This window comes from Ornithorhynchus anatinus, chromosome 18 (genome assembly GCF_004115215.2).
Source record: "Ornithorhynchus anatinus isolate Pmale09 chromosome 18, mOrnAna1.pri.v4, whole genome shotgun sequence".
Taxonomy (NCBI): Eukaryota; Metazoa; Chordata; class Mammalia; order Monotremata; family Ornithorhynchidae; genus Ornithorhynchus; species Ornithorhynchus anatinus.
Window position 1 is genome coordinate 5,308,617 of NC_041745.1, and position 71,479 is coordinate 5,380,095.

General features: G+C 47.1%; 1 protein-coding gene and 2 long non-coding RNA genes across 3 annotated transcripts; 1 reads left to right on the forward strand and 2 right to left on the reverse strand.

Moving 5' to 3' along the window:
* Positions 1-3,679: 3,679 nt before the first annotated feature.
* LOC120638975 lies at positions 3,680-19,140 on the reverse strand. Its single transcript, XR_005661040.1, has 3 exons — positions 19,034-19,140; positions 18,391-18,508; positions 3,680-3,745 (listed from the first exon to the last, which is right to left on the reverse strand). It is a non-coding gene; the product is annotated as an uncharacterized LOC120638975 (long non-coding RNA).
* On the forward strand, positions 16,209-37,498 carry ETS2 (ETS proto-oncogene 2, transcription factor). Its single transcript, XM_029082974.2, has 10 exons — positions 16,209-16,612; positions 22,861-22,932; positions 26,380-26,500; positions 28,554-28,673; positions 29,924-30,124; positions 30,960-31,043; positions 32,144-32,368; positions 33,212-33,475; positions 34,973-35,091; positions 35,918-37,498. The coding sequence occupies exons 2-10, from the start codon at positions 22,861-22,863 to the stop codon at positions 36,131-36,133; spliced, it is 1,422 nt and encodes a 473-aa protein (XP_028938807.1). The 5' UTR covers positions 16,209-16,612; the 3' UTR covers positions 36,134-37,498.
* Positions 37,388-50,695, reverse strand: LOC120638976. Its single transcript, XR_005661041.1, has 2 exons — positions 50,589-50,695; positions 37,388-37,951 (listed from the first exon to the last, which is right to left on the reverse strand). It is a non-coding gene; the product is annotated as an uncharacterized LOC120638976 (long non-coding RNA).
* Positions 50,696-71,479: the final 20,784 nt, after the last annotated feature.

Consider the following 71,479-nt stretch of genomic DNA (forward strand, 5'->3'; position numbering starts at 1 on the left):
TGGAGCTGTTCCGCCCTAGCAACCGAGCCCCGCTAGACGTAGTAGGACCTGATTGGCATCTTTTTCAGGACTCACTGCATCTCACTGTTCCTTATCTTCCTCCCCCAACCTTTGCTGGGTTGCTGCACCATCTCGTGCCCTAGACCTGAGCCATATGGTCTCCCAGAGCCTGCAGTCGAGAGCTGTCGCTTGCCACATTTAAAGCCGCCTGCATCACTGGTCTGGTTTGCATGTGCACAGTCACCTCCGATTCTAGCCCACTACCAATCTCCCAAGCCCTTCAGTTCCCTTGGGGGTTGAAAGTCTCCCAGCCCGCAAAGACAGTAAGCTGTTCACGGCTCTAGTCATCTCCTCAGTAGCATTTCCCAGCCTCTTAAGCAAAATCAAATAATTATATTTTCTGTAACCCCAAAAAAAATGAGCAGGAGGGTGGGGATTTCCAGGAAGCTATTTTAGTTGGGGGCAAATGAGAGCCTCACTTTTTCAAACTAAATGACAAAGAACTCCACATTGAGTAACATTTGTGTGAATCAGCTGCAGAGTGCTAGATATAAACAGTGGTGGATATAAACAAATGCATTTTTAAAAGGAGGCAGATGGCCTTAGACTTTACACATTAGTCTGCATAACCAAATTGAGAAGGATTCAGAGAGAGGTTTTAGCCTTATTCATCTCTTGGCCGAGGCAGGCCAGAATGACGTCCATAAGGAGGTGTGTCGGTTTTATGCTTTTATAAGTCAGTAGTGTTGTCTATTATGACACCAAACTACCCTTCTGGTGATTGGAAAGCTTGCACTATCACCTGAACTTGTCTTCAGCAATCCACTTTCAGGACACCCTCTGAAAACTCCATATTCTCTCTTTCTTCCAGTGAACTTCTAGGTGGGAGGGAAAAGACAATGGTGGTGTCTGGGGGCGGGCCAGGAATCTGAGGAATGGGAACCTTCTCTGAAGGAATAGTAAAGGGTCAAGGATTAACTATCTGTCCGAAAGGCACATTCAGTGAGAACAGAGAAGCAACCAGAGAGGAAGTGTGGCCTAGTGGAAAGAGCATAGGCCTGGAGTGAGGGGACCTGGGTTCTCATACTGGCTCTGACAACTTAAGTGCTGTGTTTTGGGGCAAGTCACTTTACTTCTCTCTGCCTCAGTTTCCTCACTTGTGAAATGGGGGTTCAATACCTATTCTCTTCCTGCTTGGGCTGGGAGTCCTGTGTGGGACAGGGATTGCATCTAACCTGATTATCTTGTTTCTACTCCAGCACTAGTAAAGTGTTTGCCACATAGTAAGCACTTTACAAATACCACTATTACTATCATTACTATTGTTAACAGGACAGGAACGGAGAAGTTCCACAGGGAGGAGGCAAGGGATAAGGGAGAGATGACAAATACAATTTTGCGTTAGTGGGAGGGGATACTCCCAGAGGATGGAGGAGAAAAGAGAAAGGAGTGGTCTAAAAAAGGAGGGACTGGGAGTGAATCTGAAATTTGAAAGGATTGAGCATTGACCCCAGGATCAGTTTACAGTTTGGCCAATATAAATCTCTTTGGGCTTCAAGTCATTTAGGGAGCTCTGCCAATGGGAGTGAATCATTTCCAAGAGGGAATAACTCACACAGCTTGGTGTGCTGAAATTATTGGTGTGGGGCAGATTGGTTTGGAATATTCTCTTGCTTTTTAGATACCGTGATGAGAAATCTAAAAGAAGAGTTGTGGGGACGGGTGGGGTGTGCATTCCAAAAAGTCCTTTGGAAATCATGTTTCTATTACTAATAAAAATGTTACTATCTATGAAGCACTCACCCAGCGCTTAGAACAGTGCTCGGCACATAGTAAGCGCTTAACAAATACCACCATTATTATTATTATTAGGAACTAAACACTTTGTTAAACCCTGGGATAAATATAAGACAATCAGAGGGGACACAGTCCCTGTCCCACAAGGTACTCACATCCTAAGAGACTTTTTTCAGTTCTTCCTGAGCATCAGAAGACTCCACTGTGAGAAACAAATCTCTAGGGATGAGGATGAACCAGATGTCAGCAAACTGTGGGGTTGTCCCCTCCTGGGGCTGTTTCCTCCAAAAAGGAAGGTGTCCTAGAACTGAGTGATTCTGGCTCCAAGCCTGACTGGGAGGATTGGGGAACTGTGAGGGAAGGTTTGGAGGAGGTCTTAGTAATGTTGGTCCCAGAGACTGGAACTGCAGATCTCTGCACAGAGGCTTGGTAGAAGCAGATGCAAGACTGCACTTAAGAAATTGCCCTCCTAAACTTGCCAGGAGTCAGGGTCTGTTACAGTGCTTATGGAATGAGCAGGGGCTGGGAGTCTGAAGACTCAGATTCTAATCTCAGCTCTGCCACTGCCTGCTGTGTTACCATGGACAAGTTACTTAACCTCTCTGGGCCTCAGTTTTTTTCATTTGTAAAATGGGGATATATTCCTTGCTTGGCACATGGGAAGAATCTATTATAATTTTATTCCCTCAGGGACTCTTACTGTTCATTCCTATACCAACTAGTCATTGCTACAAATTAACGCTTTTAACCCTGTTGAGGATAGATTCTCAAATTATTTCAGGTGTTCAGTTCACTGCTCTCTACAGAGTAGGTGCTCAAATACTACTGATTGATTGACTGAAACAGTAGCAGCCTAAAGCTGAAAGGGGTGATGAGAGGTCACCAAGAAGGACGATACCTTCAACACATGGTGTCCCTTACTCCACCGAGCCCCACGGTAAACAGGCCCCAGCTGGACCCAGAATCTGTTTGGGGACAGAGAACCCCCTGAGTAGAACCCAGAGCGGATGCAGAAAGCCCCAAGTCAACCCCTGAACCAGGTGCAAGGAAGAGGAGTTCTCGGCCACCACCTTGGCAGCTCCACTTCTCACCAGTCTCCTGTTGGCTTCAAAGGGTGGAGAAGGCTCGCACTGATTGCCTACCCTGTTCAAAGCCTATGTGGACAAAGTCAATGGCTAATTCATCAATTAATAGTATTTACTGAGCACCTTCACTATAAAGAGTAATAATAATAATGGTATTTAAGAGCTTACTATGTGCAAAGCATTGTTCTAAGCACTGGGGTTGATGCAAGGTAAGCAGGTTGTCCCATGTGGGGCTCACACTCTTAAGCCCCATTTTACAGATGAGGTAACTGAAGCACAGAGAAGTTAAGTGACTTGTCCAAAGTCACACGGCTGACAAGCGGCGGAGCCGGGATTAGGACCCACGACCTCTGACTTCCAAGCCCATGCTCTTTCCACTAAGCCACACTGCTTATCTTAGAGTACCACACTAAGTGCTTAAAAGAATACAGTAGAGTTAAAAGTCCTCAATCCTGCCTCTAGTTTACAATCTAGCACATAAAATACTTTAGAGAAAGGAAGAACACAATGAAAGATGGATATGTGGATAAATGTTTAGAGTTTTAAGTCAACATATGCCGACCCCATCACCTCCTAGGCTCTCTATCCTGCCCCTCCTAACCCCCTCCCTCTCCACTGGTTCCTATGTATGAATTTCTACCCCTTTACCATTAATTGAGGCTGTGTAAAGTGCAGGGCAGTAATAATTCCATATACATCCAGATGCCATAGACACCTGGACCCTCATTCATTCATTCATTTCCTTCATTTACTCATTCATTCATTTCATCAATGTGAAATGCCACAATTGTTCTTACCTGGATGAAAGGGGCTTTAGAAAGCTGGAGGCTCCCTTTGATGCATTGGTGAACTAAATGGGCATCCTGAAAAACAAACATGTGCATTACTGTAGAAGGATCGTCTACAGTTTTAAAAAAGAGGAGGAAACAGGGCCACAGAAGTGCTATCACATCTGTGAAGACTCATCACAGAGACAGTCAGAGTCTTCAAGACACTGATTAACTTTCACACCACAAGACGCTCCCTCGGGGAGCTCTGGAGAAAAGCTCTTTGTTAACCAAGCACTCAGATTCCTATTGGAATGAAAATCGCCTTCTTTTGACCCAACATGGGGAAGACACAACTCAATTGCTCTCCCATTGGACCCAGTATGGGGTTTTAGTGTCATAAGATGAGTTTGATTCCTTCCAGATCCAATTTTACTGAAAAGGTTGCGGGGTTTTTTTTCTTCTAAAAATGTCCCTTCAGGATGTTATCCCGGCAAAACAATGGGGCAACAAAATCTCACAATTACATTAGGGTCTCAAACTGAGTCTGGGATTCCTTAAATAGCTTAATGCTATAATGAAACACGAAATATTTCTCTCTATTTACCACTCCCCGGCTCACATTCTTTGCTCCTGCCAAGCTCACCGTCCAACTGATTAGACTGTAAACCCGTCAAACGGCAGGGACTGTCTCTATCTGTTGCCGACGTGTTCATCCCAAGCGCTTAGTACAGTGCTCTGCACATAGTAAGCGCTCAATAAATAAATACTATTGAACTGTACCTCGCTTCCAACTCTCCCACCTCTGACCTTTCACTCCCACTGTCCCCCGATCTGGAACTCCCACCATCTGCCTCTGCAAATCCACCAGACTACAGCTCTCCCCATCTTAAAAGCGTTCCTGAAATCCCATCTCTCCGAATAACTCACTACATACCAGTGGTGTCATCCCAACCGCCATCCTTAGCACTTCAGTATTTTACTTCCGTTCTCAGCCCTTATATTTTCATATGTATACTGAATTATTTCTCTGGCCATTTCTTCCTGATATACTTAAGTCTTTCCTGCGATAGCCTTGTCCTTCCTTCAGTTCCCACTATTTATAAATAATTTTGCCTCTCTCCCCATAAACCTATTAAAGGTTGAAAAAAATCGGCTAAACCTTTGCAAAATACATCTCTCTCTCTCTTTTTACTAAAGTAAAATGAAAGCAGCCACCTCGGCAATAAAGTTATTTTTACATGGCACGAGTAACATAAACGGCTATAAATCTGTTTTAGGGCTCCTTGGGAGTTGCTGTCTGGGTGACCCTCCCTCCTACCGATTTGCTAAATGTTTTTCTTGCCCAATCGGGTCCTGCGGGTCCGGCGAACACGCCGAAGAAAATGAATTGTCTCTCGGTCACCCAAGTCTTCTAGGAATGAATCGCCGTGACTCACACGCGAGATGGCTACGTCTCTCCAAAGTCTGATAAAGCCTCTAATGACTAATGTGCATTCCGCCTGGAGAGGGTGATAAAGATGCTATTTATTCAGCCCATATTGGGTTATTTCCCCTCTCCTGGCGAGGCAGCGGCCTGCTCTCTAAAGTCACCTTGAAGGCATTCTACTTCCAAGTTCCCCTGAAACCGGCCGGTTTTTCCCTCTCCCCCCTGGCAGGTTAGTGACTAATATGACCTTTTTTTGGCCCTGAGGGGCTGTGGCCTAAATCATCCGCGGCCAAGGTGTGCCCTTTTCAAAGTCATCCTTTCGAAAAACTTGGACGCCTTCCCAAGGGAGACTAGTCATGAGTGGGTCAAAAAGCAGGCCCAAAGCGCCTTGTTACTTCACCCTGCCCTCGCCCCCCTTCCAGATGCAAGCGTAAATAACTTTGGTCCTACTCATCAAAGGCAAACGTTTTCTGCTATTGTGAAGATGACCTCGTGGTGCCCACAGGGCTACACCTAAGTCTTACAGGCCTGACTTCCAACTCACCGCAGGGCAAACTTCCCTCCCCGATACGGGAGGAATGGGGGGAGAGTGGCATGATCTGGGTGAGGGTACGGGTGACCCTTATGCCTAGGTCAGGGGTGGGGGGCGAGCCAAGGCTCCCCGTTCCCTTTCCAAAGGGTTAAACGACTCCTTGGCCGTATTTGTGGAAGGAGATGTGCCCTCGTACCCTATTTTGCAGTCCATTCTCGATTCATGTGTTCCGTCGCACTGAGTGCTTACTGTGTGCAGCACAGTGTACTAAGGGATTAGGAAAGTACAGTACAGCTATAAAGAGAGACAATCCCTGCCCACAACAAGCATCCGTCTAGAGGGGAGAGACAGATATCAGTACAGGTATTGATATGATAATAAAATAATAATAATAATAATACTGGTATTTGTTAAGCACTTAATGTGTGATAAGCACTGTTCTAAGCATTGGAGTAGATACAGGGTCATCAGGTGGTCCCAGGTGGGGCTCATACTTTTAATCCCCATTTTACAGATGAGGTAACTGAGGCACAGAGGAATTCCATGACTTTCCTAAGGTCACACAGCAGACAAGTGGCAGAGATGAGATTGGAGCCCACGTCCTCTGACTCCCAAGCCCATGCTCTTTCCATTAAGCCATATTGCTTCTCTAATAAACTTAGAAATCAGGCATCAGTATAAATAAACTTGGAGATATATTCATAAGTGCTGCAGGGAGGAGGGGGGAAGAGCAAAGGGAGTGAGTTAGGGTGACACAGAAGGGAGTGGGAGAAGAGGAAAAGGGGGGTTTAGTCAGGGAAGGCTTCTTGCAGGAGATGGGCCTTCAGTAAGGCTTTGAACGGGAAGGGTGGGGGGGAGAGTTATTGTCTGGGATATTTCAGGAGGGGGGCCATTGCGGGCCAGGGGTCAGCGGCGAGACTGCCTCATGGAGAATAGCCTTAGGCTGGGAGCCCGGAGTCCTGTGTTCTGATCTCTGCCTGCTAATGACCCTTGGGCAAGCCACTTCTCGGTGCCTCACATTCCTCACCTGCAAACTGGGGATTAAAAACCGGCGCCCCTCCCACTTAAACCGTAAATCCCGTGACCTGATTGTAATTACAATAATGATGGTATTTGTTAAGTGCTTACTATGTGCCAGGCACTGTTGTAAACAGGGGGGTAGTTTCAAGATAATCCGGTTGGACATAGTTCTTGTTCCACACGGAGCTCCCAGTCTTAAATCCCCATTTTACAGATGAGGGAACCGAGGCAAAGAGAAGTTAAGTGACTTGCCCAAAGTCACACAGCCGGTAAGTGGCGGAACGGAATTAGAATCCATGACTTTATGACTCTCAGGCCCGTGTTCTATCTACCCAGCGACTAGCACAGTGCTTGGCACATAGTAAGTACTTTGTTCATTTATTCATACGATCATATTTATTGAGTGCTTACTGTGTGCAAAGCACTATACTAAGCACTTAGGAGAGTATAATACAATGGCACAGACATCCCCTGCCCACAACGATTGTTATTATTTATTAGTTAAAGATTTGGGCATATTTTATCCCTGAAATTATAAAAGAAAGGGCATTACAATTTATCCTTTCTTTAAGAAAACCTCACCTAAAGAAATATGTGCTAGTTTGTCGGCGTTGTTTCTTTTACACGGTTTAGTCATTGAAACTGGATTTCATTTTCCCATGTTTTAAAAAATCATTAATCAGTAGTGTTTGTTGAGGGCCTGCTGGATGAAGAGCACTGTACTAATTACAATTGAGTGAAGTACAATTGGCTTACATCTTGAAAATCATTGTTTGAAGTGTCAGGACACAGTATCATTAACGTCACTGGCACAGGGTGGAGAATAGACCATTGTATCAGCACAGATTATTCCCATCAAGGTTGAGGTTGGAGAAATTTGGTCAAGAACACCGAAACAATGCTATTCTGAGTAGACAGGATGTCAGGGTATATAGAGAGCAACAATTCCATTGTGTGTTTTAGTACAAGTGTGCAAGCGAGCCTCAATAGCACTTCAACTCCTGGAAGCAATCTCACCGTCCGTGGCTTCCATCTTCAAATGGAAAGCCAACTCCCCTAATCATAATAACAAAAACTATTGTACTTATTAAGTACTTACTATCTGCCAAGCATCGTGTGAAATGCTGAGATAGGCACAAGATAATCAGATCATATTCAGACCTGCCCCACATGGGGTTCCCAATTGAAGAGGGGTGTGGAGGAGCCGGTATCACTTCCCCATTTTACAGATGAGAAAACTGATACACAGTCACCCGGGAGTCCAGTGGCAGAGTTCATACTAGAACTCAGGTCTCCTGACTCCCAGACCTTACTCTTTCCACCAGGCCACACTCCTTTCCAGTGCTTAGAACAGTGCCTGGCACATAGTAAACGCTTAACAAATACCATTATTATTACTTAATTTGGGTTTACTGGGGATAGGGAAAGCGCAAGGAGTTGGGGGAGGAGAGGGAGAAAGGAGGACAGGGAGGAGGGAGGAGAGGAGATTGCAAAATAAAGACTAGAATCAATTGTACTGAATCCCACGTGCACTGCTGCTATTAACATATCATTCATCTTAATCCTTGTCGGAAGATGAGGGTTTCCTCCGGCCTGTTTTAGATTTTTTTGTTAATAGCCTTTGCCTATCCCTTCCCCTGCCAAAATCCATGTGGATTCAACTTATGCATTCATAAATGAAGGAGAGAGGAAATTCAGCCAGTCTCATTCATGAGCTGACCTGTAAAAACAAAGCAAAAGACACTACAGCCCCATATTGGGGTTTGTGGTTAAATATGTTCTGAAAATATATCCATGGTTGGTTACCAGTGGGCGCCTAGGCAAAAAAAAAACCCCAAATCCTACTGTTGGTTTCTAAAAACATCACAAATATACCTGGTCGGACTGGCCAAGGAAAGCATTTTAAATATCTCTTTCAACCTCACACATTACAAAACAGAAACTTTTGCAACTCGAAGAAACAAAGTGGAATATTGTTTTGGTGGGTGGGGGGAGGTAAAACTGGTGGAACATAGAGTGAACTAAGTAACTTCCTGGGGAAATAATCCTGCATGTAAGAGAGCATGGGGGACTATTGCAGTTAAAATTAAAATGGAACATTAATAGTTTGGGCTAAGCAAAGTACATAGCACTTTGGATTTCTTCTTGCATGGCCTAATTAAGACTTTACACACACACACACACACACACACACACACACACACACACACTTTTCTGCTTCTTCCTGCTCTGTGTAAATTATCTTAGTACCTACCACTAGATTTTAAACAACTCAAAGGCAAGGTTCATATCACCCAACTCTATTGGACTCTCCCAGGAGCCCAGTACAGTGCTCAATCCACAAAAGGTGTTCAATAAGTACTATCAATTGATTGATTAGTAGGCATGAAATAAGCAACAAAGGACCTTGGTATTCTTCAAAAGAGACATTCCCTAGGGGTTCAGAATTCCCAAATGATTTCAGTGCATGCCGATTTCAGTTTGTGACCCAGATGGACCTTGAAGAATTAAAGAATTCTCATCTGTTAATTTTTTTAATAGTATTTGTAAAGAGCTTACTATGTGCCAGGCCCTGTAATAATAATAATGATAATGTTGCTATTTGTTAAGCACTTACTATGTGCAGAGCACTGTTCTAAGCACTGGGATAGATACAGGGTAATCAGGTTGTCCCACGTGAGGCTCACAGCTAATCCCCATTTTACAGATGAGGTAACTGAGGCACAGAGAAGTGAAGTGACTTGCCCACAGTCACACAGCTGACAAGTGGCAGAGCCAGGAGTCGAACCCATGACCTCTGACTCCGAAGCCCAGGCTCTTTCCACTGAGCCACGCTGCTTTCCCATTTAGCCGCGCTGTATTAAATGCTGGGGTAGATACAAGCTAATCATCAGGCTCACAGTCTTAATCCCCATTTTCCAGAGGAGGTAACTGAGGCACAGAGAAGTTAAGTAACTTGCCCAAGGTCACACAGCAGACAAGTGGCAGAGCTGGATTAAACCCACGTCCTTCTGACCCCCCCAAACCCATGCTCTATCCACTAGGCTATGCTGTTAAATGGGGATGAAATACCTTGTTCTCTCCCCCTCCACCCCCCGGCCCCTTATATTGTAAGCCACATACAGGTCAGGGACTGTGTCCTTACCTGATTATCTTACATCTATCTCCTCCAGCAGTTCAGGTTTAGCACACAGTAAACACTTAACAAATATGGCAATTATGATCACTATTATTATTAGTTTTTCCATTTGTCTGATCAGTATAAAGTTCAGGCTCTGTGCCCCACTTTCACAGCATGGGGCACTCATCACTTTCAGGTGATGCTAAAACCTTGTACTTACACATGTGTGAATCATAATGCTGACACACTAATTTCAAGAATATGGATTTTATGGAACCAGATGGAAATTTATTCTTATTTTTGTTGTTCAGACTTGCCTGAAGAATGTCACCCTGTTGCCTGACATTGTGGTATAGCTGAATAATAATTTACACCTGTAAAGTACAATGGTACAGGAAGAATTTACCAAATATTGTGATTCATTAAGCTGTTGGGACCAATGTACTGTTGCAGAGTTCTTGAATAAGAAATTAATACTGAATTATTCAATATCTCCTTTCTCTAAAGGATCTTATTCTCAAATTGGGAGTATAATGGATTTATTTTACAATGCAATGTAACTGAACACTGCAAAATCAGAAAGAAAAAGCAATATAATTCAATTTCTGATTGTGATGAGGCATTTCTTAACAAAACAAGGCTCCTGATATATTAATGACATGTGTTTAACGTGTAATGGAAACCAGTGCAAACTGTCTGTCATCTGAATGTTGATTTGAAGCATAGGACAGATAAGAGCAAATATATTACTGCATATAAAAGCATAATTGAACAGATTGAAAGCTAGTCGATTTTGGTTGAATCTTTCTGTAGATAGAGACTATGTAAATGAATTTATTAGATTAAAGGACAAAGTAAGAGAAACAAATTTACATCAGTTTTTTTAAACTTTCACCTATATATTATCTGGCGCTGTAAAGAGTGATACTGAATTTCCACCAGAACATTGTGTGCCTTTTAAAAGCAGTTTTAACATCAAAGCACCGGATTGCCTCCCCCTGTGTACAGTCTAATTTTTGTTTCCTTATAACACCTTTCACTTTTGCTCTCGCTGCACATTGGCTGGATTATTTTATTCGTTTGAATACACCCCTACAGGGCTGTGATATGTGAATGGGGGTTATATAAATCAATGAATAAATACAGGACGCTCATTGTGAAACTGGGCTGGTTACTGGAATCTTTGTGGGTTTTTCAGAAGTTCTGTTCTTCGTGTGCTTGTTGAGTCACCTGGAAGGTGAAAGTCAGGTAATAAGGAAGAAGGAAGAAAGCTTATGGTAGTCTTGGAATTGCCAAAATTCTGTAATCATTGTGGTATTCGTTAAGCACTTGTAATGTAGTAAGTGCTGGGGTAGATGAGAGATAATCAGATACAGTCAGATACAATCCCTTCCCCGCCTGTGACTCAAAATCTAAAAGGGAGGGAGAACAGGTATCCCATCTGAAGTCCAGAGAAGTGAAGTAACTTGCCCGAGGTCACACAGCTGTCAAATGGCAGTCAGAATTAGAACCCAGGACCTCTGACTCTCAGGCCCATATTCTTTCCACTAAGCCACACTGCTGCAATACCAGTTGAACTGACAAGAATTCATTTTGAAGGGGCTTCTTTAGTGCAGATGCATATACTCCGCAATGTAGTCCTGGCATATTTTCCTCATCATATGGAAAAATCCATCAATCAATTAGGGGTATTGATTGAGCACCTATTATACATGCTGCACAGTGCTCAGTGCTTGGGAGAGTACCTTAGATGCAAAACAGACCCAATCCCTGCCCTCAGGGAGTTTACAATCAAACAGAGATAAATGATTTACAACTAAAATACACAATACACTTTAATTGCATCATTATCATTCATTGTATTTATTGAGTGGTTACTCTGCACAGAGCACTATAGTAAGCACTTGGGAGGGTTGTGTTATAGCCCAGACCAGAACCCACAACTTCAATCAGTCAATTGTATTTCTTGAGTACTTCTTGTGTGCAGGACACTGTACTAAGTGCTTTGGAAGAGTAATAATAATAATACTAATAATAATTGTGGTATTTGTTAAGCACTTACTATGGGCCCGGGCACTGTACTAAGCACTGGGATAGATACAAGGTAATTGGGTTGGACACAGCCTGTCCCACATAGGGCTCACAGTCTTAATCCCCATTTTCCAGATGAGGTAACTGAGGCACAGAGAAGCAGGGTGGCTTAGTGGAAAGAGCACAGGCTTGGGAGTGAGAGGATGCGGGTTCTAATCCTGGCTCCGCCACTTGTCTGGTTTGTGACCTTGGGCAAGCCACTTAACTTCTCTGTGCCTCAGTTACCTCATCTGTAAAATGGGGAATAAGACTGTGAGCCCCATGTGGGACAACCTGATTACCTTGTACCTACCCCAGTGCTTAGAAGAGTGCTTGGCACAAAGTGCTTAATAAATACCATAATAATAATTATTATTACTATTAAATGACTTCCCCAAGGTTACACAGCAAACAAGTGGCAGAGTCAGGATTAGAACCCACGTCTGCCTGACTCCCAGGCCCATGCTCTATACACTAGGCCACACTGCTTCCCATAAAAAAGCAGCATGGTTCAGTGGAAAGAGCACAGGCTTGGGAGTCAGAGGTCATGAGTTTGAATCCCGGCTCTGCCACTTGTCAGCTGTGTGACTGTGGGCAAGTCACTTAACTTCTCTGTGCCTCAGTTACCTCATCTGTAAAATGGGGATTAACTGTGAGCCTCACATTGGACAACCTGATTACCCTGTATCTACCCCAGCACTTAGAACAGTGCCCTGCACATAGTGAGTGCTTAACAAATACCAACATTATTATTACAAAACAGTACAGAGTATAACAGAGTTGGTAGACATGTTCCCTACCCACAGTGAATTTACAATCCAGACAGAGTTTCCAGTCTTCAAATTTCAAATCTCTAGCCACAGGATTAAAAGCAGCTAATCCCAATTCCTGGGTAGATGATGGAGTTCTATGTCAAACTAACCCAACGTCTTCATCGTATCTTGGGGGACATTATGGGCAAAGAGGAAGATGCTGGGAAAGCTGCCGCTAGATTGAAAGGTCCTTGAGAGCACGGATCGGGTCGACTAACTCTAATAATAATAATAATCATGATGATGGCATTTGTTAAGCGCTTACTATGTGCCAAGCACTGTTCTAATCACTGGGGTGGTGGTGGGGGAATACAAGGTGATCAGGTTGTCCCATATGGAACTCACAGTCTTAATTCCCATTTTCCAGTTGAGGTAACTGAGGCACAGATAAGTTAAGTGACTTACCCAAAGTCACACAGCAGACAAGTGGCGGAGTCGGGATTAGAACCATGACCCCAGACTCCCAAGCCCGTGCTCTTCCCACTGAGCCACGCTGTGCTCTGAACATTCATTCAATTGAATTTCTTGAGTGCTTACTGTGTGCAAAGCACTGTTCTAAGTGCTTGAGAGAGTAAAATACAACCAGAAATAGATATATTCCCTGCCTACAATGATGAACAGTCACCACTCAATAAATATTATCGATTGATCGAGTGACTGGGGGAAGAAACAGGGGGTCCTATTTGAGACCGGGCCCTGAATGCCTAGTAGTCCGAAGGTACCCAGAGCTGGCTCTCTTCCTGGACCCTTCTCTAGCTCCCCAAAAGGAGCAGCAGGAAAGATGATGGTTCATCAGAAACTGTAAACATGCAGTTTCATCAGAAACCAAGGGCAACTCAATGAAGGGACCACTGTAGTGAGCCGTCCCACCGACCCTCAGGCAAAAATCCTCTTAGAAAGGATCCAGATTGGATCAGCAGGGCAGGACCATTGCTATGCTGATTCAAGAGTTCCATAATAAAAAAGGGCTCCTTTCCCTAGCTGAGCTTCAGGGTGCTGTCTTCAGTAGCTTCCCAGAAGTCTACTCTGATGATATCTAAGCAGTTAAGGTTCTAATGACATAAGACTTTTTATATTAAAATCTAGGCCTAGGTATACTTGAAAGCATTCAGGCCTTATCATCACTGTTAAGTAATGTCTAGGATTAGTAGTATCTTGGTTATCCAAGAAGTCTTAGCTGGAAGGTAAGCTTTGAACACCAGGAAGCAGAAACACACCCTGATGTCTAGATGGATGGCTGCAAAATCATTTATTGGTCTTTTGGTCAAGGGGAGAAAAGTAGAGCACTTTTATTTTTTCCAAGTGCTTTAATATCGATTATCTCATTTTTAACCTGAGAAGTAAGGAGAGGTGGGCAGGGAACATGTCTACCAACTCTGTAGTATTGTAGTTTCCCAACTGCTTAGTACAGTGCTCTGCACACAGTGCGTGCTCAGTAAATACCTTTGATCGGTTGGTTACCATTTCCATTATAAGGATGAGGAAATGGACACACAGGGGTTAAGCAACTTGCCCCAGGGTCACCTTGGTCTCCTGACCTCCAGTCCCTTGGTCTCTCCCTTAGGTCGCACTGCCTCCCACTCAATGCAGAATTCATTTTAATCCCCAGTACAGTGAGCACCCAGACCTGGAGATTGTTTTACCTGCTCTAACTGCCTCGTAGATGATGAGCCCCATGTGAGACAGGGACTGAATTCAATCTCATTATTTACCTCCCAGTGTTTAGCATAGTGCTTTGGCACAATGTGCTTAATAAATATCATTACTAAAAGCCAGGTGTCACTTTAGTTGTCCATTCTGAGTTGTGGGCACAGGGATTTACAGTCTTTAGATCAGGAGGAGATTTAAATGATCCAGGGATAATAATAACAACAATAATAATTGTGCTGCTTGTTGAGTGCTTACTATGTGCCAATTGAGAAGTAGCATGGCCTAGTGGAAAAAGCATGGGCCTGGGAGTCAGAGGACCTGGGTTCTAATCCTAGCTCTGCCATTGTGGGTCTGCTGTGTAACCCTGGACAAGCCACTTAATTTCTCTGTGCCTTGGTCATCTCATCTGTAAAACAGGAATTAAGACTGTGAGCCCTACTAGGACAGGAACTGTGTCCAACCTATCTTGTTTTTACCCTAATGCTTGGAACAGTGCTTGACACATAATTATGGAACATATACCATTAAAAAAAGTGTCATGCTAAGTGCTGGGGCAGATACAGGATAATCAGATGGGATACAGCCCCTGTCCCACATGGGGCTCACAGTAGAAAGGGGATGGGGGAACAGGCATTTAATCCCCATTTTACAGATAAGGAAATTAAGAAGTTGACTTTCCACTTCAGTAGGTGCTAAGCAACTCCATGTCCTTGGATAGTCAACTCCAGATGAACAAAGATGCCCTGTGATGGAAATGGAAACCAAGGCGTTTAGAGTGCTGAATTTCTGCTCAGTGATTTCCCGAACAAGGGAGACAGGAATCCCCAAACTGCATTCTCTATATTCTCCTCTACTCACAATAATAGTAATAATAATAATGATTGTGGTATTTGTTAAGCATATACTATGTGCCAGGCACTCCTAAGGAATCAGAGAACAAAACACAAAACAAAGCAGAGAACCTGCCCAGGCTTCCTTTCCAGAACGACAACAAAAGGGCAGCCCACAACTCTTTAGGCGGAAAGAGGCTGAGAAGTCCCTATTCCTCTGTTGCACCAGAAAGGGGAAGAAACAGGGGTTTTGACAGAAAGAAAAGTAGGAGGGGGGGAAGAGAGAGGAGGAATTAGGGGGGGAAAGAGGTGGGAGAGAGGGATAATTGGGGGGAAGAGGTGGGAGAGAGGGAGAATTAGAAAGGGGGAAGAGGTGGGAGAGAGGGGGAATTAAAAAGGGGGGAATGAGGTGGGAAGGGGGAGAATTAGAAAGGGGGGAAAGAGGTGGGAGGGGGGAGAATTAGAAAGGGGGGAAAGAGGTGGGAGGGGGGAGAATTAGAAAGGGGGGAAAGAGGTGGGAGGGGGGAGAATTAGAAAGGGGGGAAAGAGGTGGGAGAGGGGGGGAATTAGAAAGGGGGGAAAGAGGTGGGAGAGGGGGAGAATTAGAAAGGGGGGAAAGAGGTGGGAGAGGGGGAGAATTAGAAAGGGGGGAAAGAGGTGGGAGAGGGGGAGAATTAGAAAGGGGGGAAAGAGGTGGGAGGGGGGAGAATTAGAAAGGGGGGAAAGAGGTGGGAGAGGGGGGGAATTAGAAAGGGGGGAAAGAGGTGGGAGAGGGGGGGAATTAGAAAGGGGGGAAAGAGGTGGGGGGGGGGAATTAGAACGGGGGGAAAGAGGTGGGAGAGGGGGAGAATTAGAAAGGGGGGAAAGAGGTGGGGGGGGAATTAGAACGGGGGGAATGAGGTGGGAGAGAGGGAGAATTAGAAAGGGGGAAAGGAGGAGGAGGGTGGGAGAGAGACACCAGCTGAGAGTAGGAGAGGGGGAGAGTGAGAAGGCAAGAAGAGACAGGCAAGCAGAGGGACAGAGAAATCCGGAAGAAGGCCGGCTCCTCCCCTGCTCCTCCTCCTTCTTCTCTCCTCCTCCTTCTCCCCCGCCCAGGCCCGTCTCTGAAGAGCTGTGGGATCGTGGGACGGTCTGGTTACTCGGTCCAGCGGCCGCTCAGAGAGATCACACCGGGGTGCGGACCTGTCGTCGGACCACCCCCTCCCACACAAACACGCATACACACACACAGAGCTCACACCCTCAGCGCGGACCCACACTCCCACACCCACACTCTGGCCCTCGCCGCGCCCAGGCCGAGTGTCCGGCAGCGGTCCGGGCTGTCCGGCCTCTGTCCGGCGGCCTCTGGATCGGGAATAACGCCGTTGGGGGGTGCGGGCACGGAGCTCTCCCGGTTTGGGATTGGCCTTTCCAGCGGAGTCCCAAGCTCTGGGAAGGAGGGAGACTGGGAAGCCGGGAGAGGCGGCTCGGGACCCAGGAGATCCGGCGGCGAAGCCCAGGTGAGACCTCCCGGGCCGGGCGAGGAGGGCGGGAGGACTGGCTAGCCCTGTAATTCCTTTTTTCAAATCTTACTGCCCGTTTGCTCCTTTTGTTGTCCGTCTCCCCCTCCATATGGGTGTCCGTTGTGGGCAGGGATGGTCTCCGTTGCCGTAGTGTACTTTCCAAGCGCTTAGTACAGTGCTGTGCCCGCAGTAAGCGCTCAATAAATACGCAGGGGTGTCTCCATCCTTAACCGTCCGGGAGGGCCCAGGGGCTTTAGACCCGGTGGGGAGAGGGGCTGGTCGGGGGGCTTTAGGGGGGCTGTGCTCTCCCCCCATCCCCGCACACCCCAGACTCGTGGGTTCATTCGTTCATTCATTCAATCGTATTTATTGAGCAATTACTATGTGCAGAGCACTGGATTAAGCGCTTGGAATGGACAATTCGGCAACAGAGACAAACCTTGCCCAACAACGGGCTCACACGGGGGAGGCATCAAAACAAAATAGAACGAAACAAGTAGTCTGGGGTGGTCGGGGACTTAATGGGGTGGGAAGAAGAGAGGGAATATCCCACCGGGATCAAAAAAAAAAGGACATGGAATGGGAGAGGGAGAGGGGCTTCTCGCTTTTCTGTCCTCCGGGCTTTGGGGAAGGAGGAAGTGTTTTGTACCGACGGCACCGGGCGAGGAAGGGGAAACCTTACCCCCCAAAATCCGGAGGACGATGGGTGGGTGGGCCCTGTTTTTCCAGGAGATGAAGGGTAGGTGGGCCCTCCTTTTCCAGGAAATGAGAGAGCTATTGTCCACCCTGGGCTACCCCCGGGTCCAGGGATCGAGTGGGGGAGGAGATGGAGAAAGATCGTGGTCGCCCTAATTGTTCAATAGCTGTGGTTGTCTCATCCCAGCCGACCCCCAATTTCTCCTTTGTTGTGGCTGTCCTGGGTTAGGTGGGTTTTTCTTTCAAATTTAACGTCTTCTTCTTAAATGGGAGAGCGGGTGGGGGGCGGGAGGGGGTGTCTGGGGTCTCGTGGCGAGCCTGGGCTTGAATCACAGCGAGTGGTTTTGATTCTGGAGAGGGGGGCTTCGAGGTCGAGGTTCGAGGGTTCAAAACAACACCCCTGAAAACCCTCTCGTTGGGGAAGTGTTTCCGGGTTCCCGGCCCGGTGCCAAGCAAGGAACCGGGGAGCGGTGTCTATTGCTGTGTTTTACTTTCCGAGCGCTTAGCGCAGTGACCCGCACACAGTAAGGGCTCAATAAATACGATTGATTGGACGGTTGAATGAACGAGTCTCTTTAGGAAGGAGTGGGAGGGGGCGCCTTGGGTATCGTGGGGTTGTGTATGTGCGTGTTCGTGTATAATAATAACTGTGGTGTTCGTTAAGGGCTTACTGTGTGCCAGGCACTGTTCTAAGCACTGCGGTGGAAACAAGCAAATCGGGTTGGACACAGTCCCTGTCCCACGTGGGGCTCACAGCCTCAATCCCCATTTTACAGATGAGGTCACTGAGGCCCAGTGAAGTGACTTGCCTAAAGTCCTACCGCAGACAAGTTTGGGTTGCAACATTTTTGTTTCGAGAAATTGATGTAAGAGAGGTTGGGGGGAGATGCATTAGGTTTTGCAGTGGTTAATAAAAGCTCCCCCCGCCCCGCCCCCTTTCCCCGAGAGCATATTTATGCCGGTTGTCCCCCTCAACTTCCCCGCAGGGTTTGTCTCTGGGTAACTTTTGGGTAAGGCTAAGTCGCTCACCGGCCTGGGGTTTAGGTGTTGCAGGTCCCCCCCCCACCCGCCCTCCTCACCTCTGCTCCCGGGGTGAACATCGGGACCATCAGGGACCGGTCCTGGTGACCCTCGACGGCCGGGGATCGGGGGCAGGTGCCTCTGGTGGAGTGCAATTGGAGGGCCCAGCTTGCAGCGCTGTAATAATAATCATAATAATAATAAGGTATTTGTGAAGCGCTTACTGTGTGTCCTGTCCTATGTGCTGGGGGAGATAGAAGGTTATCAGGTTGTCCCAGGTGGGGCTCACAGCCCCAATCCCCATTTCCCAGATCCGGTAACTGAGGCACAGAGAAATTAAGTGACTTGCCCCGAGTCACACAGCTGACAAGTGAGGGGGGGTGGGGGGGCGGAATTAGAACCCACGACCTTTGACTCCCAAGCCCGTGCTCTTTTCCCTAAGCCACGCTGCTTCGGAAGTATATTCGAGCTGTACCCAAGCATGAGCTTAAAAGGGTTGGCCACCTTTCCTCCGCGGCCAAAGGGTTAAGCTACACTCTTTTGGGGCCTCCAATCCATGCCCCCAGCAAGGAGTCCCATCTCGGGGGGGGGGGGGGGCGTAAGCAACATCCCCCCCCCCATCCTGCACACAGGTGTCCCCTTGGAGCAGAGGAATAATACTATTGATTGAAACAACGAGCTAAGGGCAAAGGAAGATAGTACCTGGCTATTTTGTGTGAGTCTGGAGCCCGCTTCGTGTAGAATATGTACCCAGTTGTCTTCCAAGGCAAATATGATCCAATAGCAGGTCAAGAAAATAGCAGGCTGCTCTAGAAAAATGGAAATGATTCATTTTAACTCCCCAGAGGACATTATGATTAGACGAGTGAGTTTTATGTGCAGTTTTATCTCTGTCCTTAGCACTTGCTTTAAGGCAAATCAGTGAAATAAATCTCCGAGTTACAGTTTATTATAGGAGTGAGTGATATTGGAACGGAATACACGGAAGGACTGTTGGCCCGGCCGGCCGCCAAAGGTTTCTTCGCTTCTGTTCAGGGGGTTTGGTTAGTCACTCCCTACCAGAAAAGATGTAACATTTAAGGACTATGTCACATACTTTCCTATTTACCAGTGTAAAAACAAACTTCCAAAATTTCCTGGTCTTTCACAACAGGGATTCATACCGTTGTCCATCAGATTCTTATCTCGCTTTGAAATGTAGCTATTTTCAGTCATTAAGGGAGGGCAAAAGCACCAATCAGTGCCACCACACAAAGGGACTTAATTGTACAATTGATTTATGTGGAGAGACTTGGCATGTGTGTCACTTTAACAAGCTGTGTTGAGTAAAATAAGTGTACTTAAATTTGATTAGTTATGTGTCTGCCTGAAACCATTTAGTTAGGAACACTTTGATTCTGCCTGGTTTTTACAAAACTCATTAAGAGCTGGGCAACAAAAGAATTCTATTTTGTAGCTCATAATTATAGCTCTTTATGTGGGAGTGGGAGGCTGCTTTTTCTCCTGGTATTTGTATACAAAAGCCAGACGAGGTTTCCACATTAGACTCCAGACCCATTCTGTGTCGATCTATGAAGCTGAAAATCTAGCATCAAGCTGAGACATGAATCAAGGAAAGAAACATTAAACCGGCATCATCTAGTCGCATTTAATAAAGGGACACTTGTGAATAATGATGTTCTATTATTGCATTGTCTAGGGAACACCCCAAAAGTAGTATCTTTCACCGTTAAGCCTACTCATTTGGGTGAGTCTTTGTCGCCCCATTGCCTTATTTCCTTTGGTAAAGATGGAGAAAATAGATTATGAAATTCTTGCCATTTTATGACTTGCAGAATAATACACAGAACTGGCAGAGGTATCTAAGGGGGTGCTGGAGGCCAGTGCCCCAGCATTATTATTTTAAATTATTTGAAGGAGTTTCTGTTGTAAAAAATTGACTTAGTGATCATCATCAGCTAAATGGACATTTCTTTTAGCTCAACCTCAGATTTAGGACTATGCAGTGTTATTCTGGACTGTGGTTTGAAGTGAACCTTTTTCAAAATGAAATTTTAAAGAGTTCTCCGAACTGGAGAATTCCGCTCAGCAGTATAATAGCTGTATAGTATAGCTGTATAGTATAATAGTAGGTGATACCTCCCTTCCTCACCTACCCTAGGCTGTGGCTATCATTTCAATATCTACTCTGGACTGTAAACTCCTTGTGAGCAGGGAATGTGTCTGCCAACTTGTTTTACTGCATTCTCCCAAGCCCGTAGTACAAGGGCTCTGCTCACTTAACCATTCAATAAATTCATTCAATCACATTTATTGAGCGCTTACTATGTGCAGAGCGCTGTACTGCCATTGATCAATTCATTGCTGGTCACTTTGGATGCAGGAGAGCTGGGTCTATTATAATGAATGCCCGAGAAGGAATAGAGAATGGAAAAAACCAAAACCAAACCAAGAAATGCTAATTTTAGGATGACAATAATAATAATATTGAATCTTGTTAACTTGCCTGAGAAAAAAGCATGCAAGATATATACAGACATACACAAATTACATGCAGATATACTTGGGCTTTTTTAGTTACTTCATATACCTGGATGTGACCACCTAAATCTTAGTGGATACCAGTGGTGTTGGCAATTATTGAACTATAACCTATTTAGGCTCCCGATTTCCCTATTGAGAATGAGTTGGGAAATTTACCTACTTTCAATGATATTTGCTAAGCATTTGTTAAGCACTTTCTATATGATTGGATTCTATTCCCAGCTCCGCCACTGTCTATGTGACCTTGGGCAGGTCACTTAACTTCTCTGTAAAATGGGGATTAAGATTGTGAGCCCCAGGTGAGATAGGGATGATTTGCTTGTATCCACCCCACTGCTTAGTACAGTGCCTGGCACATAGTGAGCACTTAACAAATACTATTACTATTATTATTATTTGCTGGGGTAGATAAGATAATAATGTTGGTATTATTGTTAAGCGCTTACTATGTGCCGAGCACTGTTCTAAGCGCTGGGGTAGACACAGGGGAATCAGGTTGTCCCACGTGGGGCTCACAGTCCTAATCCCCATTTTACAGATGAGGGAACTGAGGCACAGAGAAGTTAAGTGATTTGCCCACAGTCACACAGCCGACAAGTGGCAGAGCTGGGATTCGAACTCATGAGCCCTGACTCCAAAGCCCGTGCTCTTTCCACTGAGCCACGCTGCTTCTCAGCGTTAGATAGAGGTTAGATAGAGTCCATATCCCACATGGGCCTCACAATTTTAATCCCCATTTTACAGATGAGGTAACTGATGCATAGAGAAGTGAAGTGATTTTCCCAAGGTCATACAGCAGACAAGTGGCAGAGCTGGAATTAGAACTCAGATCCTCTGAATCCCAGGCCTGTGCTCTTTTTCCTAGCCCTCACTACTTTGCTCCAATAGTACCTTATGGAACCAATACTAATCGTACTCTCAGAGATCATTTAGGGCCCAATCCAGGTCCCATTAGCTAACCACTTGGGCACTAAAGTGAATTCAGGGCCCAATAAGTAAATGGCAAGGCTTGTATAGATCAAGGAACAGATTCCTAAAATTGAATGAGAGGCAAGAAAATAATTCTGTCATTATCCAGACAACTTCTCACTGGTGAAATACACTGCTGAATAATATTCCTGAAATTTCTCAAGAAGTCAAAAGAATGTCAAGGCTCAGAATCACCAGAATTTTAAAGAATTAAAATCCAAGCAAGAAAACTCACTTTGGTAAAGAATAAGTACTGGATAAGGCAATTTTCATGGACTCAATTTAGCTTAAATAGAAAATAGTAACCACTCTAATCTTGAGCAGGTCGCTGGCCCCTTTATCAGGTTCCTCAACTCTAAAATGAGAATGAGATGAATCTTTCCTCCAAGGGTATGTTGCAAAATCATAGCATTTTTTTTAAAAAAAAAACATTATCTAGGCCCTAAACTCCTTGAGGGCATAGAACATTTCACATCTTAATTCTGTTTTGTACTTCCAAGGAACCTAGTACAGTACACTGCACCAAGTGGTTGCTCAGTATAAACCAATATTATTTTTTATGGCATTTGCTGAGTCCTTACTATGTGCTAGGCACTGTACTAAGCACTAGGGTAGATACTAGCTAATCAGGTTGGACAGAGTCCCTGTCCCACGTAGGGCTTAATCCCCATTTTACAGATGAGGCAACTGAGGCACAGAGAAGTGACTTGCCTAAGGTCACACAGCAGGCATGTGGCGGAGCCAGGATTAGAACCCAGGTCCTTCTGCCCCCCAGGCCCGTGCTCTACCCACTAGGCCACACTGCTTCTCTCAATACTACTACTAGAATATCCAATTGTTACCTATAGAGAGATGTATTTCAATGTTAATCCCTAGAGCAGGGGAAAAATTCTCATTTTTGTTGGTTGAGTATGCCAGAGGACAGATAGAATCGTAAGGACCAGATATGCGCTCAGCAATGAGTTCAAGTGATTGTTTCATGTGTTTATTGAAGAATATATATATATATTTTTTAGATGAGTGATTTTGGAATCAAGAACATGGATCAAGTTGCCCCCGTGTCCAACAGCTTCAGAGGAACCCTCAAGGTGAGTCTTCATGAGAGTAAACTATAAAGAGGGAGATCTCCCACCTCCAACCCCCATTGCATTCTCTGGCCCGAACGCATCCCTTCCCCCGGCTTGCTTGTTGGCCTTCCTGACTTCGAAAAGGGACTGTGGGGTGGAACTGAATATTGGAAGGTAGGAGTGGAAGTCAAGTTGTAGCCAGGCCTCCAGGCCCGAGTCAGAATGCTGCTTCCCCCACAAATGGCAGTCAATGTCCAGGAGCTGGAGCGGCCTGACCAGACCTTCCTCTCCCATTTCCCCTCTCTCCTGGTCAGGGGGTCCCTGGAGCTGCAGAGTCATAGTTGATAATTCATTTTGCTCTGAATAAAACTGCCCGTCCCTACCAGCGCATTGAGAGGGCCCAATATCCCTCCCATTTGCTCGACTTGTCTTTCTGTGCACGGTGATGTGAATGGAAAATCGGCATACAGTTAGGCAAACTGTTTTCCAATTCTCTCATTTCTTCCTCTAAGTGGACAGTGAGACGTGATTGTTTTTCTAAGTTTAAGTCCCTGGATGATCTTTTGCTTGGACATGGAAGGATTGGGCCTTCCCAGTCAGGCATTCAGGAGAAATAAAGGACTACGTTGGAAGGCTTTGGTTTTTTGTCTTATTTGGTTTATGTTCAAGAAGATAACCATTTTCTAAGCATCAAACCAAACTAAGTAATTTTCACATGTTGGTTGCTTTGAAAGGGGTTTTCAAGTTTAGGAAGGAGGAGGAAGAAGAAAGGGCAATCTCAAGGAATGATTCTTTATCCCGTAAAGGGATCAAGCCTGTCAGGGACACAGGTTGGCCATGTGTGCCGGTAGGGGGCAGGGCAAGGGAAGGGGGTTGGGAAGGTGGAGGCAGAGAATGTTTGGCTTGAAGCTAGAGCTGAAGCTGATGGTTGCGGTTAGAGTGGCTGAGCAGAGGAAGTGAAGGCTTTGAGGTGGAAAGGCCAAGGAAAAAGGGTATTTGGGGGTCTGGGAAAGCGAATGACTTTGAAAACTGAACAGGGGCTGAAAATAAAGGTAAGCGCCCTAAGGTGGGTAGAGGAGGCTCCTTCTAGGTTGTAAACTCCTTGTGAGCAGACAACACCTCTACCCAAGCACTTAGTACAGTTCTCTGCACAGAGTAAGCACTCAAACATGATGGACTGATTGAAGAAAAGGAAGGACATAAATTCCCCATGGATCCCTCGAGTGTTTCAGCTACCTCTGTTAGCGCTTCCATGGAGGAAAGACGTGGCTTCTGCTACGCAACAGTTCCAAAATAGTCAAAATCAAACTGCCTTTTCTAGCTTCAGAGGTTGGAAATAGCACTTGATTTCCTTGCAGGAGAACTGTTTCCCCACAAAACAAAGAGCTACACTCTCTTTAAAACCAAATTCTCAGCACACTTGTATATATTTGAAGACAGCCCTAACCTGAAGAATGATTTAACAGGTCATTTTAGGAGGCTTTAGAGGAAAACCCTTCAAACACCCTGGGTGCTCAACAAGAGTTAGTACTGACAGTCATCTGACTGGAGATTAAGATGAACATTTTCTGACCTGCTAGACCATGTTGGGTCGGATCTTTAAAAATATCCGTCTGGCGGGGCTAATTGTTTCCAGCTCTCTTGGCTGGGATTCAGGCTTTGTCCTGTTCTGTAATGTGTCATGCATTGTTCTACATTTCTGAAATGTGAGAAAAAAAAAAAAAAACAAAACAAAACAAAAAAAATCACCTCACTATTTTCTACTTATTAACATTCGCTTAGTGCATTTTTCCATTAGTGACTCAAGGGATGGGTCATTGTGTTACACATAACATGGGGTTTCCAGTTTACATACAAAGAACACGGCCTTTCTCCATTTTATTTCCTAACAAACTGAGCGAAGTAATAATGATGAATCAGAGCATTATCTATTCACTTATAAGGGAGTCTGCCACCAGTCATAAACATCTGGTTTAAAAGTTGATTCATTCAGATTAGATAGTACTTCAAAATCCTCACTTTGATTTATTTCATTCATATCATGTGATCTTTGAAAATTCCTTATTTAATATAAATGGAAACCACCACTTTGACCATAAAACGGTTAGGAATTTTTAAGGATACCCTTAAGGTTGTATCAGTCAGTGAATAAATTCATTAAAGGACTTTACCGAGTGCTTACAGTGCATAGCACTGTGCTTGGGAAACTATATTAGAATTAGTAGACATGATCCCTGCCTCAAGGAGTTTATAATCTAGCAAAGGAGGCAGACACTAAAATAAATTAGGGATAGGATCAAGGAAAGCCAGACAGTGATTTTATATTAAATTATAAGGACCAGATATATTTACAACCTTTTTTTTTGTAACCTTATCCCTCCCTTCCTTTTCTCTCTTTTGTTCATTTGGAGTCTTGTCTTTTCAGAGTGCATAAGGATTTTCCTGTAATTTTAAAAACCTGTGAAAATCGCCCTGACTAATGATGGGTAGAACCACTCTCCCTGTTGTTTTGGACAGCTCTTGGCTGATGTGAAAACAATCAATACGGCATTAGGATGTCACCATTTGTTTTGCTCTTTCCCCATTCAAAAGGTTGATTGGAGAGGAACTACTTTAGATCCATGATAATCTATAAAGAATGTAAAAATTAATGAACAACCTCGGAAAATGTGGTCCCTGGCCCAGGCCCAAAATTTACATTATAATGATCGTGTTTAAGAAAAAACAAGAATGTTTTTCTTATTAGAAGTGAATAATAATGATGGTATTTGGCAAGCACTTACTATGTGTCAAGCACTGCTAAGCACTGGAGTAGATCCAAGATAATCAGATCAGCTACAGTCCCCGACCTACATGGGGTTCACTGTCAGAGAGGGAGGGAGAACCGATAATTTAGCTCCACTTTCAGATGAAGAAACTGGGGCATACTGAAGTAAAGTGAATTGCTCAAGGTGACACAGCAGGTGAATGGCAGAACTGGGACTAGAACCCAGGTCTCCTGACTCCCTGTCTCGGCCCTAGCCCCTGCCCCCGGGTCGTGCTGCAAGCGAATCTATGTCACTAGCATTTTTTGCTTTTTTTTTTTTCCATATTTGACTGCTTATCCTTCTTAGGTCAATGTTTTACATTTTAAAGGTAGATCTGTAAGCTCCTTGTGGGTAGGGAACGTGTCTACTGATTCTCTTTTGTTGCACCTTCTCAAGTGCTTAGTACAGTGCTCAGCACACAGTAAGTGCCATTGATTGGTTGGGGGGAAAAAAAGCCTTTTATTTTGAATATTTGAAGTCCCAAAACATTGGATTTTGCTTTCATTCAGATGACATCCTTGTTTTGCAGTGAATTTCATTCAGATAGATGCAAATGTACATATGGAGAATAATTCTGAAATTATCAATGTTATTATTTTAGGAACACAGTTTGTGAAGATAGCTTCAATAACAAAAATGCTTCTTGCACATTGTTTTGCAGCGCCAGCCGGCATTTGATACCTTTGACTGCCCAAATTCTCTCTTTGCGGGATTTTTTCCCTCATTAAACGAAGAGCAAACTCTGCAAGAAGTACCAACGGGCTTGGATTCCATTTCTCCTGGTAATTTGTTGGGGAGATCGAGGGGTTCTTTTTGCTCTGATGAAGCGAACCTGTCCATTATTACTAGGGTCATTTCTTGGTGCATCGAATCGGTACGCTAAAAAGCACAACTCAGTGTGGTTTATGAGTTTTGGAGTTAAGATGGCGTGTGAGTGCAAACAAAGCAGATAATTGGTGTCAGTTGCATCAGCAGGGCAGATAGTGTTGGCAAAGTGCTCACAATTCTCAAATCTCAGGCACTTCTGCCGCCTTCCATTTGTAATACTAGTAGAGACTTGTGCTGAATTGTGCAACAGTGCTTCTCTAGGTATTTAAGCGTAATGAAAAGATAACAAATCTCATACATATGTCTAACTTTATCTTGGATCATTTGGCTGTTTTGATTTTTAAAAAAAAAACAAAAAACAACCCATGACCTCTTGGTTGCTAGATATTCAGCACAGGATTCTAACTGTTGGATAAGCATAACTAGATTTCCACCTCTTAATTAGAGTGGGGAGCTGATACATAGCATTTTAGCTAAGAAAAAGTCAGCTACACACACACACAAAAACTTTATATGGAAGCTAATTTATCTTGCATAACATAAATACTTTAATCAGTTAAGGTTAGATAAGCCAAGAGTTAGAAAAGCCCAGGGTGGAATTCCTGAGGTTCACAGACCTTCAAGCCAAATTAGCAATCCAACAGAACAGAGGCACCCTCTCCTTTGATAAGTGGAGATCGTGAATGCACCCCAAAAATCTATTGGTGTTCCCAACATTAGTGAAAACAAGCCTCCAGGTTGACCTCAGCCTATAGCCTGCTAACCTTTTTCTTCAGGCTCATTCATTCCTTTTAACCCTTGGCCAGAGTATTTCTTCCTTGTTTCACCGTAAGAACGAAAGCAGTGTCATTCTGGACCAGACCAGAGGTCCATTTCATCCACCAAAGGATGTTCTGTGGAAGAGTTTGCCTAATGGATTCCTTGACATCCATCCTTCTGACTGGGAATGTACCTTTAATGAAGCCTCCTTCACTTTTCCCTTTAATAACCCATTCGGGTTTTATTATCCAAGCCCTTGTTTAACTCATTGACATTTTCTGCCTGCAACCCTTGTTTAGTATTATTATGATTTTTCCATGAAGATGCCATTCATTTAGCACTTGCTATGCTCAAGCCCAGGGGCAGATACAAAATAATCAAATCAAACCCAGTCCCTGCCTCACACAGGGCTGTATGAGGTAGGGCAAGCAGGAATCTTCTCTCCATTTTACAAATGAGGAAGCAGACCCACAGAGGTCACGTCACTTGTCAAAAATGAAAGTTGAGCTTTTTAGCCAACATGGATCATAGATTTGGCTGTAATTTTTTAATGCTTTAGAGGATACCAACGTATGAAATGAGATATGAAACCCTTAAACATGAAATCCCGCTCACTGGTTCTTTTCCACGGGCCGTGAAGAGAAAACAGCACACTACACAGCAGGAATTTGGTTTGAGTGGAGTGGAGAGAATGGATGGCTTGCAGTGAGGATTTCCTTGGTGTTTTTGTGAAAAAAAAAAAAGATGGGTTGCAAGGTCTACACTAGTGGGGAAAAAAGGGGCTCTATTTTCAAGGAGGCCTTCAAAATATTCGAAAGAGAAGCCAGATAGCCCAGCAGCACTTATCTGGAAAATTCACTCCAAAGAAAGTATGATTTTCCTAGCGAGTCAAAAGATGAATGATCGTTTTGATGACTAACCACAGAGGTGCTCTGTATAGCTACTTGGAGATTTGTGAATGAAATCAAACCAAGATTATGGTCATTGGAGATGCTCCTTTCTTGGCACTTGGCTTCACGTGCTTGGACACTGAATAATATTTCCTGCATTTTGGCCAGAGCCCTTTTTTCTCTTTTGCATTGCGCCTCAGGATCAGGATGAGGTTTGGGGCCCAAGGAAAACATTATTTTCTGTTGGTTGACTGTGTGTGGGAATACCCTCTGTTATTTATATTTGTTAACACAGAAGATTGTTCTCTGCCGAATCTTCCCGTCTAATTTTGCAATTTTGCGATGTGGTCTTCCATAGAGCCCTCCAACTGTGAACTGCCTCTGTTAACTCCATGCAGTAAAGCTGTGATGAGTCAAGCCTTAAAAGCTACATTCAATGGTTTCACAAAGGAGCAGTGTCGGCTTGGCATCCCAAACAGTAAGTGACGGCTTTTAAGAGCCACTTTTAATGTCCGGATTGAAGCTGGTTAATCCATTAGAGTTGGCTGACCATATTATTTTGTCGAAAACAAGGTCATCAGGGCTTCCATCCCAGACCTGTGCCCCTTCCCTCTCAGAATCCATGAGCGGAGGAGGAAGAGGGAAGAGTGACGATTAGGCCCTTCAGTGTTCTGGGATGCTCGTATGACAAATCCCAGAATGCTGGGAAGCATGTGGGCCAATCTGAGCGTGCTTTAGCCTGGCCGTAGAGGCCCAAGCATTTAAAGGAAGCACAAGCCACTGCAGGCAATGCAAAGTAGGCTACCAGTTTGGCCAGGATAGCCCCAAGTCTGGAACATCTTTCCACGGTGGGTATGTTAGATGTGTTCTTACGGGGAGCTCGTTATTAGTGAAATGGGTGTTTGTTTTGATTGGAAATAAAGGAATGTGTTCCATTCCATTCCACCAAGACTCCTATTACCCCCAAATGTACATATACTTATGGAGCTATTATATGTTTTTTCATGCCATGGGGCTGATTTTAGGATACAGTGGGTCAAAACACAATACTGTGTTCTAAGGAAAATTCACAGCACCCACACAAACTTAAAACACACACATATCAAGTTGGTGGCACTATGAGAAACTCTCTCTAGAACTGCACAGGTTCGCAATGCATGGGGCTCAATTCTTTTTTTTTTTTACTTGTCTCCTTTTTATTTATAAAACGTTCACGTGCTTATCCTTCTCAGTATTTGTGAACTTGTGGGGTATTGAAAGGTAAATTGTTGAATTGTGAAACCAATACCGTAGAGACCATTTTGTGCTGGCGACTCTTGTATTTTGCTAAAAGTTGGCCAAAACAACTTACAGAAATCCAGAATGCCTCAGTGAAACCAGGTTGCGAGGACAGCTTGATCTCAGATAAGTCTTTCAGGGTGGAATTCCAACTGAATCCAGGCAATCGAGAAAGTCAGTGGAAAGATAGAGGTGTCTGGTGTCTTGGGAAGGCCAGCAGTTAGTTATGCGGTAACTTGCGACCAAAAATCATTTTGCCCCAAATTGAGCTTCAGTGAGAACTTCTGGAGTTCCCATGAGAGCACTCAGCTTTTACCTCCCGTGCTTATTTGGTGCACAGGGGTTAACAGGGGCACGGAGCAAGTGAAATATTGAATTATTTGGATTCCGTCCCCTCCCGCCCACTTTTCCTTTGGCTCACTCCTCTCTTTCCCTTGTTTTTCTCCAAAGATCCCTGGCTGTGGACTGAAGAACAAGTATGCCAATGGCTTTTCTGGGCCACCAATGAGTTTAGCCTAATGGATGTCAATTTCCAGAGGTTTGTCATGAATGGCCAAGTCTTGTGTAACCTGGGCAAAGAGCGCTTTCTGGAACTTGCCCCGGATTTTGTGGGTGACATTCTTTGGGAGCATCTGGAGCAGATGATCAAAGGTATCCAGAGATGGACACAGACCACCTATTCTAAAACCTAACCTGGGGAACAACTTTGGGAGACATGAAAAAGAAAACCATGATGGGCTGAGAGGGCAGCCATTTAGGTGTTTATAAACTCTTCCGAGGAGAAACAAAACAAGAATTTGATGAAAACTCGAGGGTTATTAAATTCTCATTCCAGGCAGAGTGTCTGGGTATAGCACCAGCCAAGCAGCAAATTATTAGCCTTAGTCACTAATTTGTTCACGACCGTCATATTTGGCATTGGTCAATGCAGCAATCCTTCCAGCATTGATCCCGATATGGAAGACACTAGGAATTTGGGCTCATCGTTCATAGGGATATCAGACACCCACAATGATCAAATGAATTCCAATTTGGACACAGCTCTCTGGGACTTTCTGTTCAGTTTTCAATATAATGACAGGAAGCGTGAATGGGTGTTTGTAGGAAAAGGGAAGGGATGCCAAAATGAAACAAAATCAAAAGCAAGGACTGATCTTGCTTTATGTAAGAACTCTGTAGTGTGCCTTTTTTTATTCTTCTGGCATTAACTGCAATTTCAGCCGACTTTTATCAGTTCAAAGCAGTTGGCTGAGTGTAAAATATGGATTTCTTTAAATGTACACCAGAAGATTTCCTTTTTAGTCTTGCCTTTCAATTAGGAAGCTCTCATTTTCAGAAGTCATGACTTCTGCCCTCCATCTTTCATCGTACTTTGGAAAGCATCATGGTCCCAGACAGTAAATGCGTCTTAACTCAGAAAAGAATTTTTCCCTTTGCCATGGCTTTTCCAGATGGATAAATGTGAAAATACTGTTTCTATTTGCAGAGAACCAAGAGAAGACGCAAGATCAATATTTGGAAAATTCACATCTCACTTCCGTGCCCCACTGGATCAGCAGCAATTCACTAGGTCAGTCCCGATCGCTTTTGACATTTTGGAATTTGTTCTTGGGATTGTTCTTCAGGGTTTGTAACCTCAGTGTGGAAACCTGCAATCTGTGCTGTCTGAGCAACGGGTGGGGTGGGGTGGGGAGAGGGAAATTGGAACTGCTTAGTGAAAAGTCACTAGCAATTAACAGGCCAGACGGGTCATGATTGGTGGGAGTAGAAAAGGTTCAGAAACCAGCGCTGTATCAGCTCTTGAGTATTCTATTACAGAAAAGGACAGGTGGAACGTGGGGTTTTTTTTTTCCTCTGGCCATCTTGACCCACAATGCTAACTCAATGAAGACGGCCATCAGGGTAGCTGGCAAATTAAAAACTCTTCGTGCTGGAGTGAACCTCATTGAGATTGGCTAATCCAGCACCCTCTCTCCTGGCTGATAAACAGTGATTCGACTTAAAGCATGGCTGCACGTTTGGCTGGATTATCCGCAAGGCTGGTGACACCCCCAGCTTCCCTCCATTAGTCCGGAGTTTTTAGGATTAAATAGCAGCAGTTGTGCAAGAAACCCAAAGGGCAAGGCCCAGGACTTCGTTGTCTCCCTCACTTCTTGACCTTATGTTTTGTCCTTGCATTACTTTCCTCAGAGCTTGAGTTCCTCCCAAGATTCTATGCAGCCCCCCAATGTGGGCGAGCAGCACTGGGTTCTAGAGGCAGAGGAGACTTTTTGGACAGTCCTCCTCGCTAGAGAAGGCCTCCTTTGATGGGAAGGAAGGTGAATTCGTTGGGAAAGCTAGGAAAGGAGAGGTACTGGAGTCCCTATCAAGTTGTATAGTCTAGTGGTGGATTTTGGTCTGGAGTGTGTGGGTTTGATAAATACTCTTGAATGAAGAATGAAATTCTAAGAAAGGAGAATTTGTGAAATCCCTGTTAATTTGCATGGTCTAGTATCAGATTTGAGGGTATGTGCGTGCATGTGTGTGTGTGTGTAGGTTGGGAGGTAGGGTGGAGGGCTGATGTGGAGAGGTAAAATATTGCCAACGGATTGGACATTTTCAGTTCGGGTTGTGTTTGAAGGGCGGAAGCTGTGAGAACGTCATCATATATCCTCAAATACCATCCTGTAGGTATTAACGTGGAGCAGCTGCCGTATGGAATGCAGACCCCGAGCTATCCCAAAATGAGCCTCCTGGACGGCGTGTGCCAGGCTTCGCCCGTCCCCAGCCTGCTAGGTTCAGAACATGAGTTTCATCTGTATTCGAAGTCACGACTGGACACAGTCAGTGTGAACTACTGCTCGGTGAACCAGGACTTCCCCAGAAACAGTTTGAATCTACTCATCAGTAATTCTGGTAAGATTTGAGGGGTTCATTTATGCATCTCTGTTTGATGGGGAGAACCACTTTTCAGGCTCCAATAATAGAGGCGGAATGCCCTGATGATTTAAGATTTTCATTTGGTGAGCCTAAACTGGAGTTAGGCCTTGGGCTGGGAGTCAGAAATGTGTCCACCCACTGACTTCTGAGTGACCCTAAGCCAGCCGCTGTATCTCTGTGGTCAACTCTTCCATCTATAAATTGGAAACAGCCACCAGGCACCTCCCTTCCTTACTCGGATGCATAAAGATGTAAGTCATAAAAGCCTGGGGAAGAGGAATCTGGGTCACAGTAAAGGACTCTGGCATCCTCAGGTGGACACAGTATAATAAACAGCAGGGCAAGGAATCTGTCTTCCAGGAATAAGAATGATGATGATAATAGTAACAGTAATGATAGTGGTATTTGTTACACTCTTACTGTGTGCCAAGCACTATGCTAAGTGCTAGGGGGGAGCTACAAACGCAATCAGATCGCGTCGCACAAGTCCCTGACCCACATGGGGCTCCCGGTCAAAGGGGGAGAGAAAACAGGTATTTGATCCTCATTTTCCAGAGGAGGGAACAGAGATACAGAGAAATTTAATGACTTGCCTAAGGTGAACCAGCAGGCCAAGGATGGATCTGGGATTAGAACTCAGGTCTCCCGGCTCCCGATCCCACGTTCTATCCACTAGGCCAAGCTGCTTCTCAAGAACAGCCAAGTGCCATGTGTAGTCAGAAGTCTCCCGAGTGAAAGATCGACCGGCGCTCCTCTCGAGCGGCATCCGGCCCGATTGTCTTTGGGAGGTAAAATGGGTCACTTTGTCATCTTCTGCAGGGAAGCTCCGAGAGCCCGACTCGAGTGACAGTGGCACGGAAAGCTTCGAGAGCTCCGATTCGATGCTCCAGTCCTGGAGCAGCCAATCGTCGCTGTTGGATGTCCAGCGGGTGCCTTCCTTCGAGAGCTTCGAAGAAGACTGTGGCCAGCCCCTGTGCCTGAGCAAGCCGACCATGTCTTTCAAGGATTACATTCAAGAAAGAAGTGACCCGGTGGAGCAAGGCAAACCAGTTATACCAGCAGCCATTCTGGCCGGCTTTACAGGTGAGTGTTGTAATTTACTCTACCTGGGTCGTCGAAATCTTGTTTGTTTGCTCTCCTCGTGCCCTGCATGGCTGCCTTTCCATGTTTGTGAAGGGTGTTTCTCGTCCGGGACGTTATTATTTACATTCCTGAGTTGATGCGTGACCTGTTCCAACCCTGAATTCTCAAAATGCAAATAGGCCTAGAATTTTCGGGTATGTAAAAGCCAAGTGGAATAGGCCAAAATCTACGGTGTGTTTTCGTCTGGCTTCTTTTCTGCCACTCTGAGGAGAAGGAGGATGAGGATGAGGACGAGGGGGCTCGGAGAGCTTTTAGGTTTGGCGCTGTGTGGAACTGACTCAGCCATAGAAGAATTTCAAAGAAAGCCAGCTGTCAGCCTGGAAGACCCAAGGGAGGATGGCAGAGCCAGTTTCAAATAATCAAGGGAAGATTGACCCTATTTTTGTCAGCAAAGTGGTGGTCTGGACCTAATTTTAAAGTCTTGTTTTAGAGAATTTTTATTCCAGAAACAAATTGGTTTTTTCTGCCTTGTCTGTTTTCGGATCCCTCACTAACTAGGGCCACACCAGTGCTCAGTTTCCACCTCTGTCCTCGAGCATATGGCCTCATCATCATTTTCCGCTGGTCAGGTGCTGCCATTTCAGGATAAAGATCTGTACAGACGAGCTCCCTTATTGCTACGATAAGGCCGGGCATGCATCCCTGCCATCTCTCCATCCAAAGGGGGAAGCCAAACACGATTCCACACAGAAACGAGGGTTTTGAGAATTGAATCCCAACCAGAAGTCTGCCTCAACCGGACCGCGGTGTCCGTAGAGGAGGTTAAGGCTGAGAGCAGTGGGTCCTGACTTCCCTTTCCTGCGGGGCTATACAGATCCAAGGATCACGAGGAAAGGTTTCTTGGGAATGTTGTTTGTCAGAGGTAATAATAATGTTGGTATTTAGGATACACATAAAGGGCGAGGCCACTTTTCCTGTTTTCACAAACCGGCCCAATGAGAGATCTGTGATTTTTACCTCCCCCTCGTCGACGGAGGTCGGCTCAGAGTCATGGGCACCAGCGTTATAGACTCGGCTTGCGCCACTAGTAAAAGCTTAAGCACGTGTATCTTATCATTATTAGTAATAATAATTATCACTACAACTAATAATAATAGTGGTATTTGTTAAAACACAGTTCTAAGCCCCGGGGTAGCGACAAGATAATTAGTTTAGGCACAACCCCCACCCACACGGGGCTCACAGTCTAAGGTGGAGAGAGAACAGGTATTGAATCCCCATTTTACAGATGAGGAAACTGAAGTACAGCGAAGTGAAGGGACATGTCCTGGGTCACCCAGAAGATAAATGCGAAGAGCTGGGATTAGGATCCGGTTCCTCTGACTCCCGGGCCCGTGCTCTACTCTTAAGCCTCTGTGCCGCGCGGACATTAGGTAATGACTCTTGACTGGGTGAAAAATGTTGTAATACTGAATTTTCTCTCTTCTTTTCTTCCAGGAAGTGGACCTATCCAACTCTGGCAGTTCCTTCTAGAATTACTCACTGACAAATCTTGTCAGTCATTTATTAGCTGGACTGGAGATGGATGGGAGTTTAAGCTTGCTGACCCAGATGAGGTATGGAAGCAGTTAAAAGGATTCAAAGGCAAAGGGATGTTTCTGAGCTTTAACTCACTTGGCTGAATGATGTAGAAGCTTGTTGGGCCGGTCAAGAAAATGCTTCAGGAATTTAATTTTAAAATAAGCCTTCCTCTTCAGTCCTTTGTTGATAGGAAGGTCGAAGAGTCACACAGAGATTATTTTTTTAAAGCGTCTGAAGGCCGATCATGAGCATCCACAGAAACAAGTCAGTCAGCGGCACTTTCTTGAGACCTGCTGTATGCAGAGCGCTGCACGAGGCCTCACTGTGAATTCCAATATCAGGAGGCCAGGTTTCTAGACCCAGCTGTGCCCCTGGCCTTCTAGGTGACCTCGGGCAGGTCACTTAACCTTCCTGGGCCTCAGCTTCCTCCTCTGTAAAATGGGGATAATTATCTCTGCTGCCCCCCCTCCGTCCCAGGGATGTTGTGAGGAGAGAAGGAGATGTGAAAGAATTTTGGAAAAATATAAAAAAACACTATTCCACAAATAAGGACAGGGAACAAAAGACCAAGTTATGGCCCTTAGCCTCTAGGCGCTCTTAGTGCTGAGGATAGAATGCCCAGGTTGGAGAGACACCATTTCGGGTCACTGTGTGGGCTCCTGTCCTCCCGTTCCTCCTTCCATACGAATCTATCCTCTTGAATTAAACTCTTCAATTCTGCCCCGTGAGTTGGTGGCCAAGACACTGATCTAACGGGTCCCCGAAGCCTCGACCGCAGTTTCTTAGTAACGGATGTTACCACCGGATGGTTGAAGAGGCAACTCACCTTAACCCTTTGCCTATCTCATCCCTCTTCCCTAGGTGGCCCGGCGATGGGGAAGGAGGAAAAACAAGCCGAAAATGAACTACGAGAAGCTGAGCCGGGGTCTCCGCTACTACTATGACAAGAACATCATTCACAAGACGTCCGGAAAGCGCTACGTCTACCGCTTTGTCTGCGACCTCCAGAACCTGCTCGGGTACACGGCGGAAGAACTGCACGCCATGCTAGGGGTGCAGCCGGACACGGAGGACTGAGCAGACCGATCGCACCCGAACCGGATGTAGGTCGTGTGTGAGTCGGTACTGTGGACCTGGGGCCCGGCTTCCGGCCGTTCGAGGTGGGGCGCCGCTGAGAAATAAGGAACATTAGAAAGGAAGTGATTCGGTGAAGCCGGGGGGAGGTCGGAAGGAAGCGGCGGCCTCAGTTCGACGGACTCCGCTGCTCTGGCCGAGGCTGCCTCGTTCTCCACGCGGGGCCCGGGGCGGAAATGCTCTTGGCGATGATGTTCGGAAATGAAGGTGGCGTGAGTTGGTGGGAACTGTTGAATCGGTACATCGCAAGGCTTCTTGGAACTTAGCCCAAAGGTGGCCTGAAAAGATAGGCTGGAAGAGCTACCTGGAGCTAAAGCAGACTGGAAGGGAAGATTGTTCAGACTTTCCACCGTTTTGATGGGGCAGATGCATGCTGGTTAGGTGCCCCGACGTTGTGGCCTTTTGGAACCAGGTGGAGGAAAATGCAAAAACATTTCCTTCGAGGGGGGAGTGAGGAAAAAAAAATCACACCATTTCAAAGGTCCTTTTGTGTATATTATCGTAATCTTATGGTTGTTATTGGAAACAATCCTATTTAACAAAAATTTGTATATTGTAATTTAAACTAATTATATAAGCGTGTTTGAAACAGGAAGAATGCAAACATATCCAGTGTTTATTCTACGTTTTCAGTCGCACATACAGCATTTTATAAATATTTGATCTGCCAGGGTCAGGCGGGGAGAGGTCGGAAAGTGCTTAGTACATGCCCACGCTGGATGCCTGCAGGAAAACAAATCTAGATGGACTTGGTTGAGTTTTCTACCATGACCATATCTGGCAAAGACTTTGTACATTTTGGCCTTTTTACAAGAAGCTAATATTATTGTTTGTGCAGAACTGAACTTTTTGTCTTTCTCTTCTAATGGAAAATGTAAAGTTAATAGATATAAAATGGGTATTTTTCTTGATAAACAGCATATGTTTTCCATTCTTACGCATGGCCTTTTAAATCGGCTTATATGCAAACCATATTTTATGTTTCAGTTTCAGTATATTTCTTCTCCCTCCCTCCCGACCCGTCCCGACTCGTTACTCCCCTTGTGCCTTCCGTCCCCAATTCATTCTGTATGATTAAAATAGGAATTCTATTTTTGGAACTATGTGACTCCTTTTCAGAGATCAGGAGGGATTTATGTAGCAGCTATTTTTACTGCAAAAAGACCAACAACAGCAAAACAATTCACTGGAAAAATGTAATTTGTAAGAAAGCTTTATTTTTATCTCAGCTCAGTGTAAACATATTGTGCATTGCAAGAGGTTTCCACAGAATCCGTTGTTTATTAAAACCTCTTGAATGGAAGAAAAGTTTGTTCAATCTCTGATCACTCTAAAATGTCTCAGGCACTTTCCTGGGGTGGAATGAGCTCTGCTCAAGGTCCACAGTCAGATGTCCATAGAAGACCAGAGGCCAGGCAAGAGGAAGACCGGTTGTTAAAAGATTTTGGGTACACTGGCAAAGGCACAAAGGAAAAAGATGGGTCTCTGATCGAAAGCAAGCCCCGGTGTGAGTTTCAACAGACTAACTCGGGCTGGTCCTTGGAGCCTTGACTTCACGGATGCAAACTAGAAGCTCTGATCGTGCATCGGCGGACCGGAAGGCACCGCACATCATGGCTTCTCGGCACCCGTCACAGCCTCTGGACTCCCAGCAGGCTCCTGGAGGAGGGTGAGGATTCCGGTGTCCTCAGTCCCTGTCTTCCGGGAGCTGTGCTTGAGTCACCTCGCCCTTGGGTGTGTCTTAAGCATTCAGGTGTCTGGCTAAGGGTGAAGATGAAGAGTAGCGAAGACACCTGGGTTATGCCCTCCAGGAGTTTATAGTCCAGCGGAGCCAAGCAAGCAGGCCCAGACAAGACCGAGTGCGATCGGTTTAAGGATGGTTTTCCCCCAAGGCCCCGTTCAGCGGGATCTGGAAACGCAGACCCAACGTAGGGAGCTCTCTGCACCGGCCACACCCAGCTCCCTGCAGCTCTGGGGATCCCCCACAGTTATGTCACTCTCAAAAAATCTGAGTTCGGAATTGACAATCTCACACACACACAGGACCAAGTCAGTGTGGAAGGAGTGTCGCCCTCTGGCTATTTCATTTTAAAAGTTTTGTGGCCTTTTCAATTTTCGCATCTGTGCCCGGTTAGACCACAACTAAAAGATGCTCTGCCCCTCAAAGGGACCACCCACATGACATTATTCTGAAATTCTTTTTCCCAAAACACATTATTCTCTTGTCTTCTCCTTTCCCTCTTTCCCACCATTCATCAATGTCATCACCCCCTCCCTATGATTGCCTTCTCCGAGACGGTTCCCACGGTACGCAGAGAAGAGACCGTGGGCAATGTCCAGCCACCAATAGGCTCACGGTTCCCCATAGATAGATTTCCACAACCAGCCCACAGAAATACAACAGGAACTGGAAAGAGCTTATTAACATCTGACAGAGGATCTGGTATCTGCCAGTGGAAAGAGCTTAGTAACATCTGCCAGTGGCTAAGACTTATCAGGGCTAGGCAGAGCTGGGGCTGGAAAGAGGACATGGTGAGGTCTTGTCTCCCAGATCCAGCCCAGGCAGAAATCTATTCCAAAAGACCTCTCCCTACCTCAGACTTATTTGGCATGTATTCAATTCATCACTATTTATGGAGCATCTACTGGGTGCAGAGCACTCTATTAGCTGCTTGAGGGCATGCAGTAAAAAAAAAAGACAAGATCCCTACCCTTGAAGAGCTTACAGTTCAGTGTAATCTTGCCACCTATTTTACAGCCATTCTCTTTGCCCTTAAAAACGGTCGTTTCCTATGAGTTCAAAATGGCATTACAGAGTTTATAATTGTCATAGTATGAAGTAATCCCAAGACTTGACAAAATATTTTTTGGCTTTTTTCTTAAGCACACAATCTGCAATTTCCAAAAGCCTCATCCAGTGAACCAGCGGGTTCTAAGCTGCCTTCCGTGACAGCAAATTGGAGACCCTCATGCCCTAAAAGCAGTCTATGTGGTCAGACATGTTCTCTGCACATGGAGCCTGCAGGCAGTGGGAAAGAAGATCAGTGGAAAGGGGTTGAGGAGGCCTTAAACCTGGGGACTGGTGGGAGTTATGGCCCCATGAAACAGACGTCAACTAGGAGGCCTGAGAGAGTTGGGGAGTGGAGAGGATGCAAAGAAATCCCAGCACTGGAAGCCTCACTGGAGGGACCAAGAAAGCAGAGAATTATCAGGAAAGGAGTCAGAGACCCAAAATGGAGAGGCTAGAGAAAGCTAGACGTCAAGTCTCCCTGTAGGTTATTGGCAAGGTTCCGGCTGGTCTCTACAAAAAGGTCAACTGTCTTGAAGCAGTTTATCTTGGCCCCAAGGTGGCTGTCACTCAGCATCAGGAAGACAGGCCTGCCTCTAACCGATTCGCTTCTCACTGAACGAGTGGACTTTTCGTCGCCAAGGCCAGACCTGCCCCACTGACCGTGAAAGGGGCCCAGCCAGGGCTATTGTTGGATACCGTTTCCACTGTTTACAGTGCCAAGCACTGTAGTAAGGGATGGGGAAACAGAAGACAAATCAGGTCAGACAAAGTCCCTGTCCTATTAGAGACCTACACACTAAGTGGGAGGGAGAAAAGGTATCAAATCCCCATTATACAGGTGAGGAAACTGAGACAGAGAAGTTAAGCGAATTGCCCAAGGTCACACAGGCAAGTGGCAGATCTGGGATTAGAACCCAAGTCCTCCAACTCTCAGTCCTGGAGGGTGCAAGAAGCATAGGGAACATGCATGAGTGACCTCTGTCTCGCCCATCCTGGGCTTCCACATAGGGTCAGCCCAGCTAAGAGGCAGTTCCACTCTCAGGGATTCACCCACTGTCTTTGCTTGGGGTACTTTCACCAGGTCTGAAAAAACATCTTGCAAGTATCCTCTCTGGAATTAAACGGTGCCTCATCAGGCAGCCAGTGCCCTGCCTTTCCACCCGCTTTTCTTACTTTCCACGAGACAACACGTTCCCTTCCTCGAATGGCGATTCCTTTTCCTATCCATCTCTTCCCAGGATCAGCCTGGAGAAATTGATTGATTGAATTCCAATTGATACACAGTTGTTATGCACCAATGAGGCACCTTATGAAACACGGGATTAAACACGGTCGCCACCCAATTTAAATGATCTACTAAAATGCTCACTGTATTAAATGCAAATATCATATTAGTGTGATAGCTGATTTAGAAAAGTCCTGTAACCTAGCTCAAATCCTTGACCCGTATGAATACTTGAATTAAGGTAGCCTGGCCTGGTGGGGAAGGGATGTGACCGGGAATCAAGAGACACAGGTTTTAATCCTGGCTCTGTCACTTGCCTGTAATCTTGGGCAAGTCACTTCTTTTTGCCTCGGTTTCCTCATCTGAAAGGTGGGGATAAGATATCTGCTTCTCTGTCCCTCTTAGACTGTGACTTTGTGAGGGACAGGGACAGTGTGTAACCTGCTGGTCTTATATCTGTCACAGCATTTCACTTAGAACTTGGCATATAGTAAGCACTTAGTAAATACCATCGCTATCATTATTATTATTGTTACTATTATCAACTGTGACCCATCATATAAATGCCTACAATTAACCTACTTGTAAATGACACTGGATGGACCTTCCGAGAAAATATTCCTTTGCTTGGGAGAATGTCTGACACCTAAGAGAGTTCTCATCCTTTGGTTCACAGCCTCAATTCTGCAACTCATATTTACTATGGATATTTAGTTAGAAGAATTAGGAGAATCGTATTAGGATAGGTGGATCATTGGATGGTCTAAAGAAACATTCCCTGTGGATTGATTTCATCACAATTCTGTGGATAAAGGCATTTGTTACATCGCCAATTGCATATCTGAATTTTGAGTAGCCTGTGTATTATTCTACTGGCCAAACTTCAAAGAGGTGATTATTTGGGGCAGATGTCACGAGTTTATGACAAAAGATGCTGGATTGACTCCAAGAGTCCTACCTGTACATGCTGTGTCTGTAATCAACCGGTCGATCGGAGGCATTTACTGAGCGCTTACTACGTGTGCAGGGCACCGTACTAAGCACTTGGGAGAGTACAACAGACTTAGCTGGCATGTTCCCTGCCCATAACGAGCTGAACAATCCAGTTTTTAACCAGGATGAGAACCAAACTTCGGGGTCACAGAGTTCTAGCTGGCTGATCGGGCATGAGCTGGTAGAGATTCAACCCCGGTAGAGGTGTACATCCACTTTGTCCTAGAAAGTTGACAACCAGATGGGTTACGGCCTGGTACGCTTCCAGCTCCCATTCCTGTAGCGCTTAGAAATGTGAAATGCTGGGTTGTCATTCATTTGCCCAATCTTCCTCGGTGAGGAAGGTCGGTATGATAATTTAACAGATACGGCAAGGGAGGAGGCAACCCTTTAACCGAGGATTAGTGCCGCGTTTGAGCTTGTCCAGTGAATCACTGGAGGAGCGGAGATAAGACCTCAGTGGTTGCAATTCCTAAATCATTGCTCACGCGTTAGGCCGACAGTCCTCCATTGGAATGTAACTCAGGGACACCCTCTGCTCGGGAAAGCGGTCGCCGCGGGTCACCAGCTCGGCTGGGAGCTCCCACCATCATTTCATCTGGCCAGTCCCTGCCCGGCGAACCCCGAGAGACAACATATTCATTGCTTCCTCACCTGGCTCCAGTCCACTGCACGAGATAGTTGGGCAGTTTCTGATTGTTCTTGCAAATAACTGATTACAAAACCTCATCTCTACGCCATAAACTAAATATGGGCACTGAGCGTAACTGCTAATTCTGTTGTATTGAACTCTCCCAGTCGCTTAGTACGGTGCTATGCACCCAGAAAGCACTCAATAAATACCACTGCCTGATTCCAGAGTGGGGTTCTGCGCTATATGAAGCAGGTCTGATTTTTTTTGAATTAGTAACTCTATCAAGAAAAGGAGAAATCATCCTAATGCAGAGGAGTATGGAATGACATCCATGAAAACAAACCGCCTTCCGCTGGAGTAGCTGACAGTAGTAATGGTAATAATGATAATTATGACAGTTGTTAAATGCTTACTATAATAATGATGATGGCATTTAAGCGCTTACTATGTGCAAAGCGCTGTTCTAAGCGCTGGGGGAGACACAAGGTGATCAGGTTGTCCCACGTGGGGCTCACAGTCTTCATCCCCATTTTACAGATGAGGTAACTGAGGCACATAGAAGTGAAGTGACTTGCCCAAAGTCACACAGCTGGCAGGCAGCAGAGCTGGGATTAGAAGCCATGACCTCTGACTCCCAAACTCGTGCTCTTTCCACCGAGCCACGCCGCTTCACTATATGCTTTACCAAATGCTGGGCACTGTACTAAGTGCTGGGGTAGATATAAAATAAGTGGGATGGACACAGTCCCTTTCTCACACAGGGTTTATGATCGTAATCCCCGTTTTACAGATGAGGGAACTGAGGCCCAGAGAGGTGAAGTAACTCGCTCAAGGTCACTCAGTAGACAAGTGGCGGAGTCGGCATTAGAACCCATGACCTTCTGATTCCCAGGCCCGGGCTCTATCCACTAGCCAAGCTGCTATTCAGCATGGTACTTATTGAATGCCCCCTGGATGCAATGGGTTTGTTGTACTTTGCAGAGTACAACAGAGAGGAGCAATGTGGCCTGAGCGGAGCAGTGTGACCTAGTGGAAAGAGCAGGCCTTGGAGTCATATAGCCAGGTTCCAACCGTCGCCCCCTCTGCTGTGTGACCATGGGCGAATCACTTCACTTTCTGACCTTCAGTTTCCTCATCTGAAAAATGGAGATTAAATTCCTGATCATCATTCTACTTAGACAGAAAGCCTGATGCGAGACAGCAACTGTGTCCAACCTGATTAACTTGCATTATGGGAAGCAGCGTGGCTCAGTGGAAAGAGCCCGGGCTTGGGAGTCTGAGGTCATGGGTTCGAATCCCAGATCTGCCACTTGTCAGCTGTGTGACCTGGGCAAGTCACTTCACTTCTCTGTGCCTCAGTTACCTCATCTGTAAAATGGGGATTAAGACCGTGAGCCTCATGTGGGACAACTTGATTACCCTGTATACCCCAGTGCTTAGAACAGTGCTCTGCACATAGTAAGCGCTTAACAAATACCAAAATTATTATTATTATTATCTACCCTAATGCTTGGGACAGAGCTTGACATACAGAAATGACTGAACAACTATTATTATTACTACTGCTACCACTAATAAACAACTAAGAGACGGGTTTCCTGCCCACAAGGAAATTACAGTTAGACTGTAAGCTTCTTGTGGGCAGGGAACATGTCTACCAACTCTGTGATACTGTACTCTCCCAAGCATTTAGTACAATGTTCGGCCCACAGTAAGTGCTCAAAAAATACGACTGATTGACTGCATTGTTCTTGCCCAAGCACTTAAGTATGGAGCTCCACACACAGGAAGGGCTCAACAAGTACCATTGATGATAACGACGATGTGGGACGGGGGACCAAAAAATGGGTGTTCAGTTTAGCATCAAGCTAATGGCATTCTAGTCGGTTTGATGCCCAAAGAACTTGCTTATCAACAACACATGTGGCTGGCTGAAAAGAAAGAACCAACGGAAAGGAAGGAATTAGGGAGGTTCTGTAGATACCCAGTTTGGGCAGAAAATTGATTCCTGGGGCCTTGAGGACAAACTACAGCTTCCAACCGGGCACTTTTATTCCCATGTTGGTTCCAGGACCTTTCCTTCAAGGGTCTTTCTTCTCAACAAGGCTCTTCCAAATCCTTGCCTACATGTGGGACGGGGACTATGTCCAACCCGATTTTTTGTATCCACCCCAGAGCAGTACAGTGCCTGGCACATAGTAAGCACTTAATAAATACTATAATAATTATTATTATTATGCGCATTTGGTACAAAATGATCAGTGTTGGGGGGCATCTTCTATAGGAGGACTCTTCAGTCTGGAGAGACGCAAGCTGAGAAGGGACGTGATTGAAGTTTACCGAATCACCAAGGGGCTGGACAGGGGAACAAGGAATAGTTGTTCTGCAAATCCCACAACACCAAGAGCGAAGGGTATCACGATGCTTTAAAGCTCCAAATCAACAAAAGGAAAACCTTATTCTGCCTAGGGCTCATGAGCCTAGGAGATGAGCCTAGCAGAAAATATCAATAGGTTCAAGGAAGGTTTGGATAAATTCCCGGACAAGGGGTCCAGAATGAAAGATAATAGATGGTACCTCCCAGACCATGCAGTTGAAGGTCAAACCAGGCAATCGTCCCTTGGGGATGGAACCCTGGGCTCAATGGGACCTGATCCCTTCTGGTCTCTCAAGCAAAAACAACGAACTTTTAGAATGGTAATTCTTCCTGTGGAGAAGTTCCACACCTCCTCTATTTGGTCACCAAAGGTGAACACACGGTGTCTGTTCCTGAAAGCGCCCCTGCTCCGTTATATCGATAACACTCTCCCCCTATAGTACTGCCAACTGGACTCATTGCTCAACCCCACCCAAGGCAGGCCCCACCTATTCCGGTCAGCCCACAGATGAACAAATATCGGGGCAAAGTCTGGGCCCCGGCATCATTTCTCTGACGGCCGCTTGGGTCTTGATGCCGGAGGCCAGTCAAGGCTATCGCACGGTCAGATCACCCAGTTGAAAGCCTGAACCCTCCTATCGAGGTCATTAACTAATTAAGGGAAGCTCAGAACATTAGAGGATTGGTTTTTCATTTCCAGATAGAATCTGGTTACTACTAATAACAGGCTGGGGAAGGTTTACTGGGAGGGGAGAAAGCAAAGATGGAGATAGGAACTTAGGCCTCGCCTCAGCATTGTTTATGGGAGGATGTCAGCCCAAGGGAAACAGCACACATTCTGAGTGCTCAATCCCTCTCCTCAATCATAGCGACAGAAACTGAGGCATTTGCAAGGAAACGGTAAATACCGCCGACTGAACGGAAAGCATATTTTTCTGGATCCTTTGAAAATGTCTTTGCTTTCACGCTTCCTGGGCTAGGTTCTTCCCAGCCCCTAAGTCTCCCACTCCTAGGAAAGAGGTGCAGAGAGAAACGAGTCCACCCTCTCGGGCCACTGAGGACCAATCAATCAATCAACCAATCAATCAATGGTATTTATCAAGCGCCCACTACGTGCAGAGCACTGTAGTAAGCACTTGGGAGAGCACAATACAACAGAATTAGCAGACCTGACATTCTCCCAGGCTTCGACTCGGCTGTGGGGAGAAGGAAGTCTGAGGCTTAAGTGCCAACCTTTTACTTTGAGTGCTGGGGCGTAGGGTCCGGGAGGTGGGAAGTCACAAGGCCGAAAGCAATCAGAGGGCCGGGTGAGATGAAAGGAAAGATAAATCCGGGCCCAGACTTCCGGGACCCCCAGACACTCGGGGAGGAGAAGCCTTGGGTGGAATGGTCCCAGGGCCTGGGAGTCCTGGCAGATGGTAGGGATGGAGGAGAGAAGGTGGGGGTGGAGTTAGAGTACAGAGATCGTGTTTATTCTTGGGTGATGTGCTTATTGTGAGAGTATATATGTCATTTCCATCCGGAAACCTGAGACTCAGGCTAATCTCCTGATCCAGGGAATGTACCAGGCTGATGGGATTATGGTGCAGTAAACATCTATCTGAATCCACAAAAAGGGATTCAGATAGATGTTTCCTTAAAAAAAAAAGATTCATCCCTGGAGTATCACATGCCCAACCTCCTCCCTACCCACCACTAAAATTGTGGTTCACATCTTGGAAAGTGACAAAGATCCTTTATTAGAGTTTATAAACAAAATTCCTTCGTTAGCTGTTAGGATGGTTCCAAGAGAACGGGAAACTCTGCCCGGTTTTTCCTGCTCTTCCTCTTTTCCTATAGAGACCACAGAGTGAACCCATACGTAGCCGTGTACTAACGTTCGGGGTGAGCTCTACTTCCAGTTATCTCCCAAACTACTTAGATCTCAACCACATAATGGAAATCTTGTTCCTAAGTATACCACCCACCTCTTAAGTGGCATGTCCAGAGCACTAACAAGCGAGGTGACAGTTGCTTTTTGGGAACCTGGTCATTAACTAAATACCCACCCTGTCGAGGTGGGAAGGCAGTGGAAGCAGCATAAAATGCATTCCCTAAAGACAAAATCCCAAACTTGAGACTCCTCACGGGAGTCCAGGGGGAATGAGAGGTTCCCTTGTTCCAAATCCCAAGCTTGAGATTCCTCACGGGAGTCCAAGGGGAATGAGAGGTTCCCTTGTTCCACGCAAGAGTGGGATTCTTAACCCTTAAAGGTAAAGCATTTTCTACGTGGGATGCAATGTGCTAAGTAAGCCCTAGAGAGAGTATGACAGAAACAAGAGAAATATTCCCTGACCCCAAGGAGCTTCCCATCTAACGGGGGAGACAGACAAAATATGTGCAAATAGTGGGGACAGGAGGAAGAATGGGGATTAGTTAGGGAGAACAGAAGCAGTATGGCCTAATGGGAAGAGCACTGACCTGGCTTCTGAACCCGGAACTGCTACTTGCCCTCTGTGAGACCTAAGACAAGTCACCGAGCTTCTCTGTGCCTCAGTTTCCCCATCTATAAAATGGGGATCCAATATCTGTTCTCCCTCTTCCTTTCACTGGATCCCACTGCGGTCCAACCTGATTATCTTGTACCTATCTCAGTGCTTGGCACATAGAAAGCGCTTACCAAGTACCACAATTATTATCATTATTATTAGCAGTAACAATAATAATATTAATGGTATTCGTTAAGTGCTCAATATCACCATTATGTGGTATTTGTTATGTGCTTACTATGTGCCAGGCAACTGTATTAAGTGCTGAGATCGATACAAGCATGTCGGGTTGGACACAGTCCCTGTCCCACATGGGGCTCATAGTCTTAATCCCCATTTGACAGATGAGGGAACTGAGGCCCAGAGAAGTTAAGTGACTTGCCCAAGGTCACACGGTAGACAAGTGGCAGAGTCGGGATTAGAACCCAGGTCCTTCTGACTCCCAGGCCCGTGCTCTATGGGCTCAGGCCATGGTGCTTCTCTTATTAGTGTTAGAGCAAGTATGTCGGAAATAAATATCAAAATAAAGCAGAATAAATAATTGATTCATACATATAGATCAATAAATATTATTTTACATATCCAACCGTTATACATAATAGATAGACACAAATATTTGCATTTCAGTTTGCTCTTACATTTTCTGGATACAGAAATGCAAGCATTTTTATTTCAGCATTTGACCCTAAATGTGAATCCTGTTAGGGTTAGAATAAATAAATGTCCAAGATATTTTGTTCCCCTGGATACATCAGAAATGTCTCACACCCTCAAATGGTGTAACAGACCCACTCACAATGCTCGCCATCTGACAACCGCAGACTTCCCAAGTGGAAATCTTGATGTTCTTCCCAATCACTAAGACGAGTGACCGCCGAAATTCACCATGGGTCCAAGCCCTGAGGTACCCAGAAAGCCCAGAACTTCACTTTGGTGATCCTTGCTCACTGTTCAAGTCACTGGGCAAGTCACTTAACTTCTCTGTGCCTCAGTTCCCTCACCTGCAAAATGGGGATTCAATACCTCTTCTCCCTCCTACTTAGACTGCGAACCTCACGTGGGATCTAACGCTTGGCGAATTGTAAGTACTTAATGGATACCACAGTTATTATTCTTGTTATTATTTTTACTATTATGATCTGTCCTGGGGATGTTAGGGCCAGCTGAAAAGAGGACACGTGGCCAGCCTATTCCTCAGCCTTACATCTTTCCTCGTTCCAGAGTGGAAGCACAAAGCACCCCCAAGGCTGCTGCAGGTTTATATCCACCCAACCCTCCCTCACACTGAACTGCACTTCCCAGTTCATGCAGGAGCAGCTCTTCCTCCTGGGCAAACTGGAGGTCTGACTGGGCTGTCACTGAGTTTGGCCTCCCAGTGAATTGGCTGATTTACTGTGGAAGGTGGGGCCACCCCACCCCATTTTGCATACAGACAATTTAAAGAACTCAGCCGGTGGCTACAGTCCACCATGTGGGGATGCTATAATCAATCAATCAATCAATCAAAAATAAAAATACGGAACATAAAGACTCCCACTGCAACGCAGGGGAGCAGTCTGGCCTAGTGGAAAGAGCATGGTTCTGGAAGTAAGAAGGACATGTGTTCTAATCCCAGCTCCACCACTTGTCTGTTGTGACACCTTGGGCAAGTCACTAGAGAAGCAGCGTGGCTCAGTGGAAAGAGCCTGGGCTTGGGAGTCAGAGGCCATGGGTTCGAATCCCGGCTCTGCCACTTGTCAGCTGTGTGACTGTGGGCAAGTCACTTCACTTCTCTGTGCCTCAGTTACCTCATCTGTAAAATGGGGATTAACTGGGAGCCTCATGTGGGACAACCTGATGACCTTGTATCTACCCCAGTGCTTAGAACAGTGCTCTGCACATAGTAAGCACTTAACAAAAACCAACATTATTACTTCACTTGCTGTGTCTCGGGTCACTTATCTATAAAATGGGTATTCTGATTGTGAGCCCAGTGTGGAACATGGACTGTCTAACCTGATCAGCTTGTATCTACCCTAGTTTTTAATACCGTCTCAGACACGCATTCAACACTTACATGCACACACATAAAAAAAATCAATCAACTGCATTTACTGAGCGCTTACTGTCTGCACAGGGACTGCATTTAGTGCTTGGGAGAGTCAATTACTCATGATTATTTCTTCTCCCACCCTGTACCATTTCACGGCAGGATGAATCTCTGCCTCTCCTCACCAACTCTTTCCTGGATCCTCCACCGAACCAAGCATCCTAGGATCGAGTTGCCTCTGCCCCGCGCTAAAGAGAAAGAAGGACTCGCAACCTCCAACCTCCAACGAAGGAGGCATGGATTCAAAACCCAGCCCATCCAGTGGCCCCACTCCAACTCCCTCCTCCCCACTCGCCCTCTCCCCTGCCTCGGGGTCAGCGTTGCAGTGTTGTTGCTGGAACCTATTCACCTCACTTGAGCTTTCTTAAGTCACACGGAAAACTTTTTTTTTTCCCATTTAGGGCAACAGGTCTGAACACCCACTCTTTCATTCCCAAGCTTAATCGGTCCCAGCTTCTCCACCAAGAAGACGTGACTTAAGAAGAAAGGGCTACGCAGAAGTACACGAGCGATATAGAACGTGTCCAGCCGTTGCAGCTGGTTATTAGGAAGGAGAGTTGGAGGCTATAATTTTATCAATTACTCCCATCTGGGAAGACAGTATGGTTTCATCTTCTGAACCATGTAATTGTTTACAAAAAGATGTTTGGACGCTAGCCTTTTTATTTACCAGCGGGGAACTGTGCAAGCAGAGCCAGTGGGGAGAAGGGGAACGGAGGGACATTTTCCTAGAAGAGTGGAAAAGACAAGGATGACAGTGAAACACGAAACTAAGCCATTGCTTTAGGGGAAAGAAAGCAGGTTTGGAGATGCTGTATTTTCCGCCAGTGGAACCGAGCGGGGTGACGAGAGTGGATGCAGGGTAAGGTCAGGGGACACGGTGACCTCTGGCAGCCATTGCCTGGGTCAAAGATCATCCAAGTGAGGATTTTCAGGGGCTAGAGAAATCTAGGGCTCTAGATCCTTGGCTGCTTGGACCCCGCGCCCCAATTAACGGCTTCCCTGAGGAGACCCGCTGTCGAGTTTGGTCTCCCGTTTAGTTACTGTTAGGAGAGAGCCCTGTCGGGAGGCAGGTCCCAGCTCAGCCCCCAAATCCCGGAGTCTTAGGGGGGCTGTGGGAAGAGTCGATGGGAATTGGGTTAGGAAAAGGGAGATTGGGAGAACCCCAATCTGCCTGAGATAGGGGAAGCTGCAGCAGAGAATCTCGTATGTAGAGTGGCGGGCAAAACCTGAAGCAAGTCACCTGTGTGGGGCTATCAGTCCCGAAAGGTTGGGGGGTGTGGGCAGGGAAAGTGGATTAATAATAATAATAATAATGTTGGTATTTGTTAAGCGCTTACTATGTGCAGAGTACCGTTCTCAGCGCTGGGGTAGATACAGGATCAGCAGGTTGTCCCACGAGAGGCTCACAGTTAATCCCCATTTTACAGATGAAGTAACTGAGGCACAGAGAAGTGAAGTGACTCGCCCACAGTCACACAGCTGACAAGTGGCATAGCCGGGAGTCGAGCCCATGACCTCTGACTCCGAAGCCCAGGCTCTTTCCACTGAGCCACGCTGCAGAACTACTTACTCACCAGCACGGTGGTCCCACCCTCCTCCCCAACATACAGAGCAGTGCTGCTACTTGCCAGGAAGAGCGGGGCGAGAAAATTCCAGACACTCCTCTGTCGACCCCCGCCCCAATCTATTTTTAATAGCAACAGTACTATTGATAATAATGAATTAAATTCACCAAATGGAAAATCAGTGTGCACATACCTTGAAGGAATGACTAGCGTTGGTGCGTCCTTCAATTCTTGCAGACATTCCCTTATTTTTTCTTTTGAAACGGCTGTGAAGACAGCCGTCCTCGCGTTTGTTATGACACCTGGAAGAGATGCCAAAAAAGGTTCTTTTACATGGTATTTGTTAAGCGCTCTGAACCGAAGTGGCTAGAGGGCAGGGATTTTTCCACCTCAGTGGCTTAACAAATACCAACATTATTATTATTATTATTTAATATTTTTCTGACCAACCTGACTTTGAGCCAGCGGGAGCCTAAGTAAGGCGGGCGGCCTCTATAAAGCAGGGGAGGGATTTGGGATTTTGTTTGGAAAGGAAGCGGCACCCTAGTGTTCAAGTATAGCGCACAACAGACAGGCCTCTCTCTTAAGAATATTCCCAATTTCGGGACTGCCGGTGGACAGCGGGAGGAGTGCATCTCCCCGACCCCTGTTTAAATCCGCACCGAGCCTCAGCATACCTCTCGTGTATCTCCCTCTGAGGGGAAACTCCAGGTGGGTGGTGGAGGTTGTCTTAGCAATAGCAATTACTGAGTGCCCACGGGGTGCGGTCCACTGCGCTAAGCGCTTGGGAAAGAAGCTTCCACAGAAGCGACGGATCGAGAGGAATGAGCCTGAGCCTGCAGTCCTTGGTACACATAATAAGCGCTTAACAAATGCCATCATTATTATTAGTCTCCAAGCTCTCCGTTCGGCACTTCCTGAGTGGGCTCCCTGGGAAGGCTTCCCACCCGCCTGAGAGATCCCAGGATTTAGGAGCGGGATGAGGGATACGGTGCGCCTAACAACAGCCCGATCCTCAGACCACACTGGCGGGGCCCCGGCGAAGCCAGATACACAGGCAATGAACGTGGCTGATGAGTGGGGTATCCCGCCATCTGCGATGGCCGTTTCGCTCCTTCCTCCACCTGATAATTAACCTGTACAAATAACCACTGCCTTGGCTTTTGTGATTCGTCACGGCGACGGCTGACTTTCACGAGGCCGCCGTAGCATTAGAGGGCCTCCCTCGTCCTCCGCCGATGAGATTTTGAGTCGGAAACCCTCGGGTTAGTGGGAACGAGAGCCTGCCAGATTAGAATAACTGTCAAATTGGAGCTAACCGGGGACTCTTTCTCTCCCTCCGAGATCCAGTTTCAGGCGTCAGACGGATTCTTGAAGCTGAAATATAATCTCTGGGCCATCCAGTACCATTAGGCTGCTCGGCTGGAACGAGGGGAGGAAATAGGTCTGCTATTACCTCTAAATGAGGAATCGAGGCCTGCGAGCGATGGATCTGAAGATACGAGATGGGTTTCTCCCAGGCCACATGACCGTGGTTACATCTACGGCACCGTGGAGAAAGGACCTCCAGGACCACTCCATCTGTCCTCTTAGTTCGCAGGGGGCGGCTGCAAGGGGGCCTGATCTCCAGCTCCGGCCAACCCACCCTTCCTAAGGCACCCGGCTCTACCCCCACAGTGACGAGGGAATCGGGGAACGTTCTTCCGATAACTGAGTCTGCCTGGCTCGGTGAGTCGCGATGACGGAAGAAATGTGGGTGCGCCTGGTTCTAGGTGTCCTTGATGCGGGATTCTGCAAGAACGCAGTCCCCGCTTTCTAGGAGAACTGGGTGCACCTGGATGCCGAAGCCTCCTATGCCAGCTGTCGAGGTGGCGTCTTACACATGCTCCAGGGAGGTGAAGTACGGGAACGTTGACTATTTTAATACCGAAGACTCCCATGTGCCCCAGACTTTGCAATCAGCTGGCATCAGGTCCGGGGGTGGATGACTTTCCCGGAACAGGGCATGCAAATTTTTCCAATGCCAAGCCAGGGGAGAGGAGCTGCCAGTGGGGCGGGCACCTAGGTCTTGAGAAGCAGAGTTTCCTTGGCGTGCATTCTTCCTAGCAGACGCACACCAAACTACGCACCTCCCTCTCGCTAGCTGAATCTTCCAAGGCAGCTGCTCCCTTCTTCCTCCTCCACCTCCTTGTGGATTTCCAAGCCCACACCTCCCTTCCCCACCCCTCTCCTCCCATGCCTTCTGTACCACAAATTGAGGACTCGGTACCAGGTCTGCCAGTTCTTAATTAGCCGGGGGCGGATCCAATCACACTGCCTCCCTCCACCAGAGTCTGAACGGGGGCAAGGAAGGAATACGAGTCGAAACCCCCCATCGGTCGATTTTCCTCCTGGGCAGGACTTCCTGTTCCCTTTACCGTAGATAAATGAGAATTGTCGGCAATCCAGATCCCAGCCTGCCCCTTCGCACGGGCTGTGAACGATCTGGATTTCACTTCCCCTCTCTTCCCACTCCTGCCCTCCGCCAGATTTACTGATGAGCAGAGAAGTGGCAAAGGGGTGGGTGGAAGAGTGGGGACTTTGCCAATGAGATAATCCACCCAGGCAAAATCAAGAATGAACTTCAGTTGAAAAATCATTCGAAGACACGTTTCTCCCCTCCCACCCAGCCAATCTGGCCCATCCCAAGCCCTTTAGGAAACAGGAACTCGGTTTTGAGAACTCGACAGGTGGCCGGATTTTACCTTCCTCAGCTTCTGGCCAATGGAAGTTGGCCGGTGGCCCGTGGGTTTCAATCCCACCCCAGCAGGGGCTAGATTCCCAGGCTTGCCAGATCCTTCCACCCCTCAAGGTCTGAAAGGAAACAAGAGTTTTGGAGCAGGAAAAGACCCTAATTTGGGTCTTTCTGACCCATTAGTTCTTCTGGGCCCACCTGCCTGCCTCTCTCCCAGGTCCTTCCCCTCCACCCCCGCTCTCCAAATGAAAACGTGGCTCCTCTGCGCAGGTCTCATCTTCCAAGCCAAATCGAATTTCCAACATCTCGATGGGCAGATGCACCTTCAGCAGCTAGTCGAGCCAGTATTTATTTGGTTTGCTCTCCAAAAGCGTGTTCAATTTCACCGCCAGGTGACTGCCAACCATTTCTAGTTATCAGCCTGGGAGACTCAGTCCTTTAAAGCCGGCCACCAGTTTCCAGTTCACCAAGCCTACCGTGCCATTTTCTGTTCTATATTCGACATCATCTTGACACCTCGAGACCAGATTGGGGTGGATTTTCAGTGACCAAAGGGAGATTACGGATTGAGCCTTTTGGAATTGGTCAGGATGGGTCACCCCGCTACCTGTTCCAGGGAAAACATTCCTACAGGCAGTCACAGAGGACAGAAAGCAGATGGAAAATTCCTCAGGCAGAGGAGTAAAGAGACTAAGAGCTTAGTCACTCCGATCTTGAAGAATGGAAAAGGAAGTGGTTATTTGAGAACTTCAGTATTAGCACATAACTAAATCCTGCTGTACCTAGCATTGGAAAAAAAAAAGAGATTTTTCTAGCCTGGATTGGGCTACCCCTCCCAGTGTCATGATGTCCAAGGCTAAAGGAATCACCGATCTGACATTCTTTTATAATGGCCTAGAAAACACACAGTGGGTTGTTATTAGCATGACTGTCAACTTCTAATTATCTGAGCTAATGGAGGAGAGGGAGGGAGTAGAAAATACAAATCTCAGTCAAACCTTCCCAAGCCACTGTACTGAGCGGAGAAGCAGTGTGACCTAGTGGAAAGAGCAAGGGCCTGGGAGTTAGGGGAACTGGGTTCTGATCCCAGCTCTGCCACTTATCTGCTGTGTGATCTCGGGCAAGTCACTTAACTTCTCTGGACTTCAGTTGCTTCATCTGCAAAATGGTGATTCACTATGTTTTGTCCTTCCTACTTCAACTGTGAGCTTCATGTGGGAGCTGATTATCTTGTATGTACCCCAGTGCTTAGTACAGTGCTTGGCGCATAGCAAGTGCTTAACAAATTCCACACTTATAAAGCTCTTGGGAGAACAACAGAGTTAGTGTTCACTTTGATGAAAGTTTGTTCATCCGCCCATCTTTCCATTCTCTTTTTCTCCTCCCTGCAAATATTTTTGTGTCAGTCTCCATTATCAGACTATAAAACCCTTGAGAGCAGGTTCTTTATCACTGACCTCAGGATTCTCTCCCCAGCGTGGAGTTGAGTGCTCTGCACACAGTAGATGCTCAACAAATACTATCGATTAATAAACTAATTAGGTGATCCATGCTCTGTGGTCCTAGAGATTGCGGTCTGTACTCTACTGTTTCCCCTATCCCTCATCTATTTTAATGTCTGCCTCCCCCTATAACCTACAAGCTGCTTATAGGCAGGGACCGTGTCTACCAACTCCACTGTACTGTACTTTCCCAAGGCCTTAGTATGGTACTCTGGATACAGTAAGTGCTGAGGAGGAGGGAGGAAAGAAGAAAAGCGCAAAAGGAGAGGGAAGAGTCAAGAGGGAAAAAGAACTAGGAGAAAGGGACGGGGGAAGAGGAGAGGGGAAAGGAACTCGGTCTCATTGTCACAGTGGTCAAGGCCATTCTCTGCCAGTGAGGCAACCACCATCCCGGATGAACTAGCCTACCCTGGGACTGACTGGGCGTGGAAATTCCGGTTCAGCAGAAAACACGCCAGGTGAGTCAGATGGTCCCTCGCCCGGCCCCCAAGAAGGCCCAGTTCAGCTGCCGGAGTGATGGTGGTGATAGCAGGGGTTTCTTCTCCACCTCCTCTCTGCCACTGTGCGACCGCCTACCTACCCAGCTCACAGTCGGGCCTTAACGAGTCCCGTCCCAGCTTTCCAGGAAGTGGGACGAAGCTCCGAATACCTGACCGTCCCACCATTTTCGGGACGGACATCTGGTCACATCAGGCTCTCCCCTATTCTTCTCCCAGGCTGGTCCGGCCATCCCTGTCCACTCTCCCCCCTTCTGGCCATCTCCATCTCCCGTGGGCTTTCGACGTCGGCTCTGCCATGCGTGGCGTATGTGTGGACAGATGCTGGCTGCTATTTGGACAAGATTATTCATATCTGTAAACAGCTAAGGGTTCAGAGCGTGTCTGGAAGGATTTAATCACACAAGAAGAGAGCAAAATAGGGAACAGACCCGTTTGTTTTGTCCAATTTGGCCTCGGGCTGGCAGTTTTCCTTCGTTTTCATCTTACATAATGCCAATACGCACTCACCCCAAACGATTGAGGTTGCCCTCTTCCACTAAATGTGATGTTTATCAGCCCCTGTACTGTTTATTCTTGTGCAATTAGCCACATTGTTTAGGAACAGGAATCTTTAACATTGCACAAAACCTCCCCCCTCCGCTCCATTTTTCCTACAAATAGTTACCAGAGATTTGTTCCAATGCACAAGTCCCTGATCTGGCCTAGGCTCTGTTTACACTGGTTTGGGTAAACAGGGCTGCTGGGAGTAATTAGCATTCAATTAGGCCAGGGATTTATGTTTGTGGGAGTGGTTTCCTTTCTCCAACCTCTGGGATGAACCGAGGAGGTTGGGCTCTGTTTATACCCCTAAGCCGGGGCAATGGCGTTCCCCGGACGCGGGGCTGGAGGCTCTGGTGACTCCCACTCTTTTGAAATAATTCATGGCTGTCTCTTCCCCGCAACCCCCCATTGTCTGACTCCTCCCTGCAGCCCCCCAATGGGTCATAAGCCCCCAAAGGGCAGGGAATGGGCTTTTTATTTCCGGTAAGATCTACCAAGCATTTAGTACAGAATTTTTCTGCTCCTAATAGGCGTTCAATCAATACCACTGGTTGGTTGATTATGGTAAGCCCAGATAAAGCAATCCTGTTGCTGCTCCCTGGGGCTGCTCAAAGTCTCGGGACTGACTGCAATCCTTTCTGGATTTCTCCACAAAACAGGTCAAACAACACCAACAGGAGCCAAACCTGCTCTTCCCCACTGCCCCTCTGAAATGCTTCCACTCTCCTGGGGAGAGGTAGCCCATGTCAACGGCTCACAGGCCCCACCTAGCCAGATCTTGCTCTCTTCCTCCCAGACGCTAAGGTCTGAGGTCTGTGAGTAGCACGGGGGCAAGAAGGGGATGGGAATTTTAGGCAGGGGGATGAGAATTGAGGAGGGCACAGGCTTCGGTGAGCCAATAGGTAAGGAAGCTACCAGCTGGAGTCTTTTCAGTCCTGATTGAAAACTCTGAGGTCTTGTCACAGACCTGGCACGAGCAAGTCTGTGAATCCATCGCTCAAAGGAGTGAGCACCTATGACTATGGCTGCCTCCACACCAACCAGGCCTACTGGGGCTAAAACCACCGAATGGCTACCGATGAGAAGCAGCGCGGCCTAGGAGTCGGAAGGATCTGGGTTCTAATCTAGGCTCCGCCACTTGTTTGCTGTGTGACCTCGGGCAAGTCTGACTACTACTGCCTACTTGTTTTGTTTTGCTGTCTGTCTCCCCTTTTTAGACTGTGAGCCCGTTGTTGGGCAGGGATTGTCTCTATCAGTTGCCAAATTGTCCATTCCAAACGCTTAGTACAGCGCTCTGCACACAGTAAGCGCTCAATAAATATGATTGAATGAATGAAAGTCACTTTACTTCTCTGGGCCTCGGTTCCCTCAACTGTAAAATGGGGATTCGATCCCTCTTCTCCCTCTTACTTAGACCGTGAGCCCCTTGTGGGACCTGATGATGTTCCTCCAGCACTTAGTACAGTGGGCACATAGTAAGTACTTAATAAGCACCACAAAAAAAAAAGAAAGATGACAGCCCATCAAGGTCAAAGTTCACCCTGGAAGGATCATACAGCTTCTGTTTCTTGGGCCGGCCCATCAAGCCGGGGAGTTAAGGACAAAGAAAATGACATCACTGCAGGTGCTCTTTGAAAGTTCAACACATACTGCTTCTGGCTGGGAAAATCGGAATGAAGGTGAGCTTAATACTGTCTGATTGTCAGTGCTCGCTCATCCTTCACGTGCGTCACGTGAAAGCACTTCAGTTGCTCCTCCTCATGCTCCTTGGGCTCTGCTCCAGGGATGAATGGAGGGGAGTGACGTAAGATGAGTTTCCTGATTTTCCGATTTGTGTGTGGCTCCTTTTGATTTCCAGGAGAGGCCTCCTTTTTTTTTTTTAATGCTACTGGTTAAGTGCTCACTATGTGTCGAACAGTGTTTTAAGCCCTGAGGTAGAATTAGGTTGGGCATAGTCCCCGTCCTGCAAGGGGCTCACGGTCTAGGTAGGAAGGAGAACAGGAGAACCAAGGCAAGGAGAAGTTGAGTGACTTGCCCAAGGTCACACAGCAAGCATTTGGCAGAACCAGAATTAGAACTCAAGTCCTATGACTCTCAGGCCCATGTTCTTTCCACTAAGCCATGCTGCTTCTCTGCAATTATAATTTACCCAACATTCACCAATTTTAGCATGGCTGCCCTCCTTTCTCCTTAGCCCCAACTCCATATTGCTTGGTTTTCCTTATTTTGCCAAATTTGCTTCTTTCTTAACTCTTGCCCTCTTAGCAGCAAGCCACAGAAATAGCGTTTCCTCTCTGGGCAAAGAAAGGAACTAATCTTGAGTAAGTCACCTAACTTCTCTGTAACTCAGTTACATCATCTGTAAAATGGGGATAAAGACTATGAGCTCCATGTGGGATGGGGATTGTGTCCAACCTGATTAGCTTGTGTCTACCCCAGTGCTTAGTACAGAGCCTGGCACATAGTAAGCGCTTAACAAACGCCATCAAAAACTGATTATAATAAAAAAATGATAATTACTGTAGGGGTATTTCTAAAACACTTACTAGGTCCCAAGAACCGTAGCAAGGACTGGGGTAGATAGAAGGTAATCAGGTCGGAGGAGGAGGAGCGAGCGGGAACCATCGTTCGCTGAAGCACAAAGCTGACTCAGCCTGGTTTCTCCCCTGGGGTGTCGTAGGCTTGGCCAACTTTGTTGCAACAACCTTGGGATCGATCCAACAGGCTCCCCCGTCAGCAACCTGGGTTGCTTTGGCACCTTGAAGCGGGGTTATTTTGGGGTATTTACAAATGGTGATGAACAAGTCCCTTCGCCCTTGGAGGCACAAATATTCTGGGGTGCAATTTGGGACTTAACCACGCTTGCTAATGAAAATGGCCCGTGGCTGTACAAGTCAGCTGGGTCAGACCACAAGCCTCAATCAATCGATTCACGGTTATTTATTGAGCACCTACGGAGTGGAAGCCCTATCCTAAGTGCCTGGGAGAGTATGGAAGAAGCAAGACCCACAGTCTCTGCCGCTCAGGGAGTTTATAATCTAATGGGGGCTCCAAGGGGCAGTACTGACCTAGCATAGCCTCTGCCTCACTTATGGAGACTGGTATGCCGGGAGACAAGTTTTAACTCTAAAAGGATGTATATATGCAAATGCCAAAATGAGTGCAGGGTGCTTTAAGAAGAGGTGAAAAATTCAGTCCTAGAAATACTGCAAGTGATGCAGGCTTGTGTTCCAACTGCAAGGTTTCTGGGCTGACCCAGAGGTGATGGGAGTGAAACCAGCAGTAGACCAAGCCCAACGGGAATGAATTTAAAGTCCTCTTAAACTTGTTTCCGGAGGACATTTGTATACGCCATTAACAAATTTCCCCACAATACGGGCAATATCTATTCAGGCAATATTCTCTGCCAATAAAACTTCCTTCTGTAAAGCTAGAGATTCGATGAACCATTTATTATCGCATGGAATGTCAATATGCGGTCGGTTCTGTTATAGCACGGGTTTTCATTATACCCTCTATTCTCCCAAGTGCTCAGTACAGTGCTCTGCATGTAGTAAGCACTCAATAAATACCACTGATTGATGGAAACAGTTGGGATGATAACCTGATGGAAGATCTGGGGAATGTTCTGCCCACAACGTGAGTCTGTTCCGGGATAACTCGACCCACAGGCGGACGCGTGCATATCTGGAGTGGAAGGGAACGGCTGTGTGACTGCAGGTGTTGCCAAGCAGGGATTGATGCCGCTCCATTTATCAGCCTCTGCCTCACTGCACTGTTTTATATTGTGCTTTGTGTTGTTGCAACTTTGACAGGATTTAAGAATGATTGGTATGAGTGCAAAGCCTTCTGGTGGTGAACATAATAATAATATAGTAATTTGTATCAGAAAAGGTCAGTCAGGTTGATATATGCAAACCTTCTACCCCCAATCCATTAATTCCCCTTTGAAACCAAGGGTACTATAACACGATTTTCCCAATACAGCAGGTTTCAAGAATAGAAGCCCAGTATTATAGGAGAACTGAATGTACTAATTTATGTGCTACATGTTTTTAGCCTAGCATCTGGCTGAAAATGCAAGTGCGTTCTACAGTGCAGGAAAAAAAATAAAGTAAGGGATTTAAGTTCCAAGACATCCAGTACCTCAGCATATGGGTTAAGTAAGGTCTTTTAGTTTCAAAGGCTTGAGCTATTTTTTTTTTCTTACTCTCTTGGCTCTCTCTGCTTGTCATCATATAACTAGGAGTCTGACCCTATTTCCTTTAACCACACTGAAACCAAAGTTTCTTCACTGACTTGGGCCCAACAAAGTTCCAATTCTGGAACGTGGCAGGAATCAGCAAATGCACCGTATCCAGTCTCAAATAACTCAACGCGCCAAAACATAACGGATTTTCAGGAAATGAATGATCCACTGAGATAATGGATCAACTCAGTCAATTACTGATGCTCAGCTAGGGTTTTAGTTTTGATTTGCCATTATAAACAGTCACAAACTGGATATCATTTTCCACCCCTCCAGGGAACTGGGATAATGATCACACTCTTAAACTTCAAATTTGAAAACGTCTCCACTCCCGATTCACCTCCCTTGATCCCAACCTTCCTTTTGCACTCTCCCCACTGCTCATATGTTTAGAAAGAGCTAAGGAGTTCTAGAGTTCTCTTTTCATTCTGCTGCTCGGAGATTTATGTATGTCATTTCCGCTAATGGGAGAGATGTGAGAAACATTTTGTACATCAGAAGAACAGACTAGATCAGTGCATGATTTTGGCAAAGCTAACAGCTGTGGGGAGAACAGGCCCAGGAAGACAGCCAAATCTTGGGAATGGCCTGCAGCAACCCATAAAGTCTACAGGCAACTCCTGGTGTAGCCTCTGTTCCTCTGTCTGGGCAGTAGTCATGGCTGGGAAAACTTTCCAATCTGAAGGGAAGATAGAAGGTTTGGCCATGATAAAGGAGGCAGATTTCCAGGACCCACTCGAGGCCTGTGCCACAGGAGAGACCATCTGATGCCCAACTTGCCACTCCTCTGCTGCTCTTAGTGCCGACTTGAACCCCGAGGGGCAATCCTCTCTTGCCCCTCTGCACGAAGGGGACCGTACAAAGACAAAAATGAGGTGGGGAAAAGCAGGAAGAAAGTCGACCAAAGAGAGGAAGAGAGGGCAAGGCAGAAAGATGACAGAAGAGTGAAAAAAATAGACCGTTCATTTGGATCTCAAAGTTTCACTGTCACTGGCAGAGATGCTACCTTTTCATTCTGAGTGTGGGCATGGAAAGGGGGCTGCATTTTAAAGGGGTATGGAACGTGGGAAGGGACAGGCTTTAGAGAGCTAACAGGCCAGGAAGCCACCATTTTCAATCATTTCAGTCATGACCGGAAACTCTCAGATCTTTTCAGAGACCTGGGATCCAGCTCCCCAATCTACAGGGACCACTGCCCTCTTCATCCCCAAGGAGTTGACACCGAGGCGGGTCATGGGTAGCAGTGAGTGCCTAATAATGATAACAAATATTATTAATTGTGGTATTTGTTAAGCACTTACTATGTTCCAGGCACTGTTCCGAGTGCTGAGGTGGATACAAGCAAATCGGTTTGGACACAGGCCCTATCCCACAGTCTTAATCCCCATTTTACAGATGAGGGGAACTGAGGCATAGGGGAAGTGAAATGACTTGCCAAAGGCCACACAGTAGACCCGTGGTGGAGTAGGGATTAGGACCCAGGTCCTTCTGACTCCCAGGCCTGTACTCTACCCACTAGGCCATGCTGCTTCTCCATTTGTATTTGTATAAGCACTCACTATGAGTCAAGCACTGTACTAAGAGCTGGGGTAGGTAGAAGGTAATCGTCTGGACACAGTCCCTGTCCCACATGGGGCTTGCAGTCTAAAGAGGGAATGCCCAGGGGCTACAATGCCCTAGCAAGAACCAAACAGAAAATAAGGGGCCAGGAACGAATGACCCTTAATTGCTCTCGTTTGTCTGAAAGTAATTTCCACCTAAGAAAGTTCAATTGGGACGGAAGGGACCCCTTGTTTGAAGCACAAGCCCAGTCCTGTTTATGTTTTCAATTATCTTTGATAGTTCTCTCCATCCCTAACTTGCTTGGAACTGTGAGGAATTCAGGGCTCCAGAACAAGCCTTTACAAGTGAAAGAAAGTTGGCAGTCACAAGGCATGTTCCTTCCCCATTCAAGAGTCAAGATGGTGAATGTTCTACTAAGTGTCTCCCGGGAGATTAAAAGATTTAGAAACCCAGCGAGTCCTGAGATAAGCAGCCTACGTGAGAGGGAGGAAGGTTGAATCAATCCCAATGTATCAGTTTGGTTACCGCCTGTACCGTGGTTTAAGCCTGACGGGGCTTGTCGTGAGCCATTCTTTCCCTCCAGATGCCCTGTTCCATTCACACGAGGGAGCATTTCAAAGGGCTGTCAGTGGTAACGATGTGCTCTGTGAATCTTTCCTCTTTCACCTGCTTCTTTCCTCGGTAACAAAAGCTTAAAATTGCAGCAAAAATCCCTCACAGGCCTTAGTAAGGAAAACGATCTATTTTAACATCACCAAGTGCTTTAGTCAGATCCATTTTTTCCCATTCTCCCGTTATGTCCCCTTCTAATCTCCCCTCTAGACTGTAAGCTCCTAGTGGGCAGGGAATGTGTCTGCAATTATATTCTCCTGAGAGTTTAGTACAGTGCTCTGCACATAGTAAGTGCTCAACGATCAGTTGATTGACACTCGATTTGAAAATAAAGATGGACAAGGCACACTTCAATACAACTTCTAGGTTTCTCCCTCACTAGCACTGAATCCGGCCCCCACACTGGGACAGTGCCGAACTACAGACACGAAGCACCCTCTTTCCCGAGAAACACAGCATGCGTCGAAATATAAAATAAAGACTATATTTTGCATGAGATCGGGCTATTTGTGTCCTCCCCATTGAGAGTCACACTAATCCCAGTCCCTATTCTCCTCCCATTTGGGCTCCCTATCCAATCACCCCTCTCTGAATGCAAAAAACGCAGGCCCTCAACCCCACCCTCACCACCAAACTCAACCTCCTTGTCCTCCTGACCCTGCCGGTCTTACTCCACCAGGCCTGAATTGCCTCCGCTGTGCGCTTCCTCGGCTCCTGCGCTCATGTCTCAGAATGCTGTTGGCACAAATCCAGGCATTAGGCAGACTTTAGCCACTTAGAATTCCTCCTCGCCGGCTGCAGCCCTATCCTCTCTCCTCCTCATCAGCACTATTTCTCCCTTTTCATTGACTGTCATGCCCATTCCCTCCTCCAACTATTTCAGACTCTCTCCTGAGACTCCCAGTAACTCTGGCTCCCAAGCGACGGCCCCTGATGACCCGGCCAACTCCTTTATTGATAAAATTGAAGCTATCAGGCATGAACTCCCCAAAGTCCTCCTCTCCCCTATCGCCACATCCATGTTCTCCTGCTTCTTGGCATCCTCTCAAGAGGTGATCCCCCATCTGCTTTCACTATCTACTTCCGCCTCCAGCTCCTTCTCACCCTCTCAAATCAGTTTCCTCCATTCTACTTCCCTCCCTGACCCCCATCTTCAACTGTTGACTCTGGTGAATAATAATGTTGGTATTTGTTAAGCTCTTACTATATGCCAAGCACTGTTCTAAGCGCTGGGGTAGGTACTAGGTAATCAGGAAGTCCCTTGTGGGGCTCACAGTCTTCATCCCCATTTTACAGATGAGGTAACTGAGGCAGAGAGAAGTTAAGTGACTTGCCCAAGGTCACACAGCAGACAAGTGGCCGAGGTGGGATTAGAACCCACGACCTCTGACTCCCAAACCCGTACTCTTTCCACTAAGCCACGCTGCTTCTCCTATCCTTCCCCTCTGCCTTTAAACAGAACGACACCTCCAGCAACCAAATTAAAATCCCTGCTCTTGGTTCCACGGCACCATCTGTGATATTCACCCCTTCCTCAACCCCACAGAAATTGTAGTTTATTTTAAAATCTGTCTCCCCCTCTATTAATATATCATATTTGAGTGCTTACTGTGTGCAGAGGACTGTACTAAGCATTTCATTCATTCATTCATTCGATAGTATTTATTGAGCGCTTACTATGTGCAGAGCACTGTACTGAGCGCTTGGAATGGACAAATCGGTAACAGATAGAGACAGTCCCTGCCCTTTGACGGCTTACAGTCTAATCGGGGGAGACGGACAGACAAGAACAATAGCAATAAATAGAATCGAGGGGAAGAACATCTCATTAAAACAATAGCAAATAAATAGAATCAAGAATACAACGAAATTGGTTGACACGCTTCCTACCCAAAACAAGCTTATAATCTAGAGGGAGAGGCAGACATTAATATAAGTAAATAAATGACAGATATGTACATACGTGTTATGGGGCTGAGGGAGGGGAGAATAAAGGGGGCGAATCCAAGAGCGAGGGCGATGCAGAAGGGAGTGGGGAAGGAGGCAATGAGGGTTTAGTTGGGGAAGGCCTCTGGGAGGAGATGTGCTTTAATACGGCTTTGAAGGTGGGAAGAGTGATTGCCTGTCAGATATGAAAAGGGAGGCCGTTCCAAGCCAGAGGCAGGATATGGTGAGCGGTCAACATCGAGACAGACAAGACCGAGGTACAGTGAGTAGGTTGGCATTAGAGAAGCAGAGTGTGTGGGCTGGGTTATACCAGGGAATCAGGGAGGTAAGGTAGGAGGGGGTTTCGTCAGGGATCATTATCCTCGGGCCATCCTCATCCTGAGCACAGACTGAGCCCCTCCCCACTCGACAGGTCAGCTCCTTCTGCCAAGTTCCCCCAACTGCCCTGAACAACGTTCAACGATCAATACCATGGGTACCGACAGTTTCCCTGACCCTTCCCCTCCTGCCTTTTGGCAAGTCTTGCCTGGAGGCAAAGCCCTCTGACCTTCTTTGAGGTCGTGAAAATAGGGTCACCGATTCCAAATCCAAGGAGGTGATTCTCCCATCTCTGCTCTGCCTGACCAATGTGGTCTAAATCGACTCAACCGACGACCCTGAGTGAGTGGTGGCTGAGTACTGGGCACCATATTGAGCACATGGGAAAGAACAACAGAAGCCAAGCACGTGTTGCCTGCCCTCATGGAGTTTAGAATCTAAAGGGGGAGAATGGCAGACAAAAAAATCACGTTCAAGGAGCAGGAGGAAGAACAAGGATACGCATCTATAAGGATAATACGAATCTATAAGGATAAAATAGCTCAATAATAATTGAATACGCAAATTTAAAAATGAAGATGCAAATTCAAAATTCACCCACTTAAGAGTCAAAGTGGGCGTGGGACTGTCGTGACCCGGGTGTGGAGATGGGAGTCCCCCGCTGAGGATGGAGGGAGGGATCCAGTGCCCTGTCTGTCTGGTGCTTGAGGACTCAACACGGTTGGCCATCAGCCCGCCCGTGGAGCCACTCGTACCTGCCTGGCAGTGTACGCTCCAAAAGCTCACCGGGGTGCAAAAGTGGGAGCTGAGGAAGACGCATGTCAGAGCCGAGCTATTAAGAGGGGAGAAGCTGTCTGCATTAGAACCCCAGGCCTCTTATCTGGCTCCCCCAACAGCTCAGAAAACAGCTCTCCTCAAAGCCTTGGAATTGGAAAAAAAAGAAAATTGAACATTTGGGGAGCGGTAAAAGCAGGTCCAGAAATTATGCTTCCAGGGCAGATTTTCTCTTTGACACCGTGGCCAATTTAGGACTATCAGAAGCATCTGCCCGAGCCCTGCGTCACGCTGCAAACCAGCTGATTCACTGGTTGGCCAGCTCATTTCTCCTTGCCCAGACTCTTCCTTTCTTGGCCTCGGAGCGGATCAGGTGATACGATCGCGCCCTGCAAGCGAGGGAGTCACTGCCCGGACTCAGCCCTTACGGGAAGCACAGCAAGTGAAAAACAATCTAATAAGCAACTAGCTCGGTAAATGCATGTCAGCAGGAGTGCCGGGAGGTGGGGTGGGGCTGGGGGGGGGGCAGCCCTGGAGGGGAGGGGGGCACGACGTAAGCAGAGGTGGGGCCGATTGCATCAAGGGCCGGAACCTTTTATAAGGCGGCAATTATTCCGGCAGGGCCCACGGGTATCTCCCCAGATACGGGTGCGTCGACTTGCACAAAAGAAGTCCCTCCCTGTCCCTCCCCTCTTACCCTGGCTTTGGCAATGCTCTTATAAAAATCAGCAGAGTTCAGCACAAGTTTCGGAGCCCAGACCAGATTAAGGCTCAGCGGGGAGTGTTGGCGGGTGCAGGGGGAGGGGGATGTCCCAGTGCTGAGGAAACTCATTGGGACCCAAGTCTCCCCTTCCCACTCACCTAGTGACTCTGTCGCTGGGAACCCTCTCCACCCCCCGAGCCTACTGGGGCTACTTTCCATTCCCTATTGGTGCAGTAAGAGTGGGTGAGAAAGGATGCTCTCAGGGTGGGGGCGGAAGCTCCCCACAAAGACAGGAGGCCTAGGGCCGATGCCCCTTCCACCCAATGGTTATAATCATTAAGGAATTAGAAGCCCTAACTTTGGGCCAAGGCCTACGCTAAGCACTGGGGATAGATAAAAAAACAGCCAGACTTGGGATTCCCAATCTAAGAGAAGGTGTCTCATCCCCACTCTATAAATCAGTGGTATTTATCGAGTGCTTACCATGTGCGGAGCACCGTACTAAAAACTTGGGAGAGGACAACGCATCAGAGTCGGGAGACACATTCCTCGCCCACAAGGAGCTTACGGTCTAGAGGGGGAGACAGACATTAAAATAAATAAATTCCGGATATGTACAGAAGTGCTGCGGGGCTGAGGGTGAGGTGACTATCAAGTGCTCAGAGGATACGGATCTGGGCGCCTAGTGATGCAAAAGGGAGATCATCTACAGATGAAGAAACTAAGGCACACAGGAGTAAAGTGACTTGGTCACCTTGGGGCAGAGGCAGAGTTGGAATTTGAACCTTGGTCTCCTAACTTCCAGTCCCAGGCTCTTTCTTTCTATTTTTTTTTGTATTTGTTAAGCGCTTACTATGTGCCAGGCACTGTACCAAGTGCTGGGGGGTAGAGACAAGTTAATCAGGTTGGACACAGTCCCTGTCCCACAGGAGGCTCAGAGTCTTTATTCACATTTTACCTGCTGGTAGTGCATACCCCTGCCTACAGTCTATGGCATGGATGGGGTATACAAGGCCCTAAGGTGTTTTCCAAATCCTCTGCAGGGCCCAGGGCAGAAACTAAGTTAATTTGCAATCAGTCAATCAACAGAGATCATTAAATGCCTGCTCTGGGCCCAGGTCTGCTCTAGGGGCTGAGTCCTGTGACGGGCAACAAATTGCAAAATGGTTTACTGTCCACCCCTAAAGTGACCACGTTAAAACCGAGCTAATTATTTTATTCATCACGATCATCATCCGGAGCCTTTGTTCAGAGTAGCTACACTGATTCCTCTTGACCTGCCAGCTCTCGGCCTCGTTTTAGAACTTGTGAGTGTAGGGTGCGGGCATTTCATCCGTCCGGTTCGGCTCCCTGGGAGCCCAACCGATATAAATAAGTGCCAGCATGAAGGGCCGATGCGTGAGCCAGGTTCAGAAGTCAGACAGCCCCATCCCCGTTCCCGGAACGAACTTCCCTTCTCCTCCCCTGCACCCTCCTTCTCTCCTGCCTCTTCTAAGAGAAGCAGCGCGGCTCAGTGGAAAGAGCCCGGGCTTGGGAGTCAGAGGTCATGGCTTAGAATCCCGGCTCTGCCAGCTGTCAGCTGCGTGACGGTGGGCAAGTCACTTCTCTGTGCCTCAGTTACCTCACCTGTAAAATGGGGATTAAGACTGTGAACCTCAAGTGGAACAAACTGATTACCTTGTGTCTATCCCAGAGCTTAGAACAGTGCTCCGCACATAGTAAGCATTTAACAAATACCAACATTATTATTACCTGAACCCTAGGCCGGTCTTGAGACGAGGTCATTGACGGGAACAAGTATGTGGGGGGCAGAGAGGGGGGTGGCTGGGAAGGAGGAGGCTCCTTCGCCCTCTGCAACGGGCTTGCGGTTTGCCCGGAGTCCTGCAGGTGTGGCCAGCTCCGCTCCGGACCCCCCAGGCCAGCTGCAGGCGGCCACCACCGCCAGCGCTAGGTGAGCTGGCGTGGGTTGCGGGAAGAGAGCAGCCCCCCACTTGCCTCATGCTAGACAGTCAGGCAGATCGCGGTTGCTTCAGAGTCGCCCAGGGTTGGCTCGGGACGGAATTACGCCCTAGGTGTTTTAGGCGCAGGGGATGGAGGTTATTTTCATGTGAAACACAAACAGCCTGTTCTCAGAAACCCGAGAGCTGGCAGGACCCAGGTAAAAACATCTTTTTGGGTCCATTACTTCCTCCCCACCTCCATTCCCGGGTGTGACGGCCTCGTCCCCTCTCCGCCTTTGTGTGGTTTGGAGACTGAGGGACAAGAGGCGGAAGGTAGGGGTATGGCGAGAGCGGCCGAGCCGAACTGAAGCTCTGCTGGGCCTGGGGCAGGGCAAACCCAAGAAGTTCACCCCAAGCCAAGTTTACCCCCTCTCGCTCCCGACCAGACTCTGGAAAATTATCCCCTCCTCATCATTGTCAGGAAGATTTTTAGTCTGGCAGTAGTTTTAGGGTGGGTCAGGCCCAGGGGGATGGGGGGTGCTCTCTGAATGGACCAGGGGACTCCACGGGCAGCGTCCAGGGGCAACTGCCCCTTTTAATGGATGACTTTAATGAGTCAGAGGGGAGCGGGTTCAGTTCTGCGCTCGCCTCCCTCTTCTCTACTGCCTGTAGCTGGCCTGAAGCGGGTAAAGCCACAGCCCCTGCGGCCACACTCTTCTGGGCAGCCGGGGCTTGGAACGGGAGCGAAGCAGCGTGGCTCAGTGGAAAGAGCCCGGGCTTGGGAGTCAGAGGTCACGGGTTCTATCCCGGCTCGCCACTTGTCTGCTGTGTGACCTTGGGCAAGCCACTTAACTTCTCTGTGCCTCGGTTCCCTCATCTGGAAAATGGGGATTAAGACTGTGAGCCCCATGTGGGACAACCTGATTACCTTGTATCTACCCCGGCGCTTAGAACGGTGCCTGGCACATAGTAAGCGCTTAACAAATACCACTATTATTAACAGAGGAGCAACACTTCACCAAATGCCAGTGGGCAGAGGATTTTGGGTGTGAACTTCCACGCAGAGGACCAAGGAGTGGTTTCCTCAATCCCAGACACTTTGATCCATGTCAGGGAGCCGGCCTTTGTTCAATCTGCGCTCCATTCACAAGGATTCAGGGAGGGAAACCCTATCACGCTATCGCCACTCTCCCACCCCAAAAGCCTGGCCCAAAGATGAGTCGTGCTGATAAGCACTCCATTTTTAACAAGTGAACACTAGCTGTCCAACTGGCTTCAGCTTTTGGCCCCAGGCTTGGGTAGGAGGGGCCGGGGCCGAGGGGGGAATATAGGGGATCAGGGGAGCTGGGATCATCCAAGGACGCAGAGGAGTACCGGGGATCTGGGATCCATCCAGTGACGGAGGAGGGAGTAGAAGAGGTGGGATCCGTCCGAGGAAGCGGAGAGGAGAGGGGATCCAACCGGGGAAGTGGAAGGGAGTAGGCGAGCTGGGATCAGGCCAAGGGCAGAGGAGAGCCCAGAAGGTGGGATCCACTGAGGAGGGGGTGGGAGTGGAGGAGAACAGTTTGGGGAGTGGGGAGGAGCGCTGGGATCTGCCTGAGGAAGCTGAGGGGAGCCAGAAAGCTGGGATTTCCCAGAGGAGCTGGGATCCACACTCGGTGGTTAGCATGCTCCCCCTCCTCCTGAGGAAACATGAAAACATAATCTAGGGGGAAGGGAAAGAGAAAGAGCCTGGAGCGAGAAGGTTAAGGGCAGAAGAGTGCCCGCTTCCAGAATCACAATGAAAAAACCCTCCATCACGGAGGGCTCGTGCTTTCATCTTAGCACCGCGGGTGGGTGCCGCTCCAGGCAGCCTGCCAGCCGGCGTAGGTGTTGTTCCCAGAACCAAAGTTCAGGGCTGCCAAAGGAGCTATATCACCTCTAGCCAGAACTTTGTCCCTTAAGCCTACGAATGATTCATTCTCCATCAACGCACTACGGTGTCCCGCGGCATATCCCCTCCCTCTCCTTCCTTCCCCCCGGGCCCCGTAAAAAAAATTCCCTTTTATTCCGGGAGGTGGGAAAGCGATGGTGGGGGGGGACCTATAAAAGCACCCGCTTGTGACAAGTCCAGCCCGTACCCTGTACTGTAATTGCTGCCACACTGAGACTTGGCATTTATGGAGCTCTCTGGAGCTTCAAAGAACTTCGCACGTGGGAACTAATGAATCCAGCCAGCACCCTGGCAGTTAGGTGGCCACCTTCCAGATGAATGGAGGGAGGTTAAATGGCTCACCCTGGATCACTCAGCAAGTGAGGGAGAGGGTTAAGGATGGGGATTCTTGGGTCTCAGATCTGGCTTGCTGTGGGTGACCTATGGTGAACTTAAACATAAATACCCAGGGTGTTTCTCAAGCGCTTAGTAGGTGCCAAACTCTGCGCTAAGCTCTGGGGTAGATGCAATTACAAGCAGATCAAACAGAGGAATCCCATCCTGTGCCCTTTCCACAGTGCTGCGTTGTTCCTCTGGCGAGAGTCTCTGGGATTAGAGAAGCAGCGTGGCTCAGTGGAAAGAGCATGGGCTTGGGAGTCAGAGGTCAAGGGTTCGACTCCCGGCTCTACCACTTGTCAGCTGTGTGATCGTGGGCAAGTCTCTTGACTTCTCTGTGCCTCAGTTACCTCATCTGGTAAAATGGGGATTAACTGTGAGCCTCACGTGGGACAACCTGATTACCCTGTATCTACCCCAGCGCTTAAAAGAGTGCTCTGCACATAGTAAGCGCTTAACAGATACCAACATTATTATTATTATTATTATTGGTGGCTGGGGGACTGGTGCTCTCCGGTCACCTGCACAGGCTTCTTTGATCTTGACCACGGCCTTGACCCTCAGTTCCCCAACAGAGGCCAGAAGCTGCTCTGTGGCTTCCAGGAGTAAGAAACGAGCTCCAGGGCAAGGCAGAGGTAAGAAACTTCCCACAGGAGGGTGACGGGGCGGGGATTGGTATCAGCCAACTCCACCCACCCCCACCTTCTTCTGGCATGGCTGCACTGCCCGTAGGCCTTGACGCTGAGGGAATCTCATTCAATTCTCCGTAGGGGCCGTGACTCATCTTGACTGTACCGACACGACTCAACGCTGGGGAGAGTTTAGGGGTGACGGGCACCGGCTCTTCTCAGACTTAGCCAAAATGCTGTTGACTTACCTCGTGCCTGGGTTTGGGTAGGAACGATGGTATTTTCTGAGCGATTCCCGTGTGCAGAGCACTGTAGTAAGCGCTGAAGCCTCTGTGTTTTCTGGGCTGGCCGGGCTCCCGGCGACTGATTTACCCAGGGAGCCGCCCCGGGGCCCTGAGAGCCCTTCTCCCACTGTCACCCTGATTGGGCCTCAGCCTCTGCCATTCAACTGGGTGCCACCCGGCTGGGCACCCATCCCCTAGTGGCTAGGGGAACAGCCCGGAGGAGCTGGAGCTCCGGCATAGGTGGTAAATGATGGTGATATTTATCAAGTGCTGACTATGTGCTAAACACCAGCACTGAAACAAGACAAACAGATCAGACCCAGTCCCCAGCCCACCTGGGGTTCATAATCTAAAACGTTGGCAGAGCAGTTATTTTAACCCCATTTTACGGATGAGGTACAGAGACGTTAGGTGACCTGCCCAAAGTCACACAGCAGGCCGGGGCAGAGCTGGGACCCCAGGTGTCCTGCTGCCTGTCCCG

Bases quoted from the DNA above. Each gene is read 5' to 3' on its own strand.
- ETS2 (XM_029082974.2), top strand. From the start codon at position 22,861: ATGAGTGATTTTGGAATCAAGAACATGGATCAAGTTGCCCCCGTGTCC. The intron at 30,125-30,959 runs GTATCCAGAGAT...TTCTATTTGCAG, and splicing joins TCTGGAGCAGATGATCAAAG to AGAACCAAGAGAAGACGCAA. The intron at 33,476-34,972 runs GTGAGTGTTGTA...CTTTTCTTCCAG, and splicing joins CATTCTGGCCGGCTTTACAG to GAAGTGGACCTATCCAACTC.